We start from the raw sequence: 72089 nt of genomic DNA, 5'->3' as shown, positions 1-72089 counted from the left end.
TCAAAGCAGAGGTAAGTCAGAGGTAAGCATCTCTTGGCTGTAATGATGATCTTGTATGACTAAAAGGGCAGTGTCTAATCAAAGTGCAGGAGATTAATGTGAAAGGCACAGAGTGCACTAAGGTGCTGGTGACTTACCATCTTTTTACAGCTATTTGTTATGTATTGCCAAAATAGCTTGTTAGGAACAGACAGCTCTGCAGCGTTGGTTTTGTAATATCCTGGATACTTTAACCAGAACACCAGTGAGACAAAGTAAATCTGTGCATGCCATAAAGCTGAGATCATAGAATCATAGAATCGTAGGGGTTGGAAGGGTCCTCAGAAGATCATCGGGTCCAACCCCCCTGCCAAAGCAGCTCCCTAGGACATATCACTCAGACAGGCGTCCAGACAGGTCTGGAATATCTCCAGAGATGGAGACTCCACCACCTCCCTGGGCAGCCTGTCCCAGGGCTCTGGCACCCTCACTGTGAGAAAGTTCTTCCACATGTTGGTCCGGAACTTCCTGTGCTCCAACTTGCAGCCATTGCCCCTTGTCCTGTCTCCACAGACCACTGAAAAGGGGCTGACCAGTTCCCCCTGTGTCCCATACTTAAGATATTTATAAACATTAATAAGGTCCCCCCTTAGTCTTCTTTTCTCCAGGCGGAACAGTCCCAGCTCACTCAGCCTTTCCTCACAGGGGAGATGTTCCAGGCCCTTAATCATCATTAATAGAACCTTTGCTAAACAGTACAAGTAATCAATGGAATTTGATTATAGTTGCTATTTCTTCACTGAAAGCTAGCTGGACTGGTTATCAAAATGATGTCTGCTTCTGTTACATTTGCTGGAGGATGACTTGCTTCAATATTCAAAACCCACCAATAGAGAGGATATCAGAAAATAATTTTACTGATTGCATATGCTTGCTGGCATAATGAGCACAGGCTAGAAAGCATCTTAGCAAGTTTCCAGGTCTCTTAAAGGTTGCAATTGCTTTTAATCCAGGTCTTCAAATGGGTTACCCAAAGGTGAGCAGCGCCAGGGCCCTGGCTGCACTGGGAGGCTGTGAAACTCCTTCCCCTGTGGAAAGCTCCTGTGGGTTTGGCTGGCTGTGTTCAAAGCCTGGCCTGATACATTGTGGCTGAGTAACCTCGGATTTGACTCACAGAAGAAGAGCTGCAAGACTCTGGGGTTTCACTTCTTCACTTGGGACCTGTATCAATGAAATCACTCCTTGTGTGAGCTTTGTTACAGAGATGCCTATACCAAGTGTTGTACCACACTTCTGACCCCAGCTTGATGACTTGAATTCCTGGCTTGGCCATGGGCCTTGCCTTGCTACTTCTGACTTGTCTGGCAATCACTGGATGTTGGCTGAACCCTGCTTATGGACACGGGACCTGCACTGCTCTTCTTACTTGCGAACCATGGGACACTGCAACTCACCAGTGACACGACTGCCCTGATGCTCTGGCTGTCACCCTCAGCTCCTGACTGACCTTTGCTCATGGGGTAGCCCACTTTGCTGCTCTCTGACAAGCAGATGGTCCAATTTCAAAATATGCAGAGGATTTTTGATTAAGTACATAAAGCATTCAGGAATTAACAATTTTACTGTCCTTGCATTTTCTGTTCTAAAACTGAATAAGCATTACTGTGTGTGGTGCAGGTAGAATATTTGACTTCCAAAACTGTTTATCAGTTTGATGCAAAGATTTGCATCAAATCCAGTTTTATCTTAATTGGGTCTACTACACAGATGCCGTTTCCTCATGACTGCCCTATATATGAAAAAGGTGGGAAAATGTAGATTAGATTATATAGTATTGTGCAGTTGTGACCTTGACTAGTTTCCCAGCAGTTTTACCTGTTGGCTGCACACGAAGTCCTTTTTAAGCTAAGACCTCTCTGCTGGAATTGAAGCTTGTTATTCTGGGACCTGCCAATTTAAGACAGATCCAAACCATACTGTCCAAAAGGTTCCTGGCACCCAAATGACATCATGACACCCAAGGCTGCTAGTGTGTGGGAGGGATGGCAGGCATGAGCAGTTTTGACAAACAGGAGCTAATCACTGAAATCCAGCTGCTGAAGAGAACAATTCATCATCAGGGGGTCAAACTCATTCAGCGTTTTCAAAACTTACTGTTTGCAATGTTAGACATTTAAGAGTTTTTTGTAGTACTTTTCTGAATTGGAGCTGGTGTAAATGTCTGCTGACACTTCATGGATGTGTTTAATCCACATTTTGGAAGTCTGGGATAGAACAGGTCAGTAGACCTCTAAACAAGTTTTAAATGTTTATAGTAAGAGGGTAACTAATGCAAGCATCAGTTACAATTATTTTTTGTAATCGGAAGTAGGAAATAGCTATTGCCTCAAAATATATTACTTCTGAGTAATGTGATTTCAGCAGTACAGTTTAAATATTTAATGAGTAAAACTTAATAATAAACATGTATGTCAAAACACAGAATGCAGGTCTTCATATAAAAGACTGAAAAAACCTGAACTGCTAGAGCACAATGCATAGACGTTGCTTTGCCAGGCCAACAGCAAAAAAAAAACACACAATCAGAAAAAAATACTGTATTTGACTGACAGAATATGATAAACAACAAGGTCACAGACAATGCTTGCAGCATGGCTGTTAGAGGCTCACAGGGATCACAACAAAGCTTAACACCACTGAATGCTTTTAATCCAGAATCTCAAAGTATCAAATATCTACTGGAAAAAATATGCAGATGAGGAATGGCAAAGCCTGATGTAGGCAATGAAATCATGCAAGCCAATGAAAAGGATGAAGTATGAACAAAAATGGTGATTAGGAAAGCACTTGGGAAGGTGGGAGCTTTTCCATTGTTTGATGTGCTCAACTGCAGATTTCGTTTATTTTCAGATGAAGACACTGGTACCTTTTTGGGAAATATTCTGTAGCCAAACAAGTCCTGCTTTACTCAAATATATATTAGCTTGCTCAAGATGAAGGCAGGTGGATAAAATTAAAGGAAATACCCTGATATTTATAGGAGGTCAAATCTCTTCTGCTCTTTTTATCAAAAACTGCCAGAATGAGTTGAAAACTCTGAATTTTATATGCTGGGATATTTACTATTATTTTTTTTTTCTGCTACAAATCTCTTAAAACAGCAAACCTGACACCATGTAACCCAGATTTTTCAAGCTGCATTTGCCAACTTCAGCCCCTCATATATTAACAGCAAAATCTAGATAAAGGGGAGAATCACAGAATCACAGGGAAGGGACCTCAGGAGATCATCGGGTCCAACCCCCCTGCCAAAGCAGCTCCCTAGGACATATCACACAGGTCAGTGTATAGACGGGGCTTGAATATCTCCAGAGATGGAGACTCCACCACCTCCCTGGGCAGCCTGTCCCAGGGTTCTGTCACCCTCACTGTGAAAAAGACCTCAAGTCTGTTGGAAATTGTCTTGCACTTTGCTACATCAAAGGACTTTTGCTGATTAACTTGCAAGATCACAGTTTGAATTGTGCAGTTGTGGAAACCAATGGATCAGTTCTGGACTAAGTGAACAATACTGCCTTCATCAACCCTGCACAAACTACTTAAACGAAGACATTATTTATCCTTTTAAGACTACATTTTTGAGCTCTTTCCTCTGTCTTCTTTTCCCTTGAATTGCAAAGTACAGGGCTAGAGTAGCAATTCTCAAATACATGAAATGTATTTTCCATATCTTTGAAAGGTTGAAAATAACTTAGAATGGTTTAAACTCTTGGAGAGGTGAATTCTCCAGTTCATGTATTCATATTCATATGCTGATAATCAAAAGAGTATTGGGAAGATATATTGTGTACACTGTCATATAAACTTGTAAATTCTATGCTATTGTGGTCCGGATACTTTTGCAGAACTACTGCTGTAGGTGATGCTGCTTTAGCAGAAGGTTGGACTAGATGATCTCCAGAGCTCCCTTCCAACACTGACCTTTCTGTGATTCTGTGACATAGACACTTTCTCATTGGAGGAGGATTACAACTTTAACCCTATGTTCTCCAAGGATAATTGTTTCAGATTGCCATTTTGGATAATCTTCATAATCTCCTGATTTAATTTAAATACTCTAAACATTCTTCTACTTGGTTGCTTGATGAAATAAACACATTTTTACTGGGTTTTTGATACAAACCCAAGAAAGCCAGACACTCAAATCACATTTTAATTAGAAAATGGATGGTTATCTGTCAGACTGCTTTGAAAAAGCCCTTTCTAAATATGCCTTACTGGTGGTGTCATAGATTTTTTTCCTGTAAGAAAAACAGATTGCTTCCTTCTTTATGGGAAATTACTGTACTGATGTACTCAAAACATCACTTAGTGCTGGCATAAACTCATCAGCTGCACTGTGTTATCTAAATTTTCATTTCTGCATAAATTCATTGGGTGACTGGACTGCAGTAGTTTGAGAGTGTCTAGCCACCTTATGTCTACTTACTATATTATAGAGGCTGCCCCTTTATTTTTAGACGTGTTTCTTTGGAATTGCTAGTGTTCTGATTAATTTGTAATTAATATTCTGAGAGTTTGTACTAGCTGAGCAGAATGGCCTCGTATTGCTCCCACAGGCAGCTGACATTTTCAATGAAAAATACACTTCTGCACGTCCAAGCAGCTGTTTGCAGAGTACTCAGCACCGACAGTACAGGTGTGCAAAGGTGTTTTACTAAGGGAGGGTTCCTATTTCAAGCACTGCAGTTAAAGCAGAAGTGTGCAGAAGAAAATCTGAACCTCATCATGGTGGAATTGGGTTCTAGATGATAACAATGGTTCTTCCTCAAAATTAAGGACAAGTTTGTGAAAACCCTTGTTAAATATTACTTTTAAATTATCATACCTGATTTATGTACATGTACAACCCCAAGATGACACGTTGGAGGCCACCAAGCACTATATAAAAGAAAAAAATACTCTTCAATAGTGGTAAAACAAAGTGTCGTAGCCAAAATGTTTTTTCAAAATAAAAATGTTTTTTCAAAGCAAACCCAGAACTTCTTTTACAGTTGAATAATGTCAAAATCAACCAAACATTGCAGCCTCACTGAAGTGGCACTTTCCAGCAGAGAACTGTTTGACCAGAAAACCCTTGACAGCCCCTGGCCTTGAGGCAGAGCTGGACCAACCTGCACATTGATGCTGGCCCTGTGCTGGCAGGACAGCAGGATGCTCGTGGCTGGGGTACATCAGAGACTTAATCTACCTTTTCCCCTCACTGAGGCATGTTTGCAGTGGCTCTGCTGAGCTTAGTATCACCCATGGCTTTAATGAAACACTTTATTTTTGTTGTCTGCTTCTCCTAACTTGCTGCTCCCACAGTCCCTTAACATATAATTGTGTTCAGGGAACTGAGGCAACCAGCTCTTTCTGAGGCTATTTTCCATGATAAACAAAATAGCAACATGTAAAAACTGCTAATAAACAGCACTTCCCTCAGGAGGGAAAGTATTACCTCAGTATTATCCCATTTTCTGCTTATTCAAAGAGTGAGAATCTCAAGGTCAAACAAACTGAGGCTTCCCTCGAGACAAATGCTAATGCCAGACTGGCTGTGCATGCAAAGCTGCTGGCCCAAAGGTTATGCATTACAGGCTTCCACTGCCAGTATTCTTATTTTGCTGCTTTTCCTTTCTATTTACCATTCTCCTGTACTGCATCCCTTTTATGTCAGGCTTTTAAAAAGACCTTTCTGCTCCTCTTACCTGAAATTTACAAAGTAGTAGCTATTTTTTTTGTAGATTAAGAAGCAGGCTATGCATAAATAAGTATATATGCTATGCACAGAAAAGCTGGGCTGAAGAAACTATCTCAACAGGCTAAAGCACTTGATTTGAACACTCAAGACTTAGGAAGATCAGGACAATCTGTGCAGTTTTAACTTATCCTCCTGCCATCCTTATATAAAACCAAAGTGCTGTAGAGAGCGAAGTTATTGTATCTCATGAGACTTGTAATTTATTCTCCTTTTTCTGGTTTAAAACTCTGACTGAATTGCATTTCTGATAATCTACTACAGTGTTCCTTCAGCAAGAAAGGGTGTGATATGCTGCTACAGAAATAGGTAAGGAAGAAAAAAAAAGTTACTAAGCAATCAAAACAGCATGCTTTTTATAAGGAATTTGAAAAACAAAGCTTCAACTGAAACATGGTCTTAAGAGAAATCTGTCATCCAGGATGCTATACAATACTCTGACAAAAGCAATTTCAGGTTGGCAGTTCTATTCCAAACTCCATTTTTAAATTTTAATCTATTACTCTCAAAAGGACCTGTGAATGTATTTGGATTGGGAAAGGCATATTCAAAAAATTTAGAGCAATATTTGTTCACAGGAAGGGAGACAAGGCTTGGGACTTGAGGGGGCTGGGTTTTTTTTCCCCCGCAGTCCTTCATGTGAGAGCAGCACCAGGTTGCTAAGGGCACAGGAAGGAGGTGTGCCTGTATCTTCTGGCTGCCTGCTGGGCCCTAAAAGGGACATAACTAGGAGAGGAATAGAAGTAGAGGAGGATTAATCTAGGCACCTAGGATTGGCACCAGAATTCTGATGCTTTCGAAATAAGAGCGAGCAGAATTTTTGCAATATTTCCATTGGGCTCCCTGAAGATGGACCTTAGAGTGAACACCTCTTCTAGAGTAGAAAGATGAGAATTCAGACAAACACACATTAAATCCTACACACACACACACCCCTGCTGCATATCAGAATGCCTTCCATCCCTGCTGTTTCAGGCCTCAGCACCTGCAGATAGGCATCCCTTGTAACTTGGCTGGAGGAGTGAGACATTAAATTCAACAAGGAGAAATTCTGAGCCCTTTCCTCAGGAAGGAAAGACCCCTGCAACAACTCAGGCTGGTGATTGTCTACCAGGGAGCCACTGTGCTGCAAAGACCCTGGGGGTCCTGATGGGCAGCAAGCAGGACATGGACCAGCAGTAGCTGCAAAGATGTCTGACAGCAACCTGGGCTGTATGAACACAGGCTCAGTTGAATATGGTCAAAGATGTGAAAGAAAACAAGAAGGGCTTCTAAAGCTGCATCATTGGTAAAAGGAAGGTGAGAGAAAATGTGGGCCATCTGCTGGGACTATGGAAAAGGCTGAAGTACTCAATGAATTCTTCACCTCAGTCTTTACTGGTACCAAATGGCATCAGGAATCCCAGACACCTGAGAGGGAAGTGGAACAATGGCAACTTAAGTTCAGTGGAGGAGAATAGGGAACATTTAAACAAACAAGACACACACAAGTTCATGAGGCCTGATGGGATGCTCCTAGAACTTTTGAGGGAGCTGGTCAATGTCAAGGCCACTCCTGATTATCTTGGAGGGGCTATGCTGATTGGAAGAGGTTTCTGAGGACTGGAGGAAAGCAAATGTCACTCTAACCTTCAAGAAGGGCAAGGGGGAGGGTGTGGGGAACTACAAACTAGTCAACCTCACCTTAATCTCTGTGAAGTTGATGGAGCAAATTCTCCTGAAAATTACTTCCACACACATGGACAAGATGGTGATAGGGAACAGCCAACACGGATTTACAAAGGGGAAATCCTACCCAGCTGACCTGATAGCCTTCTGCAATGAACAGACTCAGTGGATGAGGGGAGGGCAGTTTACCTTAATTTCAGCAAGGCTTTCAACACTGTCTCACATAACACCTTCATAGACAAACAGATGAAGTTGTACTAGATAAATGGACCATGAAATGGACTGTCAAAACTGGCTGACAGGGTTGTGGACAGCAGCATAAAGTCCAGTGGTCTGCCACAAGGCTTAATATTGGGGCAAACATTACCTTCTTCATTAATGACCTGGATGATGGGACCCTTGTCAAGTTCATAAATGATACAAAACCAGAAAGAATGGCTGATCCACTAGATAGGTGTGCTGCCATTCAGAAGGACTTGAACAGGCTGGATAAATTGGCTAAGAAGAACCTCATGAAGTTCAATGTTTTTCACACTCATTCATGTCCAGACAGTAATGCCTGTGTAGTGGAACCTATTCCAAACTCTGACAAAAATATTGAACTGTTGTATCATTCTATAGATGATTACCTGATAGCAAAAAAAACCCCAAACCCACTGTTTTGTTTCCCTCATATATATATAGAATTTCTCTCCTTCATATCAAATATAATCTCATTATGTGCCATGTTATTACAACTTCTTCCTCTTACCGTTTCACTTCTGCAAGTCCTTTTGCAGGCAGTGACTGGGGCTCCTCTTGGCAGACAAGGGATGAGCTGCTTAGTACTGCACGTAGGTCCATCAACTCACAAAGAGTTCAGCTTTCTTTATTTTTCCCCGTGGAAACTTCACAGTGAGCCCATGGATTTCCTGTGCCCATGTTCCTATTAGTCACTGCTAATGCATCAGAAAAACACCAGCATTTCCATCCCTCTGTCCTTTTCCACTTTCTGTCTTTGGCTCGGTGCTTGGATTGTGTTTCTGTGGAGAGGTGGTCCTTTCCTTCTATATGTGTATGGCATTTAATGACTTGATATTAATGCCTGTAAGCAGCTTTTTCACGAAAAGTTGCAAAAAACTTTGTAATCTGGCTGCTGCACTTAGGGCACTTGTTCATTTTCAGACTGTCACTGAACTCAAGCAACAGCAGGACCATATCCTCTGGCTTGGTGTCTTTTAGGCACTGTCTCACTGCTTGACAACCCTGCTTCTCCAGATGGCAAAATTCACACCCAAGTGCACAGCTTTCCATACTGGGGGTTTAGTTTGGATATGTCGTTGCATTTCTTTTCTACAACTTCGAAATGGTACACAGAGCTAACCAGCACCCTTCCCAATTTCAGACCTGGCAGAAAGTGCTGCAGAATTTCAGTGCTCATTCACATGGCACAGCCATTCATTTGTCACACTGCAAGTCAGAGAAGTTGCTTCTAACTAACTCAGCAAATTCAGTTGGTTTCTGATTCACTATTTTCCATAAGATTTTCCACATAATTTTATTTGGGTTTTTTACTTCTTTTATTGCAATGCCTCATACTTTTTGAAGGGACCTTTGCTTGCTCAGGAGAGGGAGGGCAATTATTTCTGTGGACTGTCTTGAACCTTCTTTCTGGCCTCTATCGCTGGCCCTCTCAAATGCTAATTATTTTTTTAGCACTCCTAAGAAGTTCTTGATAATGTTCAATACATGGAAAATTCAGGCTGCATAGAGTAGCTGTCACATTTTTGATGGCACAGGTTGTAGCTAACAGTTTCCCAATAACCATCGAGAAACAATTTTTTCACAAGCTCTGTCTCAGCAGCCCCTATTCACCTCTGCAAATTTGTCTAAAACTGCTGAATTGGAGCTGTTTACTAAAAATTCCTCCAGTTTTATCAGAAAGAAATAATCACCCCTTATCTACTTTGTACAATCATAGAAGGTTTTTATTCCAATAAGCTTAGCTCTGTAAGGACCCAACGGTGAAAAGCAGGGAGCTTCCAATCTCTCTCTGTAGCTTGGGTCTGGGAAATTGAAGTAATTACATGTGATGGTTTAAAAGTGAATGGAAAGCAGCTAAGTAAGACTTTTATGAAACAGTATCTCCATAGCAACACTTGGCCATTTGGTTTAATGGTGACTTACAAGTTTTAGCTATTTAGACAAGCAGTTTTCCAGGCAATGTTAGTAATTATTAGTCTTCCTATTCCCTTTTCCCTGACAAGTGCTAGTCTCAGACAAATCAAGTTATTGTTCTGCTTTCCTCCTGTTTTTAGGAGGAAAGCAGAACTTCTGGAATGCTCTTAGGCTACAGAAACAAAGAAGAAAAATACTATAATTTCCCTGCAGAAGATGGAAGACTCCTCAGTTGCAGACACCTCACAACAACAGTGAAGAAGGTATTCCTGCCTCCTGTATGGTGTCCTTGGTGAGGATAGACTGAAAATAAACACTCTCTCTCTCTACCAGCACCCTCATTGCGTCCATGTTTAGCTGGATGCAAGTTTGCGTTCTCACTGAAGTCAGTGCAGTTTCCAAAGCAATTGGCATTGACATCAATGGAATTACTCACATTCTTGAAGTAATTCTCTGAGCTGTCAGCACTACAGCATTGTGCAAAGCAAAAGCGATATATCACCTCTTAGGATACCAATGAGAATATAGTAACCATTGCTCAAACTGTTTGAGGACTTTTTTTTATAATATATAATAAGACATGACAGATTTTAAGGCACTGCAAGACACTTAATCCCTTCAATTTAAAAATAATTTTGAAATAACCTTTTTCCCAATTTCTTCCCAGTGTTAACACATTTAACTGTTCAAAATGCTGTGCAAACTCTTAATCATTAATTGCTCAGGAAAGATGTTACCCTATTTTGGTAAGTCTCTAGTAAATATTTTTACCCAGGAGGATGGATGAAGACTGATGAAGCCGAAAATTTCAGGGATCACTTTTTATTCAGAGTAAAATCAAAACAGTAGGTAAGTGTCTCCAGGAAATGAGAGGAGCCTTTGTCTGCGTGCTAGCATACTCCTTGCCCCCTGTGGAAACAGGACTTGGAAAACTAATGCAGCGGTATGAAAGAAGTCCTTGTGCACTCTTTCAGCCCCAAACACCTATAACCCTGGCCAAATAATTAACCTTCCACTGTATTTGTGTCCAGTTCTGGGCTCCCTGGTATAAAAAGGACAGGGATCTCCTTGGGAGAGTCCAGAGAAGGGCTACAAAGATGATTAAGGGCCTGGAGCATCTCCCATATGAGGAGAGGCTGAATAAGCTGGGGCTGTTCAGTCTTGAGAAGAGAAGACTAAGGGGGGGTTCCAATTAATGTCTATAAGTATCTTAAGTATGGGATGCAGGGAGAATTAGCCAGCCCCTTTTCAGTGGTCTGTGGAGACAGGACAAGGGGCAATGGCTGCATGATGGAGCACAGGAAGTTCTGCACCAACATGGGGAAGAACTTTTACACAGTGAGGGTGACAGAGCCCTGGGACAGGCTGCCCAGGGAGGTGGTGGAGTCTCCTTCACTGGAGATATTCAAGACCCGTCTGGACGCCTGTCTGCGCAATATGAGCTGGGGAGCTGCTTTGGCAGGGGGGTTGGACCCGATGATCTCTTGAGGTCCTTCCCAACCCCTACAATTCTGTGATTCTGTGATTCTATGATTTATGGGGAAGACAGGCAGTAAGTTACAGTCTCTGTTATCACACTGGACACCAGAGATTACAGCATATAAAGTCCACCCAGCACTTACGGCCCCTGGTGCTGAGCACCAATAGACTCCGCTTCATACTGTGTCCTTCCGACAAGACGGGTGTGTATTTACTGCTGGTGAACCTCAGGGCACATCACTCACATCACAAACACATGTTCAAACCTTGTGATATGTCCTAGGGAATCTGCTTTGGCAGGGGGGTTGGACCCGATGATCTTCTGAGGTCCCTTCCAACCCCTACGATTCTGTGATTCTGTGATACCTCCACTCTGGGGGTTGTAGCCCAGGGCCAAGAGAAGCCAAACACACTGACAGAAAAGTACCTCATAGTTCTGGTGTACAACTAACAACAGAGAAAACGTGGAGTAAATCTTTTAGACTCAGTTGTACCTGTCCATTTCCCACAAGGTGCACTGCAAGCCAGAGGCACAGTGGTGGCCACCCCACTGCTGGGCTCAGCAGGGTGGACAGCCTTGCCTCCCACTGAGGTGCATCCCCCGCTCTGCAGCTTGGGACCAGCTTGTGCTGCTGTGGGGAGCAGGGCACCAACCCCTGCTCAAATCCACTGTGTGGCTTCAACACAAACCCTCATTTCTGTAGGTATCCCTTTCATAACATGCAAAGATGTAAGTGATGTGGTAAGAGGCAGTGATATCTCTGTGCTGTGCTGAAATAAACGCAGGAATAGACTTTTGCCAAATAGGAGCCAACACAAGATAAATGAAGAAGAGGTTAGAGGCTGTGATTGAGAGGGTTACAGAGTAATTGAAGGTCCTCCAGAGGAAGGGTGTCAGCTGCAGAGACTTGCATGATCCCAAGGAGCTGGGGAGATTACTGCTGAGCTGTAGGGAAGAGGGAGTCAGCTCTCAGATCTGATTCCTCTGAGGAGTGAGATCTTCTCAGCTTGCCCTTACCCAACACGCACCATCCTCTGCCACACAAGCCTCCCCTCCTCTGTTCCAGCACTGGTGCTGGGGCCATGGTGGTCCAGCCAGTTATGGGAACTCATCTAGATGAAGCTGAGTCCTCAAAAGTCCACAGACTTCTGGAGGATGCCTGCTCAGCATAAGCATTCAACTTCATCTTGGGTAGTTAAGCAATAGCTTTTAGGGGTAGCATCTCATTGTGAGATGAGCATCTCATTTTTCAGTTATTTCACCTATAACCTTTTGCTTGCTGAACTGCATTACTGAAAAAGGACAGTATGAATCATGAATACGCCAAAAGCCTTTCTTTCAAAGCAAAGAAAGAGAAGCAAACTGGACGAACAATTATTGACTCAGCTGTATTTATTATTTCACAATATATAAAAGTCCTGGGCCTTTTCTAAACACACAGTACAGACAACATTTACTGAAAGCTTCAGCGGCTTTTTTAAATAAATATTATTCATTTAAAAAACCTTATCTCTTTCTTGCACTGACTGAAGATTTATTTTAGAAAGTTGTAAGTGTTTTATCACCAAGTTTAGCAATGCTTTTTCCCTAACCAACTATCTGAAATAAAATGTCAAGCATTTATATAAACAGCAATGTTCTCATTTGCATTTAGATAAACATTATAATCACAGCTTAAGTAGCAGCAGTTCTCAGAATTCTTAAATGGCTTCTAGTAGTAAAAGCAATGCTCTGCTTAGCTTCAATAGTTATTTTCTATGCTCCATTAGTTTTGCAATAGACATCCTATACTTCTACACTCAAATCATATCCAGCTTTGAAAATGTCAGGCAGGGTGTGGATTTTGAATGGGATCATTATTTCAAGAATATTGGGAACAACTAGAATCTAGTTTTGGACAGCAAAGTTCTGTTCCGTTTTGCAGAATTAAACTGATTTGGTCCTGCTAACAGTCTGTCCCATAGCATTTATGTCTTTTGAAAAGAAAAATAAAGCTTAACAGGTTTACAACAAACTCCCAGATCATGGGAACAGCCCTGAAGTGCAGAGCAGAAGGTCTGACGGGGCCACAAACTGTGACTATTAAATAATAACTGACTGCAAAGAGACTTTGAAAAGTTTAAAGCGTTTAAACTAATGCTTTGGAGCTTTTAGCTGCTATTATTTAACCCAAAAAACAAAGATATATTTAAGGAGTGAAATGAGTAGCGTCAGAAATTAGTCAGCTTATAGCCATAGCACAGAAATCTATAACCACCAACTCATGGTTTAGCAAGCCCATGGTAACAGCTGAGCTCATCAGCACTCCTCTTTGGGCTGACCAAAATAGACCAGAAGATTTTGACACAATTATACTCGTAGGAAAGCTCTGGCTTGAACGTAAATTCAAATCAGAGTTAAACACAGCATGCAGGCCTATGGAGAGCTCCCAACAGTGAGTGGGTACGGCCCCTGCTCTCCTTAGGCACAGCTCCAGATCCTCCAGAAACCAGAAACCAGCTCCCAGTGCTCACGCTGGCAGCCGCTGAGCCTGATGGCCCTGAGAGAGGTCTGCCTATACAGCTGTCTTTGCTGATCCAGGGTAAATCACTCCTCATTTGCATCCATCAAAATTTGTAAGCTGTCTGGCAACAGCACCATAAATTTGTCCCCTTGCAAGAATTAAGTAAGATTTACAGCATATAAATAATTTAAGTGTAAATTTATAATGACATTTAGGAACATTTTAAAGGCTGTCCAGCCCAGGCTGAGCTGTATGAACAGTTCTTCCTATTCCTTTTTCATATTCCTGTGGGGAGTTTCAAATTCAAGAGTAAAACGTGATACTGAAGTACTGAAAGTTAGAGGAGGTAATTGGTCTGTTCAAACTTAAAGGATACAATTTTTATAAGGCTGAAAAATCGTGGATAAAAAGTAAATTAAAAAGTAATCAGAACCCTAGCATGTGGAATAAAGATGAGAAATTGGGAAAGGCTTTTCTCCAGAAAACATTCTCAAATGCTATTTGAACTTCTCTAACACTTCTACGATTATATCTAACATGAGGGAGAGGATAAGCCTGTCTGAGCCCAAAACAAAAATTAGGGCAGAAGCCTAGGTTCAGTTTTAAAATTGCTCCTTTTGGCAGCTGAGACAAGTCACAGGGAGGGTGAAACAGATTTACGAGCGAGCTCTGGATTCTGATTCTTTGTGAGAGCTTTCCCGTGCCTGGGATCAAACAGGAGAGCCTCCCCTGCTCCCATGTCACACTGCAGATCACACACTGGGGTTTGATGGCCTGTCAATCAGACGCTGCTGTGCAAAAGATGACAGGACACCTTTAGGCACCGCTCACAAAGACTCCTGCTTACTCCACATCACTCTGCCTGCTCTGATTCGCTCCTTCCCTTGCCACAGGCTAACCTGGATGCTGAGCCTTCAAATGTAGGACAGTAAGGCTTTTGCAGAAATGATCCAGCATCAGTTGCCAACAAAAGCTCTTGATCCCATGCACATATCATGTTTTCCAGATGCTCCTTCCTGCCTGGCTGTAGCACTGCTCAGTGACCACCCAAACCCCAGCTGCCTTTAGGTATGGGCAGTCAGGGCAGCCGTTACCGGCACAGACAAGCAGGGGCAAACACTGCTTTTACGGGACTCCATCTAAATGATCTCCCCAGTCTCAGGGTGGCCATGCTGCTGCATATCCAGCTCAGCCCTCACTAAGTCACTGCCCGTGTCCCACCCCCGAAATGGAGGCAGAAGGTCTGAAGGCAGAGAAGTGTCTTTATTTTACACCCTTTCCCACGATCATAACCCTCTTCATTGCTTGTAGTTGCCAAGCAGATCTTAAACATCCCATGGAAAAGAAGCAGCAAACTGGTTGTATGTCAGGAGACTGTGGCTTCTGAAGTTAGAAATAATCTTTTAAAGTCTCCTTTGATTACAGCTTTTTTCATCACCCAATGCCAGTCAGTTGGTCAGACACACAATCCCCTTTCACATATGACATAATGAGTGATTTGGACCTAATAATTCTGTAAGATAAAGATGGAAGAGAAGCAACAACTCAGGTTTTTTTGGGGGGGAGAAAAATATTTTCAGGGGAAAAAAATAGAAAACTTTTTCTTTTACTAGAGAAAATAATAAAATCATAAGCATTTTCTTTTTTTACGCAAAATTAAGCTAGTCACTGTTTTCATTCCTGTGGTGTATAACATAAATAATTGACAAGCAATTACAATATAAAACAATCTTTTGAAAGCATTAAGCTAACATAAAACTGTTCGTTTGTTGCATTAAATGAACATTTACCCAAGTACTCCAGCTTAGAAGTGTGGCCTCTAGCTATCTGTTATATTCTGATACGTCTGAGAAATGATTCTATCCTGAAAAACATTCACAGTACTTTAACCATTAAAATGACACTTTATGCACCCCTCACGTAAAGTGATCTCATCGAAAGCTCCAGTTGCAATCAGAGTGTACACACATACCTTGGACAACAGCTCTCTTTTGACTCAGCACACTGTTGGGGTACCTATTTTTTGAAGTCTTTTGGCGGGGTGCCTGATTTTTTCCAGTCTTTTGGTTTGGATCAGCCATCTCGATGTGGGGGTGTAACTGCCTTGGGTGTAATTCCACCGCTTCCATCAAACTGACGATGTGAACATTAATTTTTGTTTTAATTGATTCAATACAAGACCAACCTTGGTGATGGAATTTAAAGTTATACAAGTTTATCAAACCCAGGACCTGCATTATTTGCTAACTGGAAGAACTGGACATGGGGAAACCTGACTGTGATGGAACGTCAACAGACGGCAGAGCTGTAACGCACCACAGAGGGCTCACAGTGCCTGTGTAGTTGACTCTTGGGCTCTGCCTGGGCTTGCAGAGGTAAAGAAGTGGTAGCCTGACATCTAAATCCATTCAGGCTCAGGCTACAGCTAAAAGCTCCTCTGCTGGCAGTAAGTGCGGATGTGCTCAGGAACCTTCACGGAGGATTATGTTGACTTTTGCTTTAACAATAAAGCTAATACAGCTCCCAAACTCCATCTCTGTCTTTCCAAAGTCCGTTGACCCAACTGGAGTAACAATTTTTCAGTATTTTCTGTATCTGTAAAAGCTTGAATCCAAGGATTTTGAAGCACTAAACAAGGCAAAACACCAGGCAATAGAAATATATCACCCCATTTAAGAAGTGAGATAGGGAACACATTGATGACTTGCTGAAGGTTCCAGGTAAAAGGAAAAAAAATATAAGTGAGACACCAGCAAACCAGACACTTTTGTCATTATGAAGTCAGGTCCTGCCTCACAAGGATATGGTAGAGATCTTCAATGAACCAAACCAGTGACATAATCCTACTGTGACTCTGCTGTTCAAAAAGAGAGGGCATCATCTCTGTAAGAACCTGGATTAATAGCCCATCTCTGGAGGCACTCAAGGTCAGGCTTGATGAAGCTCTGAGCAACCTGATCTAGTGAAGATGTCCCTGCTCACTACAGGGGGGTTGGACTACATGATATTTAAAGGTCCCTTCCAACCGAACACATTGTATGAATGTTCTCCTGCCTGAACACAGTGTCACAGGTTTAGCCTGAGTCAGACTAACTGGAAGTGCCTTTCCCATCAGTGTAGATGGCACACAGCAGTGTGAGATCTAAAAGCAAAGTAGTAGAAAAGGAGAGGAGGAGGGAGCAAGCAGGGAAGTAAAATGTGGATTTGTTGTATCAGGAAAAAATAGAAAGGGCATTAGATTGGAGAAGAGGAAAGTGCATCAGGAAAAAAAAAATAACTGAAAAGGAGAAAAAGGAAATTATAAAAGTGGAAAAAAATTATCCAGAGAGTCACAATGCATTTATTCATTTTCACTTGTGCGAAATGGGAGTCCATTACACTGAGTGGCTTTGGACACATGGGAAGGAAAAACTCCACTGCAAGTGGGGCTTTGACTCAGCCCCCCCCCCAGAGGGAAATTAAACTGGAAGAGGTAAAAGAATGCAAACAGAAGAGTGCTGGAAGGGTGTGCGGTGGCCTGGGATGTAACCAGCATCACAGACAAGACCTTGGCCTGCAGAAGATAAAAATACTCTGCCCAAGAAGTTGTAGGTTAATCAGTAAAGTATGGTAAGCAGAGGCCATACACCCGAAGCACAACTGAATTATCTTGTAGTTCATACATACACTCACATTTAATTAAGTTACACTATTGTCAAGCTTTTGGCATGCTGCCTGCTGTATAAACATTACTGGCATAGATATTACATCATTCTATTAGGGACTAACTAATTCAAATGGAGGAGCAGGCAGACAGGACCCCAGCCAGAAATTCCAACTGAAAACCACCTAGAGGTTGGACAGAGAAATGCAACATGGTAGAAGAGCCTGACAGCGACAGGAGCCACCCAAGGTCTATGCTCATCTCTTTATGTATTAGCAGTCAAACAGCCAAGCCTGTCTTCTATCAGCACAACTCGTGTGTCTCCCCCGTGTACAGGAACAACATTGTCTGAGTTGAAGGAGCTGCTGGTGGATTATTAGGTTTGTCACTGGTGGGATTCAATTATTTCTGCATTATTTGTGTAAGAGTAATATAAAGAGGCTCCAGCTGGGACCAGGCCTCCATTTTATGAAGTACTAGGGAAGTCTCTTTCTCCAAAGGAGCTTCCAGTTTCAGCTGACAATATGCAGACAGAGGGGAAACAGAGGCATCAAGAAGTGATTTTATTATGGTTGAACAGAAATACAGCCAACAGGCAGAGACGAAATCTAAATGACACTTTTATATTAGCAAGTATCCAGCTAAAACATAACCATATGCTCTTTCATGATTAAAATAGAAGCAAGGCCATTTTAGACCTAATGCATAAACAGAAGTGTCATATATAAAATTACAAGGAAATGTATGTAAGAAAACCATAAATGTTACAGTTTGGAAAACTGGAGGAAGGAAAGAACATATTCTACCACCAGAATGAGAAAACTCTAATTCTTATCTCTCAGGTACACCATTGTCCTGTCCCATTTCCAACAGAAAGGGCAAGTTGTGATTTCCATTAAAGAAAAAACGACAGGCTGGAGTCTGGTTTCTTGGGGTTTTGTAGTTAACTTCCTTCACACAAAGTGTCAATCATTGAATGACAGAAAAAATGGGCATTTTACTATATTCACTGATTTTTCACATTTTTTAGTTAATGTATTTTAACAAAAGCTTCCAACAGATAAAAAAGTATGCTTTAATCTCTTCCTTCTCCTAGTTGTTTAAGGTACTGTTTTAAATTTCCCCCACTGCCGAGCTTTTAATCGCCTCTTGCATCAGCCAAATATATTTGTACAATTTTTATTACTTGCTCTTGAAGCTCTTCTCTTGTGCTTCTTCATTATGAAGTTAATAAAGACAGGGTTAGTTTCCAGTTCTTTTAAAGCTGATGATGTATTTTAATCATATATATATGTGTGTGTGTGTGTACCACAGAATCCTATAATGGTTTGGGCTGGAAAGCACCTCAAAGACCATCTAGCTCCCACCCCTGCCCCCATGGGCAGGGACACCCTCCACTAGCCCAGGTTGCCCAAAGCCCCATCCAACCTGGCCTTGAACACTGCCAGGGAGGGGACAGCCACAGCTTCTCTGGGCAGCCTGTGCCTCACTGTCCTCACAATTTCTTCCTAATGTCCACTCTAAACCTACCCTCTTCTAGTTTAAACCCATTACCTTTTGTCCTGTCACTACCATGCCTGATAAAGAGCCCCTCTCCAGCTTTCTGTAGGTCAGGTACTGGAAGGCTCCCCAGAACCTTCTTTTCTCCAGGCTGGACAAGCCCAATTCTTTCAGCCTGTCTTTGTAGAAGAAGGGCTTTAGCCCTCTGATCCTCTTTATGATCATCTCTTCTTTAGACTCGTGCCAACAGCTCCAGGTCTGTCTTGTACTGGGGACCCCAGGGCTGGACGCAGTACTGCAGGTGGGGTCTCACCTTAGTGGAGTTAGAAGGGCAGAATCTCCTCCCTTGGCCTGCTGGACACGACTGGCCTTCTGAGCCACATGTGTATGTGTGCGTGTGTGCGCTACGTGTCTGTGACGACACCCCGATGTGTCTGTCAGCGATGAACTGCCTGTAGTCTGACAACAAATGAGCTAAGACACGTTGTGTGGCTGAAACATTTGATTGAACACATTTCAATTTTAAAGCAACCGTGTTCTTATTTGCCTTTTAAAAGCTGTTTATACAAACGCAAAGCCTCAATCAGTGCTGCACTCCAACCGCTCTCATGCCACAGAAACAAACAAAAAACCATAAGCATTCTACCACATTGCTTCAGAAGTCTCCAAATTGACTTTTATAAATAAATCAGGTATATTTTGAAATTCCTGGCACATACAAGGTTTCTTCACTGTTTCAGCAGCCCTTTACTCTGGGGCAAATTATTGCCTTCACTGACACCAGTTTCTTCTCTCTTTTATTCAAAGAATCATCTCAGAAAATAAACTTATCTTCTCGTTACTGAAAGGCTTGTACATGACCGAGGTTACCTAGCTCTGTGGCCAGCACATCTGATTTTACCCAAGCCAACTGAACCCAAAGTGCTTCCACCGCAGAGAGCAGTTTCTGTTGTCTCTTTTTATCCTGAAAGGTGGCTGAAAGATAAAAATGATTTCTGCAACCAGGAGCTGCCCCACAGCCCCTGTGTAAATACAAATAAATATCCTACTGCACTTCAGGGAAAACATTCTACATTAACCAGGCCAATCATGTAAGGATCCTAACAAGCAATTAAGCAGAAGCAATGATATCAGAAGGATCAGTGTCTTTGTAAGCTGCTGTTTTCACTCACATGAGAATTTTAATTATGGTATAACCAAATACTCAACTGAAGTACCTACCACAATTTTACTATACAAAATTAATCCAATACATTTTCCTAACGCTGTACAGGGAGCTAATTAATTGTAGATCACGTAGCTGTCACAAGACTAAGAAAATGCCTTTATGCAGGTAGTAAACACTTCTCACTGAGAATATTACTCTGTTCAGTGGACAGCGTTTGAACTTAATACATGCAGGAAAATTTCATTTCTCTTACGAAGAGCCCAGTGACCTCACCAAACAGGTAGCTCACTGCACCTTTCACAAAAGCTCTCAGTGAGGATGAGGAGCACATCATACAATCAGCTGATGTGCGGGCTGAGAACCCACTCACCTGATGGCAGCAGGGATAAATTACAGAAAAACCATGTGGCTGAAGCAGAGAAAATACAGGAAACTCAATTTAGAGAAAATATTTTCAAGACAGTATTTTCAGACTTTTGCCAGTGTGCTGTTTCAAATGCAAACTCAAAGTGATTTTAATAGGCTGCCATTTAAATACACCAAACACCACTCTACAATGAAAAAGTACGAATGCAACTTTAAGCTACACATAGGTAGTTATGCCTGTATGAAAAAAAAAAGGTCTGTCCTTAACTGAAAGGTAAGATGTTCTATAGTGTGTGTGTCTATACACACGTATGTAAGTCTACCTGGATAAATATATATGCAATAAATGCATGAAATGTTTACAGAACACAGATAACATAGGATACTGTACATACATCACATGTGCTGCATACAGTGTGGATCACGCAATGGTATATAAAACCTGTAATCACATTTAGAAAGATGGCTTGTGATTTCTGTTGGTCTTTCTGCACTTCCCAAATGCTGCAGTCCCTTCTGCACTGGTGTCAGGACTGCCCCCTGCGGTGACTTAACAAGAAGACCAGCAGCATGCTGAAACTGGCAAACATAGCAAACACCAGTGAGAGCAGCCATTGGCGAAATCACAGCACAGAAGCATTAGCTTCAACAGAGGGAAAAAAGAAACCCCAAACTAATTATCAGTCATGCAACTGTGAGTTTACTACTCACTGACATCAAGTAGTGATGTCACACAAGTGAGTTAATTCAAGAAATAATGAGGCAGCTTAGGAGCCATTATAACAGGGGCACGTCATCTCTGCCTGTGACCACAGCAGGGCCTCTCCAAAGAACCAAACAACTGCTGACTGACTGAGCAGCAGCAGTTGGACAAAGCGTTGCACTCCACCAAAGCTCTTCCTTCTGCTGATGTATTTCCATGGGAGCATCTGGGGACTTTCCCCCTACAGCCTTGGCCATCCTGAGCACTGCTGAATCAGTGGAAAAGCTACAAACGTGCCCTGTCTGGGCAGCCAGCAGTTTCTGCTGGTACGGAGGATGCTGGAGGGCACAGGGCATGATCGAGCAGGAGAACAGGTGAGTGGCTGCTTGTGAATTCAGTCCAAGCTCCAGCTTTCTGCCTCTGGATTCCCATGGATGAAATGGATGTGACTGGCTACTTGAGTGAAATTCAGCCTATTTCAACAATAACTGCAAGCAACTTTTTAGGACACTGAACCAAGGCTGGAAATGTTAAACCAGTGTGAGAAGAGGAACTCACTAGGGGAGTCTGAAAATCTTACAAGGTTCTGTGAAAGTGTGCAAAGTGGGTGCTGCAATTGAACATTGAGGGAAGAAAAAGAAACATAGGTAAAATCAGGGAAATACTTTCAGCCACCTTGAGACCCCAAAGCAAAGCAAAACCAGGAACTTTGCTTTATGAGTTAAAAGCTGGCATTAATACACTTTTGACCTTCCTACAAGCGTTAGAGCTCACACTACTGCTGTAGACCAAATGATGAGCTGCTCACTCTAATGTAGAATATACCTATATTATGTTACAGTTATGTCAAGAAACACTAAATCAAAATTGCAGGAAGAAACCAGGGAGTAGATATCTTTGTCCTGGCAGAAAGACTTGAACTGCAAGAGTCCACCAGAGGGGACAGCTGGTCCAGACCTTTTTTTCATCCAAAGGATGCCATTAGGAACATACCAATCTGCATTCCCATAAATTGTTTCAGAAGTAGCAAAGAAGTGTTAGGCAAGTGTTTCAGTAATCCCATGTCTGGATCTAAATAGCATCATGATAACAAAAATAACTGAGAGAAGTAGAAACATAAAGAGACAACACAAAACCAGAACACAAACACAAAATAACCTGCTTTTTATTTTGATAAAGAAATTAAACTCAGTCTTAGCAGAAAGAGAAGTCAGGCACAGTATCTGCACATAAAAAGCTGTAGGTATAGCACAAGAAAATAACATTACAAAAAGTGACTTTTAGAAAAAAAATAATTTAAATGTTGGTTCTCTTGAGAAGAATTCAGAATTTATTTTCATGCCTACACCTTCTATACAGTGTAAAACAATCCAAAATGTCCATACTCTGGAGAAATGTGAAGCACAAACTAGCACATCCAGCCGCCTGCACAATTAGGCAGCCATTAAGGACAAAGTATGAATCACTATTTCAGACTCGGTTGTATCAATTTTGCTCATTCTTTGTAGAACACAGCACTATAACCCTGCAAAGCTCTAAAGAAAAGACAGTCTACACTCAAAGTGAATAGCTATCTTTTCCTTCCTATCTTGATTTCCTTTGCCGATCATGGCTCTATTGCAGCATCATTAGATAAGGGTGGTTGTTAAGTGGTGAGCTGTTGCCTGGGTGTTTCCCAGAACATATATATTGTGCCCCTGCTCATGGCAGGGGGGGTTGGAACTCCAGAATCTTTAAGGTCCCTTCCAACCAAAGCAAGCCTGTGATTCTGTGCCAGTACAATCATATCTAAACTACTTCTGCTGCTACATCTACAACTTCTCGACGAAGATCAGTACATCTGATTGACATCTGTGCATCTGATCAACATCAGTGCATCTGATCACATAATAGAGCAACAATACACATTTTGCATAGGGTTACAGACAGAATGAATTTGCACGATCCCATTTTCAAAGTTACAGATTTTCACACCAAATGGCACCAGGCTCTTGTCATACTGCTGCAAACTGCCTTGAAAAGTTTCACCCCTAAAGTTCCTAATCGACTCTTAACAGTTTTAATGTAAGATACAAAAAGGTTTAAACACAGTATGTCCAAACTCAAGCACATTTATTAACTTCTGACAATCTTTTCACCCAAGACCCAAATTTTAGCTATTTTAAAGATTATTTTTAGGTAGAGACTGCTAAGAGCTACTCCTCAGAAACACTGGGGTGATTAGCTGTCTAGTGCAGTGCATTTGATCTAAGATCTAAATTTGTACTTTCTCAAAAGAGGGAGGTTGGCCAATCCTGTTCCATATGGGAAACAACTACTAGCCATTGCTTGGAAAGGCTCATATGGAACAGAGCTGGTGTGTTTGCAGCTTCTTACCCCTGACAGTGCAGGTAGGTGGTGTGGTCATATCGAGGACATATGCAGAAAATAAAGCAGGCAAAGGAATGGAGCTTCAGAGAAGGAACCTGAAAGGCCAGAGGGCATCTAGACGTAACTGGGAAATAGACAGAAGAGTGATGGCAGACCAGCTAAGGTCAGCTCATCTGCACTGGGAAGCTGGAACTGTGCTGGGCCAGGATTTCTAAAAATGGCAGAGGCATTAAGACTGTGTTCTGAGGGAATGCAAGGAAGCCAATGATACGGGCCTGTGTGGACACAGGGCTCATCTTTTCATATATAAGGCAAAGTGTGATGGTGATATAACAAAAATAAAATCTTAGAGATGAGAGACTGAATTAAGTTAATTTACCTGGACCTGCTAGCAACCCTTGTTTCAATATGTGCCTTTACAGTACACAAATACCCAGAAAAGCACTGATGACTTGAAGATGGATCATTTACGTTCATAAGGAGTCAGAGCATCTTGCTGGCCTTTAAGCAGCACGTTCTCAGCTGGTAATTCCATAACTATGCAGCCGTTCCTTCCCACAGAGGTAAAAACAAGTGTAAAAATCAGGCTGTCTGCACTGACACTAAACAACCTGACTCAAGTGGCTCTTCACAAAGCACTACCATCACCTAACCTTACTGCTACCTAAGGTTAAAAAAGAAAAAAAAAGAGATTAATCTTGGTTTTCAACCAGCCTAGTGTAAATCAGAGACATGGAAAAAATCATAATGTAGGAAATGTAATTTTCTAGATGATTCCTTCTGAATCATCAGAAACTATGCTTTTATTTCAAAGAAAGCTAATCAAAACAAAACTCCTTTTTCTAACCTTTCTCATTAAATATAGTCCTGAAAATTATCATATTCCTGGCAAGCGAGCCAAGTGTAATTTTATAATTTAACAAAATTGGTTTGTTCTCTACTTACATGCAAGTACAATATTATAAAGATTACATTAATACTTTCTAAACTCTTTCCAATGAGAGAAAAACTCTGTTTGGAGACACTGTCACCAGGTAAAATTAACTCATCTCCCTTATGAAGTTAATTCCTTTATTCCCAGAAATCTAGATCTGAAAATTCTCTGTGTATCTCACCCCATATTTGCAGTTCATTTAATTGGCCTGGCAATAAAAAAGATGGCAATGTAAACTGGCTGGTAAAGCTGTCATTGGTGTCCTCAGTGACTGGTAAGAACTGGCATGCAGTGGACAAGTTAACAGCCAGCCAGCCAGCCATGGAGCTCAAAACTCTCCAGCACCTTGTACTCTGAACAGGCCTCTCTATTCTGCAGACTTCCAAAACCTGTGGCAGAACTTTTCTTTCAGCTTGGCAACACTTGTAGTTGTCTCAGCTCTTCAGCACTTTCATGTGCTTGCCCAGCCAGGATTATACACTTCAGGTTGAGCAGAATAAGATGGAGTCAACTGAATCAGAGTAAAAATATCCTGTCCTAGTAAACGACTTCTTGTATTTGTTCCCTCAGCAATGGATATGAGCCAAACAGCAGTTAAACCGTCCTAGAGCCCTTTCTGGCCTCCATGGAGCATCACTTATTTATCACAACTTGTACTTCATTTAAAACAACCCAAAAAACAGCAGTCTGGAACACTTAAAATTTGTATATAAATTATTCTACATTTCTGTTAACTTCAGATTTTAAGTTACTGAACATCTAATTTAACCCCTGTGGAGTCTGGAGAGAAGAGTCGCTGCTTCACTGATTTGCAGTTGTGGAGGAAAAAAGCAAAGCACCAAAAAATTGATTAGCATGCAAGATGAGAGAGTCATTGAAATGGAAACAAAAGTATTAATCAGAACTTGTATAGCTCCAAGACTACCAAGATTCAGACCTTTTCAGCCTGCTATTACACAACTAAAAAGTGTTGTACAAACAATTGCTCCACAGATTAACAACAAAGGGATTTGTATCAATTCTTCTGGCATTATTCATCCATCTAAGAAGGACTCAGGGGTGCTGATCAATGACAAGCTCAGCATGAGCCGGCAGTGTGTGTTAGCAGCTCAAAAAGCCAACCATGTCCTGGGCTGCATCAAGAACAGTGTGGCCAGGAGATCAAGAGAGGTGATTCTGCTCCTCTGTTCTCATGAGACCCCCACCTGGAGTACTGCATCCAGCTCTGGGGTCCCCAGTACAAGAAAGACATAAGGCTGATGGAGGGAGTCCAGAGGAGGCCACGAAGATGAACAGGGGGCTGGAGCACTTCTCCTATGAAGACAGGCTGAGAGAGCTGGGCTTGTTGAGCCTGGAGAAGAGAAGGCTCCAGAAAGACCTATTTGCAGTGTACCAATACTTAAAGGGGTGCTACATGAAAGTGGGAGCGGGACTGTTCATCAGGGAGTGCAGTGATAGGACAAGGGGCAACGGTTTCAAGCTGAAAGAGGGCAGGTTTAGATTAGATGTTAAGAAAAAATTCTTTACTATGAGGGTGGTGGGGCCCTGGCACTGATAAAGAATACAAATTTTTAAAAAAAGTAAACCCCAGACTGTTTAAATAAAGAAAAACATCTTTCATTTACTCATATGCACTTATTCCCAGGCTTTGAATTATGTAAAGTAACAGCGTAAGAACTCTGACAGTCTTCTTTTTCTTATAAGCATTCTTGTCTTGAATGTGAATTCTGTTTCACTGGACTCTCCTGCTTAGAACAAAAATTATCCCAACACGCAGTATCCTCAGGTGTGACTGGAATACCAGATGCAACTAAGTCTTCAAAAGTCAATAATGTAAACTGTGGTTGGTTAGGCTCCATGGAACATACCTAAGGAAAACACATATTAGTATTACATGATATTCCCTGTCTGTTTTAAAGGATACATTGCTTACTGAAGAAAGAAAATATTCCAGTTGAGACCAATGTCAATGTCTCTAATTTAGCCTTGATACAGCATATAGCAAATTGCAGCAGTGATACTATACAATAGCAGAGTTATTTAACAATTAACATCATACAATGTCTCATTTATTGGCTATATTGGATATTCTCACCCCAAATTAGATCCCCTTGGGGTACACAATTTTTCCTCATCAGCCACCAAGTGCAACTAGGTCCCTGAGCAAAACTAGTACCACAAATGGGTTTACCTTTGCCTGAAGCAGGGATAATGCAGATTCTTTTCCTCAACATGTTCTTCAAATGCACTATGGGATTCTATCTCCACCTAGAGTATGTGGAAGCTTCTATTGGGCAGGGCAAACTTGACTCTTAGACCCTCCAGAGTTAACTGGAGTTGAATTGGACAGATTAAAGAGCTGGGCAATCACCAACAGCATGAAGTTTAACAAGGGCAAGTGCCGGATTCTGCACCTGGGAAGGGGCAACCCTGGCTGCACATCCAGACTGGGGGATGAGACACTGGAGGCCAGCTGTGCTGAGAGGGATTTGGGGGTTGTGGTTGACAGCAAGTTAAACATGAGCCACCAGGGTGCCCAGGCACGGCCAGCCAGTCCAGGGAGGGGATTGTCCCACTCTACACTGCGCTGGTGCAGCCTTACCTTGAGTACTGGGTGCAGTTTTGGGCACGACAGTACAAAAGGGACACAGAAGTACTGGAGAGTGTCCAGAGGAGGGAAACGAGGATGGGGAAGGGTCTGGAGGGGAAGTCTTATGAGGAGAGGCTGAAGTCCCTTGGTTTATATAGCCTGGAGAAGAGGATGCTGTGGGGAGACCTCATCGTGGTCTATGGCTTCCTGATCAGGGGGAGCGAAGGGGCAGGTGCCGATCTCCTCTCTCTGCTGAACAGTGATAGAACCTGGGGGAATGGTATGTTCCAGTCCCTTCATTGTATTTTCGGCTCTTTGCAGGACTCTCTCCAGTATGTCCATGTATCTATGATTCTATGACTCCACCACTTTTCTGGGAAGACTGTTCCAATGATTTACAAGCTTTTCAGTGAATAATTTTTCCTAATATCTAATGTAAACCTCCCCTGATGCAACTTGAGGACATTTTGTTTTCTACTATCATTTTTCACTTTGAGAGGAGAGACTGACACCCACCTCACTACAACCTCCTTTCAGGCAGTTGTAGAGAGCAATAATATCTCCTCCAGGCTAAACACCCCAGTTCCCTCAGCTGCTCCTCCTAAGACTTGTGCTCTAGATCCTTCACCAACTCTGTTGTCCATCTTCGGACACACTGCAGCAAGTTACCCCACAGGACTCGTCCAAGTAGGTGCCAAAGTCTGTTCTCCTCAAATCCAGGGTTGTAAACCCTCCTTCATGCCCCCAAGATCCTGAATTCTACCATCTTATGCTCACTGCAGACACGGTTGCCTTTGACCTTCACATCCCAAGCAAGCCTCTCCTTGTTGGAGAGTAGGAGATCCAGCAGAGGACCATTCCTCATTCGGTCCTCTATCATTTGGAACAGGTAGCTGTCATCAATGGACTCCAGGAACCTCCTGGATTGCTTGTATCCTGCTGTGTTGTCCCTCCAGCAGATGCTCGGGTGGTGAAAGTTCCCGATGGTGACCAGGGCTTGTGAACATGAGGCTGCTCATATGCATCTATTAAGGGCCTGATCCATTTGTTCTTTCTCACCAGGTGGCATATAGCAGACACCCCCTATAAAGTCACCTTAACCTGTCTGCTCTTCAATTCTAACGCATAAACTCTCAGCTGGCTCCTCATTCATCCCCAGGCAAAGCTCCATGCACTTCAGCTGCTGTTACACATAAATGGCCACTCCCTCTCTGCATCTTCCCAGTATATCTTTCCTGAAGAGCCTGTACCCCATGATCATAACACTCCAGCCATGGGAGCCATCCCACCATGTCTCCATGATCTAAACCAGACTGCAGCCCTGCAGCTACACACAGATGTTTAACTCATCATGTTTATTCCCTATACTCTGTGCATTAACGTACAGGCACTTTAGAAGCACCCCAGCACACTGAGTTCCTGGAAAGGGTTTAGAGATTTGTCCCTTTAGGCACCTGCTGACATGCAACTGCTGGAGGTGACCCTACCTAGGGTCCATTTTGTTATTTCTTCCTGTCACATCAAGGAATGTAGGTCAATAAATTGGTAAAAGAGCAGAAATGTCTATTCTCTGCTTCAGCATTTGAGCTGTGTTACTGTAAGGAATAAATGGAGAGACAACAGAACGGTTCATGTTTGTTACAACAGCACAGCAAAAGTCAAAGTTGCCCCAAGCAGACTGAAAGCAAAAGTTAATTGAGTGGCCTGTCACTTTATATCCTCACAGAAGTGACAGGGTGTTGAGACATTCCTGTTCATCTGGCATTTTGGAGATGAGGTAAAGATGCAGGAGCTGTGCCTACAGCCATACAAGTGACATCAGAGATGCAAACCAAATACAAACTCAGCCTCAGAGCAGAGTAGATTGTTAACAGACCCAGTCTGAACTTCAGCACATGCTTGTCTGAAGACAAGTGTGGTCTGACTGAATTAATCACAAGTCCTGTGAAACTTAGCAAGTGATAGACAAAAAGATATTTTATAGCTCACACAGGAATTACTAAGAACGATAAGCTCAGCCGTCTTTCAGCGGGACCTGCCTCAGATCACTGTCTAGATCTGGGTAAGAGTGAAGATAAATACCCTTTCTCTTCAAGCATGCAGCAATCACTAGCAGACGTTTTGTTAAGATTCCTGACACTAAAGAATTTAAATTATAGTACTTTAAAGTAATGATTGGTCTTTCCTGGGAACTGTAGGTACTTGCTATCAGGTTGGGAAGGAAGCTCACTGAAAGTACACTTTCTGCAAACAGGACACCATGAATTACTCCTGTGAGAGCAGATTGGGAACAGAAACATCACTGACATCCTGAAGCAACTGCATAATGTCTACACACTCACACTTATGTTTGAAGGAGTCCTGAAAAGGCACAATGCAACAGCACAGAAGTTTCCACTTCCATATTAGGGAGTCTCAGAATGCTCACTTGTGCTATCTAAAATTACCCTTTCTTCAATGAAATGTGCTAATGAAGTTTAGGTCATCACAAATTTAGTCAGTGGACAAGTACGCCTTTGAGACTTCTCTTGGTTCAAAGACTTTTCATCATAACTCTTGATACCATGCCTATTTTTTCTATGATAATTTTAAGGTGTGTGGCAGGGATGATGAAGGTCAATACTTATAAATCCTGGATTTTTGTTGAATACTTAGGTAATTGTCTTTAAAAATAATGCACAACTCTTCACCTCAGACTGACATTTATCAGTATTCCTTTAGGAAGGATGATAGGCAATCCCACTGGGAACTTAAGCATGTCCTGTTAAACAGAATGCATAGATTTTCTTACAGAGCATTTGAACGCTGATTTGCCATACTATATCCTCACAGGTAGTTTATATATCTGTTTTTAATCTAACCAATACAAGTTAAGAGGTTTCCCCATGTTATCCATGAACACAAACTCATACTATATGATAGTGGTGTGCATTACCAATTTTCATCTTTTTATCCATTCATATACTACTTTTTTTCCTAGAGCCTGGCAGAATCTTTGTATCTAAATAACAGAAAATAACTCATTTTCTTGTGAGCCACTAAAACACCAGACAAACCTGGCAATTTGTCACATTTTGCTGATCGTCTGGCTATTTCAGCTCCAACTTGCCAGTCTGCTTCAAATTTGACTTTTATTGCTATTTTCATGATCCTGGTCTTTCTTAAACTACAAAGATAATCCTGAAAAGCTTTTAAGTAGCTTTGTTGCTTCTCTCAACAGAGAGACCACATGGAACGAAGACTAACACTTCTGTTCTTCCCATCTGTTGGTTGTTGTTGCTGCTTGTCTCAAGGGTTATCTGTCATGATGGTGTTTGAGAGATGGATCTGCTCTGGGATACATGCACTGACAGTCCCCCACTAAAATCAACTTGGTGAGGTGCCGTACTAGTTTAGCAGTCCAGATTGGTTCACTGTCTCAATTTCCTTCTGTGAAAACCATGCTTCCCACATAAGTACTAGCAGGCTGTGACAGAAATCTCTTAATTCTCTCTTGAATGAACACACTGAACACTGTAATACATGCATTCCAGATCCAAGATTTTCCGTTGCTGTCCTCTGAAACCATTTCTCCTTCTTAAACCTTTCCTGAAACAAGTTCTGTAGAACTAGAGGTAACAATCTGATTAATACTGTGCTAAGATAAACATTCTCCTTGGCCCTACATATGAAATAACACACTTCTAGCTACAGCATCAGGCTAAACTTATGTTCAATAGTTACCAAGACCTGACAACATTCCATAATTTCTTACAGAAGAAGGTTTCTGTCCAAATCCCTCCTGTTTCCCAAGAGCCACTGCAACATGATGATGGTCATCTAACCGGGTTTCCTAGGAAAGATGAAAAAAGGCAATGTAAAAGCTATTTATTTTTATTCTGTTTCCAGAAAAGACTAGATAAATGTATAGAACATGGTTCAGAATAACAGCAGAACATAAAGTATTTTAAAATAATGATATTCAAAAAGCAATAGCCCTTTTTGGCAGGTTTGTTGCAGAGCTCAAGGATGAAGACACAGAGCTGGTTACAACAGGTTACCATCATCTCACTCGTTTGTAGATATTTACGTTCAGGTTTGTGACCACAGCATTCCTTTACCAGCCCCTTCTAAGTCACAAGCCATCTGCTTTCCAATGAGATGAACCATGGGGAAGTATTTTGAAAAACAACCTAAGTGTAAACTTAAACAAATGGTGCACTGCCTCTTAGCTTCAGACAACATGTAAGATTACAACTTCAAATTTCTTACATGGCAGTGTAAGCAGTGCTCTGCGTGCATCAGTTTACATCAAAAAATGTTTTCTGCAATATAGTTTATTGATTTAGCAGATTTGTTTAAGTGTTTCCCTCTAGAAGGGCTAACATTTAATCCTAAACAATTCACTTCAGAAAAAACCCCCAACAAAACCCTTTTATATAGTTTCTGAATAATGTCTACTCTAGTCAAGTCATAATCCTGTTGAGGGGTGTGTGTGTGTGTTTATATCCCAAAAATATAGGGATGTGGGGGAGGGGTAGTGTTTATAAAGTAGGGAAAATAATGTTTTGTTTCTTTCTCCAAAATTTTCACATAATTTCTGCACAAGCTTCCCACAATGGAAATCAAGGCTAACAAGCTTTTTGTCTAGAAAAATGAGCAGTTTAGATGTCACCACTAATCTGAAAACCAGCAATAGTAGTCTGGATATTCTCCTGGGAGGTATGACTGAACTTACAATTTCCACTTCCTTGGGAAAGAAATACTTTAACTGCACTATAACATAATATAAAGAAAGCATCATGATGTCCTAATTCCCCTGACATGATGTTGGTTGCCTTTTTTCCCCCCTTTTAAACTAAACAAAATGATTTTTTAAAAAATGCTGTGTCCTGGTTTTTGGTTGGGATACAGTTACTTTTCACAAGTTGCTGGGAGGGTCAGGACAGCTGACCCAAACTGGCCAAAAGGGTATTTCATACCATATGATGTCATGCTCAATATATAGGGGGGCTCCCTGGGGAGAAGGGGTTGCTGCTTAGGACAGGTTGGGCATTGCGCTCCAGGCAGTGAGCAGATTGTATTCTGTGTCACCCACTTTGCATATTCTTTTAAATGTATTGTTACTATTTCTCTCTTCCTTTGCTGTCCCAATCCCAATGCACCAGTTTTACCTTTCTTTTCTGACTGTCTTCCCCATCCCATCTTGGGGGAAGAGTGAGCAAGCTGCTACGTCATTGTCAGGTGCTGGTTTGGGCTGAACCATGACAGCTGTCAGTCTGCATTAGGCTTCTCTACAGTTCACCTACTATATAGGATTTAAAAGATTTCAGTTGCAAGGATACCATTTCTGTGATTCCCAAAGAGCCCTGTATGTAAAAAAAGTGCCAAGATACTCAACCCAACTCAGCCAAGACAGCAGATGCACTAGTCATGTGTAGCAGCAGTACAACTGTAAGGTTGGGGGACTTCACTGGCAAAGATGTGGGTATCTTGGCAGATTGGTGATGTTGTGGGAGTACAGCTCTGTTTTTACTTTGATCTCTTCAGAACCAAAATTGTGCATACTTGACAGATTTAGAAGTGAACTTTGTTCCTCTCACCTACTTGAAACCAAGCTCATGTTGTTTTACCTTTCTGTTAAGCACTAGTAAGAAAATGACTATTTCAATTCTGTCTAGATTAGGAGAAATATTTAATGCACATGAAAATCACTTAAAAAGCAGCAGTGTAAGTGGTATTTCCCACAACTGCCAGAGCTGTAGGTGTACTTACTATGAAGTATTTTACTAGGTTTTCCATTCCTTACTAGGGTAGAAGACAAAATAAGTCAAGCACAAAGAATACTATATCGATTTTGATGAAATCTAACCATTTGTACACATCATGCACATTTCTACTATTTCCTACAAACAAAAAGACTATGAGCATTAGATGTTTGGTCCCGTCCTGCTAAACAATTTCTGTAATTCTGGGGTGGCAGTGTTTTGTGTTTCTCTAGGTGGAAACATGACTGCATTTGATTTTACTTCATTTTCCCCCTTCGTTCATTTTTTGCATGTCCAAGAGGTTAAAGACTGATGAGAACAGTCTTTAACCTGAGAAATGCCTGCTTTTAACAGGCAGTGGCTCTTTAGACAACAAGGACCATTCACCTGCAGAGACCCTGCCTAATGCATAACCAAGTTCAAAAGGTTCCAACTCACTTACTTCACATGTCTTCTGTGATCACAAAAAAATTCTCAGCATCTTACAATAAAACATAACAAACTATATCCTTTGTTTTCAGAGAAATGTAAATCCAAACCAACTACAGACGTGGAGAAGTTTTTTCCTATCCCCTGCCAGTAGCCAGCAAAAACCTACAGGTGTAGAGTTAGTGAAACAAACTGAAACCATAAAAAAACAATGAAATCAGCTTGCTTCCCTATTCATCTGGAGATGTTTCTATACCAGCTTATAAAATTAATTCAACTTCTTGAATGGAAATATATGATTAAATAAAAAGAGAGATAACTAGACTGAAATTCCTCTGAAGTGAAGCAGCAGTACTGTATCCAGCTCTGGGGCCACCAAGAAAAGAAGGACATGGAGCTGTTGGAGTAAGTCCAGAGGAGGGCTATGATCAGAGGGCTAAAGCCCCTTCATATGAAGACAGACTATTGTGTTTGTTGGGTCTAGAGAATAGAAGGCTCCAGGGAGATCTTTTTGCAGCCTTCCAGTCCCTGAAGGGGCCTACAGGAAAGCTGAAGAGTGGTTGTTTATCAGGGAGTGTAGTGATAGGACAAGGGGTTAAGGGTTTTAAACTGGAACAGCAGAGATTTAGATTAGATATTAGTTAGAAATTCTTCCCTGTGAGGGTGGTGAGGCCCTGGCACAGGCTGCCCAGAGAAGCTGTGGCTGCCCCCTCCCTGGCAGTGTGTCCCTGCTCTTGGCAGGGGGTTGGAATTAGATGAGCTTTGAGGTGCCTTCCCATCCAAACCAGTCTATGAGTTCCTTTACCTTTGTTTTGTCAAGATTCTTATCGATAAACCAGAAAACATAAAATGCATCAAAATCTGTTTTTCTCTGCCCAGAACCAAAGTGTTACTAGAGCTGTTTAAGCTACAGGCACACTGACACTTATAATGACCTCATTTCAAAGGCTCGGCAGAAGGATGTGTCTGGGATTCAAATCATTCTGGGTTCACTCAACAACAGACAGCTTATGAGGAAACTGTACCTTCCCAGCCAGCAGAACTGATTGCTTTGTGAATCCAGTTGGATTAGCTAGTCTTAGAAGTAAAAGTTTTCACTCCTATTTATTCCTGCCAATACAAGAGGATTAACTTCTCTTTATGAGGGTGAATGACTCCATTACAGTTGCACACCAACACTAATTACTAAATATGTTTCAAATTGACCAAGTAATCTCAGTTTGAAATTCGTATTCTGGAAGTGTTTACATATAGGGAAAACAAGCCAATGTGTGTTGTGAATAAAAGAAATAACTATTTGCATAGCAGCAGTGATGTCAGGTGATTCTTAATCCGCAAGTGAGGTTTAAGATAAATTGGGTGCTTCCTTTATAAACTAGTTGCACCCAATATTGAGGCAGGGACCAAAACTGAAGCGTCTTATGTTTCATTTAAGATTCTTCCTTAACACAAATTCCAGTAAGTGCTATTCAGCCACTCTTCCTAATTAAATGTACAAAATTGGGACAATGAAAGAGTCATGAATACATGTAACATTTTTCAAATCAGTAATTAGAATTTTTTTCCACATATCAGATCTGCTACAGATATATATTGTGAATTTATGCTGATATCTTTAAATTAGAAAACTTGTCATAATTGTTACAGTTCAACTTCTTTCACTTTTATTAAAATTAACTAGTACTTCATTCTGTAAGTGTATTTTCTTCCAAGGAAGTAAATGTAGCATATATAATGTCTTCATAATAATGCTCATTATCATAATGATGACACTATCCTAAATTAACACTGACTCAAATGTTGTATTACCCTTCAGTGGGATAGTAAAATTTTCATTGCTACTAAACAAATTCACCTCTTCTACATGAATAAAGTAGGTGTTACTCACATAGCCAGTGCACATCTGTCACACATAGAAGATGCATCTTAAAACTAATTTTATGTTCTTAAATGAAGTTTTACTCTATTTTTTATCTTACCCCTTCCAAAACAGTTGGAGGGAATCTGAGTAGCAATCTCTATAGAGTACTGTATGAAAACAAGTGCCTAAAGCTAAACCAATCTGTCAAGATCAAACAAGAGGCTGTGAGCTACTGCCTTCTATGCAGGCTCAAAAATATATGACAAGCAGAGGAAGGGAATGACACTTCAGCCAAAAGTAAGCCCTTGGTAAAGAGACAGCAATTGGTCAACTACACAACAAGGTAGTTCATTTGGTATTTACATCAAAATAACAGAAAAAGAATTTTTTTTTAATGTTCACAGAAAATTTTACCTCCCATATGAACAGGGTTTGCTCTTTACGTGAATAGTTACAGGGTGTCTGAAAAACGTCAGCTTTGATTTGCTCTGATTCACTAGTATTTTTCTTGACCTTTTTGTCATAACAAGTACAAGGTGGTAAATCTTTTTCTAGTCTTTATGCTTTTTAGTTGTTTTTTTCATATTACACAGTACTTTCTGAAGGAGATTTCAGAATATTTTCTGTGATTTAAATGAGTAAAATCTCCTTTATTTTTCTCTTTGTTTTTTGGTAAATTAGATTCTCTTTAAAACTGAAATAAAATAATCCAGAGTATGTGATAATTGGAATTTAAATAGCCTGTCTCTCTCTTTGATCATCTCCTACCATAAAATTATAGGGAGATCTGAAAAACAACTGAGATCAGCATTTTTTTTTGTATTTGAAAGAAAAAGTTCACTCAAGGAAACACAGTACAACAGGGAACACCAGGAAAATCATAGAATGAATAGGGTTGGAAGGGGCTTTTAAAGGTCATCTAGTCCAACCCCCATGCAGTAAGCAAGGGAACCTTCAGTAGATCAGGTCACACAGAGCCCAGTCAAGCCTGACCTTGAATATCTCCAGAAATGGGGCCTCCACCACCTCCCTTGGCAACCTGTTCCAGTGATCCACCACCCTCATATTGAAGAACTTTTTCCAAATATCCAACCTAAATGTACAGTTTCCTAGTTGAAAACTGTTACCCCTTGTCCTATGGCTACATGTTACAAACACATTGCTACATGTCTACAAATACTATACCAATAATACGCAGTCTTACAGATGATTCTTAATGACTTCCCTTGGGTGATTCTTCCAGATTTCTCAAAATTACTGTTTTCAGTTAAGAAATTGTTTCAAGAATTTGGCTCAAGGGCAAATAATGTAACCAAAAAAAGTCTTTTGTAAAATTCTAAAATCTTGGGAGAAGGCTAAAAGTAAAGTGATGCTTATTATTTGGCTGGGGATCAGTAACTGAAAGACTAATCAATTTTTTTCAATTTAATTTTAATAAATATTGAAAATTAAATGAAATTATATCCCAACTGAGCTTTTATTTAAATTAAACTTGATCATAAATCCTTTCTTTGAAATACTACATCTGCCTCATTACAAGGCTGTGCTCTTGGGAAGCAGGGGGCCAAGCATGGAAGAGAAGACAATCCTCAGACAAAAATTAAATTAAGCTTCTAACAGGAATTACTAAGTAATAAAGAAAAAAATTAAATAATTGTAAAGCATTTAAGTAATACAGTGAGCTACCTACATCACTACCTTTGGGCTACTTTAGTCAAGCAATCACAGGCATGTCAAAGATTATAGAATCACAGAATACCCTGAGTTGGAAGGTATAGGAAGGTTGGAAGGATCATTGAGTCCAACTCCTGGCTCCACACAGGGCCAACCAAGTCAGAGCATGAGACTGAGGGCATCTTCCAGATGCTTCCTGAACTCAGTCAAGCTCAGTGCTGTGACCACTGCCCTGGGGAGCCTGTGCCAGTGCCCAACTGGAAAAATTAAAAAACAAACAAACAAACAAAAAAATCCACCAAAAAACCCCCAAAAAACCCAACACAAAACACAACGATCACAACTAAAACTAGAAGTTTCAGAAATCAGTTGAACAAGGTAGATGCTTCCTTGGCAATGTTACACTGTTATCATTAATAGAGAAGGTGTTGTATTACAAGATGTGTCACAGTATTTCATAAGACTTTCTTTTGCCATAATTTTGCCATAATTCCAAGAGAGCACTGCTATAGCAGTATGAGGGCTGATAAAAAATAATTTTTGAGATCATTGTATAGAATCATAAAATCATTTAGGTTGGAAAAGACTCTTAAGATCTTCTAGTCCAACCATTCACACTACCAAGTCTAAAACCAAGCCATGTCCTTATCAGTTCTTTCTCTCTGCAAGCTTTAAACAACATTATGTGATAGTGATCATGTTCAAGAAGGAAAACAAACAAAAACCCAAACCACAACACTCAGACAAGCATGAGCCCAAGCTAAGGTTTAATTGAAAGTTTTTTTGCATCTCTCCATTCCCAGGGACAGCAGCCAATCTGCACACTGTAGCTCCAAACCCTCCAAAAAATTTTCTACCAGTATGGACAAGAAACCAAAGGAGCTGAAGACACCTCCGTTTCCAACATTTAACTTTAACTAATGGGGTTAGTTAATCTTTAGTTCCAATCTAGACCAGCTAATGAAGAACTTAGATGCTGTTCAAAAGTTGGGGCTGAATATGCTTCAGTGAACTTCCTGCACAGCCTAGGATGAACTTCATAGGGTGCAAGAAATATACCACAGGAACAGAAAAAATAAAAAGGCATTATAATGAAGGTATTGCAGGGGTGGTTTTGCAATCATCGAAACAATTTTACAATGCTGCAGTTTTCTGTCCAAAGTTTGGTTCATATTATGTGCAATGTGATTATACAGAATAAAGGTGTGAAAATGAAAATAAAAAAAAATCAAATTTGAAATGAAACCATTGGGCATTGGGACTGTTTGTCCCAATCGCATTGAAAAAAAAATAATTTGAATATTTCTTACCTCAAATGTCCAGTCTTCTTTTTCTCCATCCAGAAGCATTTCTGTCTCCTTATACACCTTCCCTATTTCCAGTTGCAATGGGGACACATTAAATTCAATTCTTTGCAGGTTAAAGCCAATTCCAACTCCTACAGCTTTTAAGAAGCTTTCCTTTAAGGCCTAAAAGACAGAATAAATGTATTTTATTCTGAGTTTTCAAACTGTTTCATAGAAACACTGCTTCTGAGCAGACACTGTAGACAAATTGGTCGACATACAATAAATCGAAGATTTATACTACTGCAAATGTGAGGGCAGACTGATGCAATTATCAAGAGAAAAAGTTATTATCATTGTTAATACCTAGCCTAACTTGCTGTGTCATAATGAACACGCAAGTGGAATTACCTAGTGGCACATACAGACATGAACCCTTTACCGTTTTCTGGGTATGTGTTTAAAGCTAGTCATAAATCTTTCTAGAAATGTCAGCTGTATTATGGTTCTCAAAGCTATTCTGACATTAGACAATCACTGAAATATAAACCCATTTAAAATGTTATCTCCACATGAACACGTAACTATAAAAAGTACAGAATTTTACCATAATGAAAATAATAACAAAACATATCAGAAAAGAACATGCAGTTATAGCACTCTAGACTTTAAATAGGAAAAAAAACCCCAAGTATTACCCAGTGTCGATGAAACATATCTAGCTGCATCCACTCACTACTCATAGACTTGATTACACCCCACTCCGTTTCAGTAAACTGTCTCTTCATGATGCGAAAGAAATTTGGAATTGAGCTACTACCTGTAAATTAGAGAGATGTTTACAGAAAATTTAATAGAGTAGTAACAATAGGCAAATTAATGACCTCATATTATTGCTTTAGGAAAAAAAAAACCCTCTGATCTACAATCTGAATTTAGATAACCTCAGCAGTGATGCTGGTGACTATTTAGGACATAGCATAAAAATAAGTCATTCCTATAGCAGAATTACTGCATTAAAAATGTGACACGGAAGTCATGAACATGTTATGTATTTTCAGCATGCTCTGAAATGGTATTTAACCAGCGCTGATTTTATATAAAAAAACTATATTCTGCTAAAACTGATGCAGATAGAGTCTTTGACATCTGACAGCTTGATCCAGTAACATTTTATGAAACAGCATGCTGTTTGTCAGCATTCATCAAGATATTCTGCCTCCCTCCCTTGCATGCTGGGATAAGAAACACTTTTTTCAAGCACATGTAGAAATACAATCTCCCAAATTTATCACACGCATATTAAGTCTTTCGGATTTATTCTGCAAGAAAAAAAGGGGGTAGGGAGATGCCTGCAATCACAGTAAGAAAGATACAGAAGAAAAAATATAACCTTCAAATCCATAGATTAAATTTAAGCCTTCTCTAAAAATAAGCACATCTGTGGTAGCACTGCAGCAGTTCTTCAGGGCCACACCACTTCTCCCCACTAGTCTAAATTAACTTTGCAGAAGGCGCTACAGACTGTGTGCTTGTACTGATTGATCAATGGCATTTCTGTAACACACTGGAAGCTATGGACCTCATTACACACTTGGCTAATCACCCATGGCCTATATCATTAATCACCCATACCATGCAATCTGTCCAATAGGGCTTACATCTGGCTAAACCCACAGTGGCAGAAAACAATCTATTTTCTTTAGTAGGGATAATAAAAATCTGGATAGAGACAATTCCACATATTGAGACAATTTTTTTCATCATTTATGCAATGTTCTTATTAAAAAGAAAATATTAGTTGTATTTAATCCAAAGCATCATCTGTCCTCCCAGTACTACACTACTTTTAAGAACCCATCATTAAATAATTGCTTAACAAAGATGCAGATTCCAACCCTAGCTCTGCCACTGATTCTGTGAGCGACTACGGGCAAGGAACTTCCCTACTCGACACCAGTGTTCCCCATCCTAAACCAGGGCTAAGTATTAAACCTTCTCTATAAAGTGGTTGTCTTCTGCAGATACCCAAGAACTATATAAAAACAGGTATTGGCAGCAGTAATAATTGTTCTGAACGAACTAATGTCACACTAAAGCACACATTCAGGCTTGTGACAATTTGTGACAATTGCACTTTACAATATGATTTGGAAATCTGACATACTGTACACATCACACAAGACATGGCAGTGACATTTCAGAGATGCCCTCAATTTCATTTATACACTAAAGTGAAGAAAACATCTTAAGACAGAAATTTTGTTGACAGTTGAAGTAGTCAACTAAAGGAAGGATCCAGAAAAATCTAAGGATGAGTTTGTATGGAAAGGTTTTGGTAGTAGAAGGGCTACAGGAGTGAACATGGTACAGTAGCCCCTGTACTAAGTAGCCCCTTAAGATTCCCCCACGTTCAACAGAGCCAATGCCAACTGGCTTTGGGATGTACCACAAGTGGCCACTTTTTGCCACCTGAGAAGAAAGTGAGAAGACACACTCCAGGAGCCAGAGGAGAGGTATAGCCCCACAGCCCATGGAAGATGATGGGGAGCAGAGATCCCACATGCAGCCTGTGGAGAGATCCCATGCTGGAGCGGGTGGACACATATGGAAGACACCGTGACCCATGTTGGAGCAAGCCTCTGCCAGCACTTGCAGCTCATGGACGGGGAGAGAGACAGATAGAGAGGTGCACGCCAGAGTAGGTTTGCTGGGGGTCTTGTGACTTCGTGGAGGACCAGGCTGGAGCAGTCTGGGCCTGAGAGACTGAGAGACATTCTATGATATATGACTGCACCCCATAGCAATGACCCATGCCGGGGCAGCTGATGAAGAGCTGGAGCTCCGTGGGAAAAGACTCGCATTGGAGAATTTCATGGAGGACTGTCTCCCATAAGCAGGACCCCACACTGGAGCAGGGGAAGAGTGTGAGGAATGCCTCCCCCCTCCAGGGTAAGAAGGAAACCAACTCATGAGGAACTGACTGAAACCTCCATTTCCGCATCCCTGTGACATCTCGGGGGGGGAAGATGGGAGAGAAACCACGAGTAAAGTTGAGTTTGCACAGAAGGGAGAGGTGGGGGGAGGTGGTTTAAGATCTGGCTTTACTCCTCATTATCCTTACTCTGGTTTCTGTGCGTGCATGTGTGTGTGTAATAAATTAGATGGCTTTTTTATTCCATTTTGAGTCTGGTTTGCCCATGCTGTTCATTGGGGAATGATCTCTCCCTGTCCTTGACTCCTAAGCCTCTCAATATATATTTTCTCCCTTGTCCAGCTGAAAAGGGGAGTGACAGAGCGACTTGGGTGGGCATCTGGCCTTCAGCCAGGGTCAAACCACCACAGTTACTTACCCCCTTTTTGCCTTAGCTTTCTTCAACTCTTCAGTTCCATTCCCCACCATTCCAGCTGTTCCTCATGTCCTCTGAAAAGCTCAGTTTCTCCTGACTGCCTTCCCCTCCCATTTCTTTCTTCAGACAGTGCAGTTGCTTCACTTTGAAGAATGGATCAAATTACAGGAGTCAGGACTATTATTCTCTGCAAATTACTAGCAGTACCACAGCCTGCCTATTCCATTTCTCTGTATTAGCTGGAGTAACAGAGATAGGGTAGTTCACAGAACCATGGAAAAATTTAGGCTGGAAAGGACCTCAGGAGACCATCTGGTCCAATCTTCTATTGAAAACAGAGTCTTATATTAGGTTACTAATGGCCCTGTCAAGCAGAGTCTTTCACCCCTTCTCTGGGCAAGTTATTGCAGTGTTTCACTGTTCTCATGGTAAAGAATTGTTTTCTTTTATCAACAAAGAATTTCTATGGAAGCAACCTAAGCCTGTTGCTTTTTGTCTTGTCCCTGTGCACCTCGGAAAGACAGCTACCTACACCTTCTCTACAGCTGCCTTTCAGAGAGACTGTGATTAGTCTTCCCTCCTCAGGCTCAAAAAACCCAGCTCTACCTAGGTCAAGAAGTCCAACTCTCTGATCACCTTGGTGGCACCTCATTAAACCCTCCTCCGTGTTCTCATCTCTCATTACCTGAGGGATGAGACTAGAAGCAGTAGAAACTTTTCATTCAGATGCTACAGGTTTTTGGTTGGGTTTTTTTGCTTTTACTTTGAGCTAAAAAGCCTCAGACATACTCACCACAACTGACAAAAACTGCCTTTGAAAGAATGGGAACAAGTCCCAAATAGCAATTATTCAGTTGGTTTTAAGTTTGTTTTTAAATTACCTCACATTTGCAAGCTGCTCCAAGAAATAAGCTCACCTTTCAAACACTTGAACTTATCTCTGTGATCATTTTAATTGATTAATAAGTTCTAGTTTACAGAAGAATTGTATTTAATTAAAAACACACCAAAGAGTTTTCATGACAAGTTATTCCAATATGCTTATTTTAGAGATAACAGCTATTTTGGATACAATTTTGGATTGCTCAGGTATAATCTACAGATGATCATTTGAAGCACAGGGTAAGACAGGGTTCCAGTTAATCACCTTACTGTTGGGTCCTTCACTGAACAACTGAGCTCCCTATTCTGATAATAACTTTCTAAAACTTTCCTAAGTCTTTTCCCTCTTCTGTTTACCGCCTATATTTTTCTCTCAGTTTAGGAAAAGGAATAAAGGGTAGATGAGGTACTTAGGGATATGGTTTAGCATAGGATGGGAACGGCTGGACCTTGTGATTCAATGATCTGTATTTATTCAGGAGGAAAATTGGTACATAAATGCTCTATAATTTTTAATGAATGCAAAATTCTGTGGGTTTGTAAGAGCAAATTCTAAGCAAATACTCTTAAAAAAGATCTATGAACTGGAGAAGCATGATAAAAATTCACTGACAGTTAAAACATGGAAAACAGATTCTCTGAAGGAACAAATACTTTTATTTTAATGCATACACATAACAGAAATAGTTCCAAGAATATTTTATATGTTTTCAGTGAACAATTATAAGTCTGGACACTCCCTGAAACGTAAGTAATTGTACTACTGTTTCTTATTTAACTCACAGCAGTTAAAAAAAAAAGGATTCCTTTAAGATATGTCTATGTATGTTGCAGAAAACTATGTATCTGATTTCCCTGCACTTCTCAACATCCATACACTAACAAGCTCCAGAGCAGGCGCCACACAGATGGGTTCACATAGTGCTGAGCCCTTGCTAATATAATCCAGCGCTCCTTTCCCAGTGTTCAGGGTTATTAAAACAAAACAAAAAAAACCCCCCACACTTAAACACTGAGCCAAAACATTAGCTGGGCTTGCAACTATGTGGAAAAATTTCATTGAAATGCTCCAAATTGCATTTTGAATATTCCTTCCTGTAAGTCATATTTACAGCTTCTGAGGAATCAGAATTTAGATTCAGATTCCAATAAATTCAATATACTTAACTTAATCTTGTTCATCTCAGTGGCAAAGCACAATTCCTGTAACACACACCACCTGCACTTCAGGAAAAAAAAATTCTGTATGTAAATCACTTATTTGGTGAGCATCAGGAAATTGCATAATATTTATCTGGTTGGTCAAGCACCTAACTAGGAGGGGGTTCATCACTGAAATGGAATAAATTCAATTTTGTGATTTCAGAAATACATAAGAGATAAGACATCTTTTCATACAAGATTTGAAAAATCAGTGGAGTGTTGGAAGCTGAGCAAAAAGAGGAAGCTTGCTTCTCAGATACCTTAGGATTAATGGGAAAACATACTTATTCCCATCAACTATTAAAACTCTTTGAAAGAACAGCCACTCACCTTTGACTGGTTTCCTCTAAATGAAAAAAAATTGTGGCAGAAGCAAGTCTATGAAAATAATGAATAGGGTTGGGGTTGTAAGTGGGTACACTGGACAAAAGGTTTAAAATAGAGAGAGAAAAATGCTGATTTAGATTCTAAAGGGAATTGAGAAAGTTCATTTTGGAAACTGAAAATGACAGAAACCTGAGCCAATAGCATAAAAGACATTAACATGAAAAGGGGTAGGGATGAGATTTTTTTTTTTAATTAAACATGAAATCAAACTTGCCTGGGTCGAGAGGATTAATGAAAATATGGTCCACTGTGACTGAGAGCTTTCTTGATTCATAATGGAATATATCAACTACTACATCTGTCAAAAATTTAGTATCTTTTTCCACAATTACCTTCATACTTTAAAAATACTATCTTTAGTGTAGAAGTCTAATCATAAAAATGTTATTAATAAGAGGCTTTTTCTTTTCAGATATGCATGTATTTGTTCAGTTATCAATCAAATAACTTCAATAACTAATGGCCTCAAGTTGGAGCACAGGAAGTTCCGCACCAATATGCGAAAGAATTTTTTCACAGTGAGGGTGACAGAGCCCTGGGACAGGCTGCCCAGGGAGGTAGGTGGTGGAGTCTCCTTCTCTGGAGATATTCAAGACCCATCTGGACACCTACCTGTGTGATCTGTCCTAGGGAACCTGCTTTGGCAGGGGGGTTGAACTCGAACTCTGGAGGTCCCTTCCAAACCCTAGAATTCTGTGAGACTGTGAAACTATAAACCTTAAGAAATCCTAAATTAACAGTTACAGTTTTTGAATGTGGAAATTCCTGGCAATGTAAACTTCAAAACCAGTTTCAATGCTTTACGTAGATACTACTTAAGGTTCTTATGCCAAGGTTCTAATTTCCTAACTTACAGTTGATATACTGTTCAAAAATTACATAGATTATTTTCAAGAGAAACTGGGGAACAAACTTCAGTATTTCTTGGTACCGTCCACTTCTCTCTTACTTGAAAATACATTTTCATTTGTAGATGTTTTTACAGTTCACTCATTTTCTCACCTTTACACTAGCCACTGCTCATTCACTCTTTCTGCAGTTGCTCGTAATCGTTAAAATCTGTAAGTATTTCTCTAGCCTACTGTAAAGTCCACACTTGAAAAAAAATTGTTACAGAGCTGGGCAACCTTAAAATATGGGAAGCAGGTTTTGATTTTACATTGAATTATCTTCCTGAAAAGCAACAAATTCAACCTGAAAACTCTTAAGTTTAACCAAAACATACTCACTTCATAATGTCCAACTAACTGACAAATTGTCTGACTGCCTAACAAATACAAACCTGGATGCTCATTTGCATGAGAAAAAAACTGACTGGACGACTTGGTTATTCAATGTCCTTGCTTTACAAGTCTTTCTTCCCTAGAACATGTAAAGCTGCTCCTCCTTCCCATAACACTCACTGACTTGCTTCTCAGGGAATAGTAGCTAATAGAGGAAAGGTATCCAACAAATCTCTGGCCTGTTCCTCCAGTTGGTGTCTGAATTAATTTGATATCACAAGAGAAGCTGGAGGTTTTACTCTTGAGATCAAGATATATTTCCATTGATTTTTATTTAATCTACAGACACTTAAGCCTCACACCCCTATTACATCATAATCATACAATCACAGAATGGTTAGGGTTGGAAGGGACCTTAAAGATCATCAAGTTCCAACCCCCCTACCATGGGCAGGGACACCTCTCACTCAACCAGGCTGCTCAAGTCCCCATCCAACTGGGCCCTGAAAATCTCCAGGGAGGGGGCAGCCACCATCTCCTTGGGCAGCCTAAATAATGCAGGATTTGAAAACAGAGTTCTTTACAGGGGCTGGGGCTGATCACCCAGGGGCAGAGATGTGACCCATGGGTCCCCCTCTAGCCATTAAAAGCACCCAGGGAAGAGGAGGCTGACACTGTGACGTCACCATGCATGTACAGAGACACAGCTCTGCTCTGAGCATAAGTCCTGGGCTGTGTTTTGACTAGCAGTGTGCCTGCTGTCCAAGTCTGTAGGACATGTGAACAGGGTACCCAGACAGAAGATGAAATGGAAAATTAACACAGCTGTGAAGGCAATCAGTGTCTTACCTATGTACACCTATCATTCCCTGCTAATAACTTTAAAGCACATTGGATCCTTCAAAAAACAAACAAACCAACCCACCGCTCAAAATCTGTCTTCTGTCATTTAAAACCAAATAAAATCTAATGCAAAAGTTTCTTCACTAAGTTAAAAATACACAAATTTCAGGAAAAGTGGGAAGTGGCAGTAAGTGCTAGAGGACAGTAGTACATATGAAACTCAGAAAGTGAACACACTATATACAGATAAGCATGTGCACACATGTGTGTGCATTGTGGATTTTTTTGCACAAGCTATTCCATTGGAATATGTATTTCCATCTTCTCCACTGCAATGACAACTGGGTTTGGCTTTGGGTTTTTTTGAAAGCCTATGCCAAAAATCTGCTTTGCATTTTCCTTGTGCAACAGCAAAACCTCAGACCAGATAGAAAACATGGGGATTTAAAAGATGTATAAGATAATATACTATATTCCCTAGTCCTATCTGAAGAAATGCCTGAGAAATAACAGACAGATACAGGATAACTTGCCCACATTTTTCTACCTGATAAAAAAGCCAAGCAAGATGCATTTGTAGGAAAAGACAATCAGAATTAAGATCCATGTAAATTATGATGCTATTAATAGTGAAGATTACTATCCATAGGGCTAACAGAAATCTTCACACTGGTTATTTTGTTTACATTATTACAAACATCAGCTCAATCATAAATCAGCTTCAGTAATACAATGTAAAATTAAAGGTAGTAATAGTAACTGTCCTACTGTACCTGAAGTTATCGAACACATGACATCTCAAAAACAGTGGTAAGAGTAGATGACCAACCTACCTCTCTCTATTTTTTACCAGCTTTACAATCTTCAAATTTCTTTGGTGAGACACAAACTAACTCGCTTATATTGTGTTCTATATCCAAAATTATGGAAATCGAGAACTAAAAGCTACCACTGCCAGCTCACTGATCAACTAATCCCAAACCAACAAAAAAACCCAAACCCCAGAATGCTAACAGACTCCTAACTGCCTTGAACTGCATGAAAGGAACAGGTCGGTGATCAAGAACTAATATCTGATCAATACTCAGCAATCTCCTTTCAGATGGCAAATGGGCCTAGTGACAGTGTGAAACAAACTACCTAGAAAAATGAGCTATTTAAGTATGACCAGATCAATCTACTTAAGGTAAAACACAGGCTAGCTACAAATCCTGCAAGCTAACGAACTGTATAGGATGAGTAAGTTTTGAGTCCTGGACTCTTGGGATGACAATCCTTTTTGTGTAGCATGCAAGCCATATATGAGCACGTTTTACTATCTCTAACGGAAAACAAAGACAACTAATACATAGAAAAGATTTCTTCTGCAACAGAGGCCCGAATCCTAATTGTTTATTAATACCAAGTAACCCTTGTACAGATGTGTAGGAACTGACAACACAGGAGATATAATTAGCTAGATGAATGACTAACTTAGAAGAACCAGAGGGAAAAATAACAATGCATGTTTTTTAAATCTATTACCTCACACAGTTTTAGTGTGAATTGGAAATTGGATTTGCATTCCATGATCTCTCCACTTCCTGCCAGTAACCCTCAATTCTCCCAGTGATCTTAAACAACTACACTTGTCATGTAACTACTAATGATATGTTTTATCTTGGAGTACCTCACAGAAGCAGCATTGACTTTGAAATGTCAGAAAATTTGAGGTTGCCTCCTTTGAACACTAAGCATTTCTCAGATTGTAAAAATGGAGGAGTCATAAAAAGGCTGCCATAATTTGATAATGCTTGATATTTTCTCCACAGTTCGGATTGTTAAGTCACTGCAATATTAGAGGAACTGCTAACGTTTCAATTGCGTTACTATGATTTGGTATAACGGTGGTGATGAATATTTTAGTCAACATTACATAAAAGAAGGTACAGTATCATTATGGATTAGCTAGCTCTAGCTACAAAATAGCACTCAAGAAACAACAATTTTCATGCAGGTATGGCTCAAATTAAAAAAATCAATAAAAACATGCAACAGCTAACAGAAGTCACAACCATTTACAGGATATGACAGATCTGACCCATTTACAGGCAGGTAGTATATGGTCTGTGGCAGACACATGCTTTTTGTCATTTGTTCCTAAAATACAAAAAGTTCCAGATACTCCTGAATTTGGTTTGGACTTCAGCATACTTTTACATGTTCCTTCTATACAAAACATTCAACTGTAATATATACTTGGCATTGAAGAGCTTACTGACATAATCATACCTGAGTGCAAGGACACAAGTTTAGCTTGCTTCTGAGTAAAGAAAGTAAAGATTTAAAATAGATGGGCTCTCAGTCACTGAGATGATACAGAAAACCCCAATTCTTCTAATGAAATATGCTTCCTTATAACTAAACAGTAATAGTAAAAAAGATAATGAGCAGTTACAAGAAATTCTTTGTCTAGGTCAACAGTTACACCTTTTACTCACTTAACATCTTTCTAAGAGATTGCATGACCACAGCAAGCAGAGCTCTACATAGCCACATTATTTCAACAAAAAGGTAAATTACCCCATGAAAATGGCATTTTAATCAGTTTCCCATTATAGAATATAAGCAATCATTTCATTTTGTCAGAACAGCAGGAACTCTACTTCCTTTCAACACTCATGAGGTTAGGATGCATCACACTAAAAATAAACACAAACCCCCAAGATCTAAATAAACATTAAAGTACAGTTTCTTTTTATAAAGCCATTATGCTCACAAGTTGTGAGGAGACACCCACAGATGTAAAAAAAAAAAAAGGCACAAAAGTCAAACATGCTCAGATCTCTTTAAGAGACATTTGAGAACATAACATGTTTTAATGGAGTTAGATCTTCTTCTGTTACTCTTTACAAAGACAATAAAAACCTCAAGATGTTGCTGATGCAATAGCACCCACATATAAGATATTGTTGTGGTTTAACCCAGCCTGCAGCCAAAACAACCTCACAGCCATTTGCTGTCCCCCCTCAACCGGGATGTGACTAAGAATCAAAAATGGAAAAAAATCCCCCCAAAACCAAACAAAACACCTCAAAAAACCAAAACAAAAAACCCCAAACATTGAGGGTTGAGATAGACAGTTTAATAGGACAGAAAAGACAACAAGAAATGATGAATAGTACAATTTATCACCCCCTAAAGTCAATGCTCTGCAAGACCCTGAGCTGCCCTGCCTCCCAGCTCACTCCTTGGCTATATACAGAACATGATGTTGTATAGTATGGAATATCCTTTTGCCAGTTGGGGTCAGCTGTCCTGTCTGTGTCCCCTCCCAGATTCTTGGGTGCCCCCCACTTTCTTTTTAGCAGGGCAGTATGAGAAGCTGGAAATACCCTGACTGCTTGGCAACAACTAAAACAGCACTGTGTTCTCAACATTATTTTCATCTGAAATCCAAAACACAGCACTGTTGTCTTCTCCTAAGAGGAAAATTAGCTCTATCCCTGCTGAAACCAGGACAGATACGTGCCTGGCCATCACTAGCTGTACACTACAGTAGTACTACCAAGCCATCAGATCTCTCATTTTATGAAGTAATGTACTAGAGAGCCTTTCCACACACACAGAAAGATTATATTGACTGAAAGCTTTGACAATAAATCTTTTGCTAAAAAACGTATTTTGAAGAAATTCTATTATTTAATACCATCTACTTACTACTCCTAGACAAGTAAAAACACACCTCCATGAGGATGACAACCCGATGTCAAAACAGGATCACTTCAGGCCTCCAGTGAAATCAGATTCGCTCTCGCACTATACAACATGTGTGTGTATACATATATACATGTGTATACATATATAACCACACAGGCATTTATATAAATAACAAACCATATGTGTATCAATATGCACACAACATATAGATCGATATGAGGGTGCATATGTATATATGCATGCATATATGGTCCTGCTGTAAGATACAGAGACAAAAATTCAAGGGGGATGGCGGCCAGTTCGATCTTCACATTGAATCACATATACTGCAAAACAACTGTTGTGGTTTTGTGTGACAAGGTTCTGGTGGAGGTGGGGGTTCTGTAGGGGTGGCTTCTGCAAGAAGGAGCTAGAAGCTTTCTGTAGGCCCGACTCCAGCTGGGCTTAAGGCTGGACCCACTGCTGACCAAGGCCATGCCCATCAGCAAAGGCCATAGCACCTCTATGAATCATATTTAGGGGAAAAAACCCACCTGCAGCCTGCGTAGAAAGGGACCCACATCAGAGCAGGTTTGCTAGGGGGAAGGTTTGTGACTCTGGGTGGGACCAGGCTGGAGCAGTCTGGGCTTAAGAGACATTCTATGATTTATGGCTGCATCCCATAGCAGTGACCCAAGCTGGGGCAACTGGTGAAGAGCTGAAGCCCGAAGGGAAATTACTCATGTTGGAGAAGTTCGTGAAGGACTGTCTCTTCTGGGTGGGACCCCACACTGGAGCAAGGGAAGAGTGTGAGGAATGACACCCCCTCCCCAAGAAGGAACTGACTGAAACCCCCTGTTCCCCATCTACCTCTGTGACATCTGTGGGGAGGAAGGGAGAGAAACCATGAATAAAGTTGAGCGTGCAAAAAAGGGAGGGATGGCAGAAGGTGTTTTAAGATCTGGTCTTCTCATTATCCTCCTCTGGATTCAGAGTGAGTGAGTCTGTGCAGTGTAATAAATGAGATTTTTTTTTAATTCCATGTTGTGACCATTGTGCCTATAATGTTAATTGCTGAAATATCTCTCCCTGTCCTTATCTCGACTCCTAAAGCTTCTCAGCATATATTTTCTTCCCCATCCAGCTGAAAAAGGGAGTGATAGACCTATTTGGTTTGGCACCTAGCCTCCAGCCACAGTGAAACCACCACATCACCCACAAGGTATTAGTAACGGTTGCTACTGAACCATACAGTATTGAGATAACAGGACATGGTAGCTACTTTAGTGAGAATGTGATGATAGGGAGAGTATTCCACGTCTAAGTAACTAGTACCACTGCAGAACCTGAGAGTGCATTGAGTTCATCTTGGTACATAAATGTTTTATTGGACAAAAGAGGGAGAAAAAAGCCAATTCGAACTACCTATGTCATCTTCATCTTCCACATGAATTTTACTACATGATTCTCATTTCCTAATACCTCCCTTATTTGACTAACACAATTCCTCCCCCAGGAATCTTTGTGACCTTAGAAAGCACAAGCTGATTCAGACTGAGTTGGTTTCTCTGAAACAGTCCAATGAGAGAGATCTCTTTAAATTTGGTGTTTGGTGTGGAAGTAGTCCTCGATATTCACACACACACACTGTGGGACTGTGTCCTTCCATATCACAGTCTCCTACTGAGGTAATGAAGCCAATGAACAGAGTTTCTTGTGATGGCAGAAGTCAGGACACTGCGCAGAAACCCATCCCAGAACATCAATCTCAGAGCCTGGCATACTAAAAATGTCCCTTATTGTTTCCACACTTAAAACATCCCCATTTCTGTGTATGCAAATTCTTTCCCTCTTTTCCCCCTTCAGACTGAAGTCCAAAGAACCTTGCAAGAGAACAGAAGAAGCATGAGCGTTTTAAACTTGGGTCTCAATCTCTGTGAAAGTAACCATGGAAGAACATGCCCCCGCCCCCAAACAAAACGACCTTGTAAAGCCATTTGTTTGCCTTGCCAGCACATGAACTGTTTGGCCCACCTGACAGCTTAAAGTCCATCATGTTTTTGTCTGGTCTTCCCACAGAGAAAAGACTGCAGTATGCTGTCCCCCTTCACTAAGACACAAATCAACTCCTGCATAGCTCCAGACCAGCCGCTGCTGGAACCATCTTTTATCCAGCCATCAGGCTACACAAGAAAAGATGTAAGAGGAAGATAAATGTAGCAAATGCAGAGCACAGGTCACAACTGAAAAAGTGGTGAACTTCAACAATCCATTCACCTCTATTAGTTATTTCTGCTCTTGCAGATACCATCTCCAAGTGTTTGCTGTTTTTTCGTTAAATTAGTTTTGCTAGAAAAAGTTCTACATGTTTAATACGAAACCCAACAACTTGGATGAACAGACAGCAAAACTATACATGACAAATACAATTTTTTAATGCACTACAAGATCAGAATTTCCACCAAAACACAGCACAGCATGTAACACAGGCACAAATGCCTAGAACTTACACCACCAACCCAACACCAGGCAAGAAAACGGCTACATACAGAAGTAGCTAAAGTCTCCTGTCCCTAAACATTCCTGAAAAACTGATAGGACAACAGCGACCTGTCACCTTCAGTGTGGGAATATAAAAATACATTCCTAGTTAAAAATCAGAATTCCTCTCAGAAATGAAGTATGTCATGGAAATCCAGTGGAGGGTATTTTTTTGTAGTTACTGAGGGGAGGTGTTACATATTTAAGATCATTTTCTATCATTTCATAAGTATGTCTCTAAAACATTGTCTCCCAACCTTGAAAGTAGTAAGTGCTCCAAACTGCAATTCTTGCACAGAAAACATCCAAATGAGCTTTTGACAACACAGAATAAAGACAGATTCTTTTTCCCAGCTCTTGCAACATGTACCTGTAGAGCTGAAGCTACTGAAAATAGGCAGTGTTAGCAAGAAATGAGTCAAAAAGCAAATTCTTCATACCTACATAATAATTACTTAATATTGGCCCTCCAGTCACATCTTTCTGCTAGACTTCTTAATTTGGAAAGTCAAAGCTAACTGTCATTAGTGTGGGCTGAGAAGTAATTTCAGTTTTGTTAAAATAATAATTCAGTTCTCTTTAGCCCCTTATTTTGAATGTGTAACTTAATTTCCCAGAAGATCAATTAAGGAATAAATTGTGATTAATGTGAATTCAGTGTGCAGAAACACACTTGAGAACACAAAACAAAACCAGACAAGCATTCTTAGTTTCTTTGTTCCATCTCTTATTTTTACTAAAATCTGCTGGTTTCTTTTCTTTTTTTTTTTCCTTTCTTAGTTGTTTGTTTATCCCTCATTCAAAATGTATTTATTCTCCACAGGTTCATTTTCACTGTTCTACATTGATTTTCCCTTCACAGTTCACCAAGAATCGGTGCTTAATCAATTATCAGAATGTGCAAGTATTTTACAAGTGTGATTATTTCCGGGTAAAAACAGTGCTAGAATTGTGACTAAATAAAGCACAATAGTGAGACTGCTATACAATATGTATTCCTTAAGACTATGTTTAAGATGGCTGCTTCTTCCCATTTTCAAATCGAGCAAGAAACAAAGAAAATCCCCCGTTTACTCAGTATAATGACACATGAACACCAGGATTCATTAACTCAATATTAGTTGCTTTCACACTACATTTAAAAATCATCTGACTTCATATTTATAAATTCTGATTTCCTTAATCAGAAGTAATATTTAACCTAAATCCTTCATAATTTCTTCATCCCAGTGCACCTACATATCTACAGCCGTATCATTAACTAATAATTTGGCAATTATCTCTTGTAGTAAAAGATCAGATGCTGACTGCTGCTTTCAGTTTTAGCGAAATACAATAATAAACCAAAGAAGAATTAATATTTTGCTTAAGGTAAAGTTAAAGCACTGTAAGGAGGACAAGAGCATTGCAAAGAACAACCTGTTTTGGCATTCCTTTCTAGGTCAATAAATTCTTATAGCAAAAGCTGAAAAGCAGCAATGAGAAAACCACTACAAGTTTAGTAATTTGAGCATGGCTACCAGATAAGAGACATTCTGAGTATCTTAACTATGATGTAGCTGTGCCTAACTCTCCATCTAGTTTATGACTACCAAAAGAAACAGCACAAATTTTAAAAATGGCTAGGGAGAGAGATTTCCTGTACTAGGCAGACTAAATATGATATTTAGCTTCCTGTAGGACTTGGATCCTCCAATTCACATGTGGCATATCACCAATTTGAATATCTCTGTCATCTCTTCTATTATCTCACCTTGATGAAATCATGAGAATAAAAAAAAAGAGGAAATATTAGTTACGTTCTGTTTATATTTCTTTGCCTCAGTTTCAATCAGTTGTTTGCACATCATAGCCTACTTTAAAAAAAGTATTTCAGGAAGTAATATTAGAACAAATTAATTTTCCATAAAGTTCACACACAGAAAATTTAGCCTTTTATGTCTTTTAATAAGCAAACCTAGCATAAAACTGAAAGATTAATGAGAAAAGCTAATTTTACTACATGACAAATGTTTAGTTCTGCAATTATGTTAAGACTGGTTATGCCTGGATCAAAGTAACATAGGTAAGAAAAATGGCAGCTGATTACAAAAGAACAGGAATGAAAAGTTAGTTTATTTACCTTTGTAATTCCATCTAAGCTAAAAACTGCATTAATGAAAAGAAATTCACTCACACAGCAGGAAAACTCTTGAACCTAAAATCTAAACTTTTTTCAAACACTAAAGCAATCATTATTAAGCTGTAATTATTTCCTAAGTCTCTGAAAATGTTCTACTTTACAAGGTGTAGGTGACTGGTAAATCAACATCCCACACACCACTTAAACCAAGTTGACACTTGTTGCAAAATTTCTTGTCTATAAGTTAAAAAAAAACCCCAAACACATTATCACAAGCTGCATTTTTCCAAGGGAGTTAGTAGTACTGTGAGAATCCTTCTCAATTATTTTGTGATAGGGTTACAATAATTTCACATGCATTAGGTCTCTTGCCTAATTATGTCCACAGATACTTCCATTTACAAATTACAGTAGAGTGTGCATTTTCCCCAAATGATTTAAGAGTTCATCTTAAACTGATCTAAAGAGAAGAAAATAAAAAATCATTCCTCTCAGCAATTCTTACAAAACAAGTACACTGAAAGCCTAATTTAAGTCTACAGCAACCAGCAAGATAGCCAAAAGGCAACAACACACCATACTTAGAGAGGACATTTTCCTTTCTACCATCACTATGTCATTTGGCTCAGTATCTAAATAGGGGGGGAAAGGTGCATACCTGTGGAAATTTCGTAGCAAAGTTGAGCTAAAGGGCCTGCCTTCACCTTTGAAGAAGGCTGAGCCTTGCAGTAGTTTCCTTTTTCAGGTTTTAATAATGCAACAAAAGTAATATGGAAAGAGGCAGCTTCTTATTGCATGAGTAAAACAAACATAACAGACTGAGAGGCAACATAAAATGTAATAAGGAGACCTGGTGCACATATAAACAAGCCAGCACACAATTTAAGTGCATATTTCTCAACACTTTCAGCTGCATGATACTCTCTTGTATATTTGTACTGCATACTATGTTCACTGATAGAATAATAAAGGAATACAAAAACACTGGAGACCTCAACCAAGATTCTGCTGGATGACATCGTAAGATGAAGTACTATGTATTTAAACACACATTTGGGAAGAAAAAAAAAAAACCAAACAAAAACCCACCAAAAAAACTCCACATCACAAAACAAAACCCAGTACTGTGATGTATTTTGTACACAGGGAACTCTTTGTCCTTGTAGCTATTCCAAAGAAAGAGATTTATAGTGGGTTCACTCTCAGAATGGCAATGTACTTGTCAACTGCAGAGCAAGAGCACCGCTCAGTGGAACCAGCGGAGGAAGCAATGCTGCTGGAGTCCAAGTTACATACTCACAGCACCACGCTTCAACCAGTTCTAGGTAATTCCACAAAGACAAAATTTTTATGTGAAAAAAATTGCTAGCTTTAGTTCATATTACTCAGACTACAATTTAAAATTCTACCCTTAATATTGCTGATTTTCTGGCTCTCTTTCTTACACATCATTACAAAGTTTTCACAAATACCATGGTTTTTTTTAAAGAAAAAAGAAAAAAGAAGAAATTATAATTCCAAAAAGAAAGATTTATGGTCATAAACAAAACCCCCTTAAAATTTAGAACCTGGTATTTCTTATTTAACTTACAAATATTTATGTAAAGTTCCATAACATGGAAAACAATCTCATGATGAAGTGCTGACACAAAACAAGTGTTATTTCTCACTCAACATGACAAGAACTGAGTATTAAAGGACAGAAAATGCATACAAGCTGTTGACAGCTAAATTACTTCAGGACAGACTATGCTAGCTGCAGAAGTTCCGACACTGGAAAGGAAAACTGGAAAATCTGTGATGACGTATTTTGTACCCCACAGGCACTGTGAAACTTGCCACCATGAATTCAGACTGTGGATACTGTGACTTTCTCTGACAGCCCCCTTTTCTGTTAACATATACCTAAGATCTCTGACAGAAGAGGGAGAGGTGGATCAAGTAGCCATGGATAAAGACAGATAAAGAAGGTGGTAAGGGAGCCTGTGAGAGCTGGGTAGCATTCAAACAGCAATTCTTCCAAGCCCAGGACCAGTGCATCCCTTTGAGTAAGAAATCAGGAAAGAGAGGCAGAAGACCTGCGTGGATAAGCAGGGAGCTGAGTAAACTCAAAGGGAAGCAGAAGGTTTATGAATTGTGGAAAAAAGGGTCTGAGCACCTGGGAAGAATATAGGAATGTTGCCAGGGCCTGTAGGGATGTGACTAGGAAGGCTAAAGCACATCTGGAAATGAAACTGGCAAGGGACATAAAGGATTATTATGGGGGTTTAGATATGTGAATAATAAGAGGATGACCAGGGATAATGTGGGTCCCCTGCTGCACGAGACGGGTGTCCTGATGATGAGGGATGCTGAGAAGGTGGAGATACTAAATGCCTTCTTTGCCTCGGTCTTCACTTCAAAGACCCCTTGGGACCCCTGGATGCTGGACAAAAGTAATAGAGTTTGGAAAATGAAGAGCTTCCCTCTGGTTGAGGTGAGGGTACTCCAGGAGCATCTCAAAGGGATTAATGCACACAAATCCATGGGCCTGGATGGGATGCATCCACGTGTGCTGAGGGAGCTGGTGGAGGTGATTGCTGAGCCGCTCTCTATCATCTTCAACAGGTCTTGGAGGACAGGAGAAGTGCCTGAGGACTGGAGGATAGCCAATGTCACTCCAGTCTTTAAAAAGGGCAAGAAAGAGGATCCGAGCAACTATAGGCCAGTCAGCCTCACTTCTGTCCCTGGAAAGGTGATGGAACAGCTTGTTCTGGATGCCATCTCCAAGCAAATGGAAGAGAAGGTCATGAGGAGCAGTCAGCATGGATTCACCAAGGGAAGATCGTGCTCAACCAATCTCATAGCCTTCTATGATCTCATCACCAGCTGGGTAGATGGAGGGAGAGCAGTGGATGTCATCTACCTTGACTTCAGCAAGGCTTTCGATAGTCTCCCATGACATCCTGATAGCAAAGCTGAGAAAGCATGGGATAGATGAATGGACAGTGAGGTGGGTTGAGAACTGGCTGTCGGACTGAGCTCAGAGAGTGGTGATCAGTGGAGCAGAATCTGAAAGGAGACCTGTGACTAGAGGTGTTCCCTAGGGCTCGGTGTTGGGTCCAGTCCTGTTTAATATCTTCATTGACGACCTGGATGAGGGAATAGCATCCACCCTCAGCAAGTACCCAATGATACAAAGCTGGGAGGAGTGGCTGACATGCAAGAACACTGCACTGCCATTCAGCAAGAGCTCAACAGCCTGTTTGTATCACATCTCACAGTGTTATTTAGCCTCACCAGCTCATATTCACAAATCAAATCCACGCAGCCGCTGACTGCTGCTGCCCAGGGGGATGCAGCAACATTTGCTTTATCCTAAGAGGTCATAACTGCTTCCACCAACAATTCTAGGACACATTGGCAAGAACTTCTCTTGCTACTGAAGGAATTAAGGATACAATGTTGTTTATAAACCCTGTTTTCATTTAACTAAACGTTGAGTTCAGTTTCATTACTTTTCCTACATTTCTGCTGAGATTAAACTCTTTCCCCAATGCCAAATCCTACTTTAAACTTCAGCTTCATGTTGTTATTTGGAAACCGTAGGACAGGCAATCAAAAAGCTGTGACTGAAGCAGAATAGCAACCAAAACATCATTGAGAGGATGAACTTGAGATAATTTCTTCCTAAATTTAGCCTGCTGAAGCTGACATATCTAAGAGTAAGTGAGAATATATACTGACAGACTAACTTTGATTCCACTCCTCTCATGACAGCAGTGACCAGGGACAGTGAATGAACAGACTCATACAAGGTAAAAGAACCTTGATTTGTTCTGACACTGCTGGCAGAATGAGCAATAGATCAATGGACACTGAGTTACCCACTATTTCAGTGATTTAACTTGAGGCAAAAGAGAAAGTAACAGTGAATAAGTAACTAAAAAATACAAGAGAAAGGAAGTAGTAGAGATGATATTTTTAAAAATATAGCTAATATTGAAGTTAAAAGATACTTTTCTATTAACTGGAAAATAGCTTCCCTTCCAAAGACTGTATTCCCTTACAAAGTTGAATGAATTGTGTTCCAAAATGGACAAGACAAATGCAGGTTTCTAAATGTAAATATCAAGTTAAACCTCTAATCCTCACAATTATTTCCTACTTCTAGGAGCAGAGTTTGACACTTTCATAAGATTTGTCAACTGGGTATCAGCAATGTGTCTTCAAAATGCCAGCAGAAGATACAAGAACTCCCTACCTCCACATCTGGCACGTATAGATGACTTTCAATTTTTCATTCCCCAAGAAAAGCTTAAAATACAAAGAACAAGGTTTAAATGCTTTGATTTTCATTATTTACCTGTGGAAGCAGTAAACCTTTAAAAACAAAAAGAGTAATTAGGGAGTCATGTGGTAATGGCCGTGGTAAGTGCAGCAAAAGTGTTTCCAAAAGTACTGGCTCTGGGTGTTGGGTTTTGTCATTACAGACTGTATAGCAATGTGTTTAAATCTACAACTAAACCAGTGCTGATGCCACACCAATATTGCATTTACTGCTGCAGAGCTTGCACAGTATCAAGGCTGCCTCTGTGACTCTGCCTCCCCAGCAAACAGACCAGGGGTGTGCAAAACACTGGGAGGGGACAGAGCCAGGACATCACTTACTCTTGTTTTGCTCTCCCTCTTATCATGGGAGAGCAAGGATTAAAGCACTGGCCTCAACTTCAATCTGGTATTCGGGCCCTGCATAACTGCAGTTCCTTCAGGGGTGTACCTGTTCCAGCACAGCCACACAAATTACTTTGTAGTATAAAACACGGGGCAAATTGAAGACTGCAAAGAGGGATTTTCTAAGAACACCACTATTACAGTCATGTCAGGTTAAATATTTGAGGAGGATTCTCAAAAACTAAAATTCCAGTAAATCCTAAATCCCAGTATGTTCCTCCTTCAACCCAGTCATGCATTGATAAACATTCTGAATTAAATGATCTTCATAAGACTGTATTTAAAAATACACTCTGCTACAATTCCAACTTATAATTTGGTTCCTGAAGCCCACTATTGGAGTCAGTTTTCCGTACTGGATTTCATCGAAAAAAAAATAGGCCAACAACTAAGGTTTGTGAGATTTATTTTTTTTACCAGGATCACTTCAAATGTTCCCTCATGCTGCCTTCTCACTGAGTCTTTCAGCACATGGCACTGGGACTGGTGCTGATATATACAGTCCTGACATCACTGAATGTTAGGGGCTGGAAGAGACCTTGAAAGATCATCTAGCCCAACCCCCAACCAGAGCAAGAAAGCAATGCTAAAAAGTATCCTTGGAGAAGAGCTGAAAGGCTGATAAAGAGGAAACATCCAGCTCCAGCAGGTGCCAGAGCTGAGGCATTGCCAGAGATGCCCCAAGTCAAAACTGGGCGGAAACGGAAAGGTGGCAACTCCCTACCCAATTCAAGGACTATGCAAATGACCCCCCCACACCCCTTCAAGAGCATGCATGCTAATTTGAATATGCTGGACCAGCAGTAGATGATGTGGTAATTACTAACCAATTAGTGTAAATTTAGGCAGGTTTCTCTAATCCTGTAACAAAATAAATAGGTTGTAAATTCTGTGCGCAGGGGACTAGTCTTGTGAAAAACCACAAAACCCAGAGGTAGCACATATCTCTGCACAGATTTAGAAGAAATCAAATACCTCTGCTCTGTGTGTGTATTAGCATACTGCACACCAGGTAATGACCCCACTTGACAACAGTGTCACTGGACATCACTGAGAAGAACCTGTGTCTGTCCTACTAATACTCACCCATTACATGTATATAGACATTCATGAGGTCACCCCTCAGTCTCCTCTTCTCCACGCTAAAGAAACCCAGCTCCCTCAGCCTTTCCTCATAAGGAAGGTGTTCCACTCCCTTCATCATCTTGGTGGCCCTGTGTGGGACTCTTGAGTAGCTCTATGTCCTTCTTGACCTGAGGGGTCCAGAACTGAACACAATATTCCAGGTGCAGTCTCACCAGGACAGAGTAGAGAGAGAAAAGGACCTCTCTTGACCTCCTAACCACACCCCTTCTAATATACCCCAGGATGCCACTGGCCTTCATGGCCACAAGGGCACATTGCTGGCTCATGGTCATCCTGCTGTCCACCAGGACCCCCAGCTCCCTTTCCCCTATGCTGCTCTCCAACAGATCCATCCCCAGCCTATTCCGGTACACAGGGTTGTCTTCAACAGATGGAAGACTCTACGCTTACCCTTGTACTTCAGACTTATGGGAGAAGGGAGTAAAACTCACAGGCCATAAAGTTCTCATGGGGATGAATCTACTGGCCTTAGCTGGAAAGTTGTTCCTGCTTCTACCTGACAGACAGCAAACCAGTAACTAAAATATGTACAGCTTCTGGTCCAGCCAATACCATATCAGGATTCATAACCCTGTTTTCCCAGGGTTCTGCTTTTCTAACCTGGAAATATATTCATACCTAGCATAACAGAAAACCTTCAACAATGAGTGCATTTACAAGAAAAAGACATAACAAATTTACACACTTCCTTCGAATTATGCTACACTTCTAGGACACAGATTGGTTCTTTGGGAAACATTAAAATCTTCAGAACTTAAACACTAAGAAATCTGTTTTGATCACCACAATGCATTACCTGGTAAACTAGTCTTCATAATATCAATGCCAACTTGAAGCCCAGGTTCTGCTGCAAGAACTGCATAATCTCCTTGATGAGAGACATTGAAGTTGTAATTCGAATAGGTATCAAAGACGTTATTTGCCAGGAAGGGTTTTCCTTTTGACGTCCTTTGCAAGTCTATTTCATTCCAAGGTATGCACAACTTTTCTGCAATTAATTTCCGTATCAGCAGCCGACCAGCCTATGAAATAAAATGAAAGTGATTCATATAGAACAATTCCCCTATGCGCAAAATATAAGTGATTGCTAGAAAGCCATATGGCTTAAAAAAAAGTGGGCTTATTATCACCAATAGAAAGTAATAGTGTATTTTAATTAAGCAATTTATATGTCTCCCTCTTTTATAAAAGCCTGTGTTAAGTAAATTTAATCAAGAGTTGACCAGACCCAAGTACATAACAACAGTTATATCCTGGCAAAGATAATCCAAGACCAAAAGGAAAGCTGTCCCAGCCTAAAAGAATCACAGAAAATACCTCCTCCCTCACTTTATTTACTTACGTAGGACACTTTATTGCACAGATGAACACTTAACAGTAAACCCGTCTCAGCGGCTTTCCTTTCAGCACACGCCTTGAGTTAGCGAGGCGCTAAATGAAATACCCAACAGCTAGAAATGATGAGCAACTTTTTACAGGCTAATTAGGTGCAGTCAGTGTTACTACCACACTGTTATGTGAGATTTAAAACCTGAATTACGGAAAACAGCTTTGTCCTCTTACGCATCAGTAGTGCCTTCCCGTACAGCCTGATCCTGGCGTATGCTGACCCGGACTTCTAACCCGTGACGTAAAAGCTGCCAAGTCTCCCCGAGTAACTGCTCACAGCAGACTGCCTACCGCCCTTTCTCCCCAGGAGTGAAGGTGTGAGCAGGGCGAGCAATTACTGCCCTGCACGGGAAGCCGGAAATTGGGCCAACACCGCACCCGCTAGCAGGGCACGGCGTCCCCACGGGAACGGGTGGTGCCGGAGTGGGCTCCTCAGCGGAAGGGGCTCCTCCCGCGCCCCCACCCCGCGGACGGGCAGGGCCCCGCCGGCGCCACCCGCACTCGCCGCAGCAGCGGGGAGGGATGAGACGGAGGGCCCAGGGCAACGCGGCCCTTCCAGTCCCGCCCGTGGGGTAACGGCGCCAGCCCTGAGGGAGGGGAAGCCGCCCCCCGCCGTGCCCCCCCGCCGGCATGTACCAAGGCGGCTTTGGCATCGCGGGCAAAGACAAACTGGCCGACGCGGTCTTTCTCCTCGGGCTGCACCAGCCGTGCCGCCAGCAGCCACTCCTCGCGACGGGGGCGCCAGGCAGCGCAGGGGAAGGCCCAGCGCACACTGCCCATGGCAGCCGCGCCGGCCAGCGGCAGCAACGGGCTCACCCCTCCCCCTCCGCGACCGCCCGGCCCAACTCCTGCGTGCGTCTGTCGGCGGGCGGGAGGGGCTAAGTGACCAATCCAGTATCAGGGTGCCCTGTGAGTGACAGAGGAATGCGCCAGGTACGGACTTATCAGGGGAAAGGCGGTGCCTGCGGCTCAGCTACACCCGTGGTGTCGTCAGCGCGCCCAGAGAGGAACCCGCTTGAGAGGGTAGGCGGGCCTTCATCTAAATTGACGGTCGGGAAAGCCATTCCGAGCGCAGAAAGAGGGAGAATGACACCGGAAGAAGCCAATCTGCTGGCGCTGCAGCTACGGAGGGTGGGCGAGACTGGTCGGCGAGCTGCTGGTGTTGGCTGCAGGTGGGTGCGCGCTGTTCGGAGGGAGCGCTAAGGTGGGGGGGGGGGGGAAGGAGGACACAGCTTATCGCTGGTTGTGGGGAGGAAACAGCGCTGGAAACCGCCGCATCCCGTGGCCAGGCCCCGCAGTCGCGCTGTGAGAGGAGGGGAAACGCTTTGCACCATCCTTGCCCATCCTGTCAGAATTAGTCCTCCCTTAGAATGAACAGAGCTTCTGCAGGGCGCATGCGCGGAGGGCTTGGGCATGCTCAGTAGCGGCGCTGAGGCCACGGCCCTCCCTCTGGCAGGCGGGGCGAGGGGCGGAGGCGATGGCGGCGGGGAGAGTTGTGCTTATCGTCTCCGACGGGATGCGGCCTCGGGCTGGCAGCAGCAGCGGCGGCCGGGACGGTTGTGCGGTGGTGAGGTTAGGGCTGGCAGGTAACCCCGGCCATGGCTAAAAGAACGCAGTTTGACTGTAACTTCGGGCATGCCCCGGCTCTGTGCGAGAGTGACAGGGTCGCGTTCGCCCCGTTGGGGCTGCAGCCTTGAGGGCGCATGATGGACCCGGCGCTCTGGCCCCGGCGCTGCCATTCGTACACCCATGCTCTGGCCGAACCATCCCGCACCCCAGGAGCTGTAGCAGCAGGGGTGGCCCCGCTGCCTTCCCCGGGCTTACTGCCTGGAAGAGACACGCTTGTTCATGCATCAGATGCGAGCCCTGCATCACCCCGGTTTGATTCTGGCTTCCTAAGGATATGCCCAAACAAAAGCCCTGAATATCCCGTGTGCTTTGGTTTGCAAACACCTGTAATGGTTGTCAGGCCTGGATTCCCCTGTGCCCTCGATTACAGGTCATCTGTAAGTCATCAAAAGGTAATAATTCTGGTTTTGAAGCTGGGCCATGGCTAAAAACTTTAGGGCTGTTTGAAAAATTGTGACACTTGTTTGTGTTGCTTGCCTTTAGAAATACACTTTGTTCTGTATTGATCATACACACATTATGCAAAAACACTGAAAATTACATTATTGCAGGTATTTCTGACAACCTTCCATTGGTTGATGGGATTTTTTTTTGTTGTTTGTTGGTTTGGTCTTCACCATTCCCATCTCATAATGTGAAAAAGTCCTGTTTCTACACAGGCCAGAAGTGCTGTTTTTCCACCTGACACCTCAGTTGTAACTGAGTATAGGTTGGTCTTTGCAAAATCTTTTAAACATTGAAGTAACATTTTAGGGAAAAGAGTGTTTCAGCAAGGAATCACTAGTGTAACTCGTTTATTTTCCAATATGATGCCTATTTTTCTTTATGACTTAGTCAAGCAAGGGATGGCATACATACTTCCCTATGCCTTGCCCAAAGGTATAGACAGTTAAATGACAACAGAGGATTTAACAGTCAAAAAACCCCAACAAAACCAACAGGAAAATGCTATTCACAAAGATCAAATTGTAGCTGAGGCTTAGTTTTCAAGCATTGTATTCTGCACAGTTTGAAGAAGGAATTGTGGCCATATCTATACTTAGTTACTGATATATGATAGTACTAATGGAATGTGGATCTTACCTAGTTCTAAAAACCCCTCAGGTTTGATTAATAGGTTTGACTTTTCCACACTTTCGACTTAGAGATGTAAATATTTAGCAGTTTTAGCAGATTGATTGATTTTATTAAGAAATAAGCATAAAGTGTAAGTGCAAACGGAGTTTCAAGATGTACTATATAATATGTAGTATAATTAAGAATATATTAAATATAAACCCACATCAGCTTTTGCTTACTGAAGAATTGAACTTTAGGAGCTGTGAACACTGCTTTGGACATTACAAAGGAGTCAAGCTCAAGGTGATCCTGCTCTGGCAGGGGGGTTGGACTAGGTGATCTCTGGAGGTTTCTGCCAACCCCTATTATTCTGTGATTCTTTATGGGTGTGATTTTTATTATAAGTAAAACATGCTATGATAATAATGTATGCTAAAGTATGCTCAATATTGCATGTATGTTTTGAAAAAAACACATTTTCACAATACACAGAAATGACTAAGTGCAGAACCCAATAAAAGTGATTTTCAGGTTTTATTTTTTATTTTTTTTTGCCAGAATAAGAAATATAGCATGGCATTGTAATTCCACTGTGGTTTTGGTTAGGGTCTTTTTTTTTTATTTTTTTTTTTTTTAAAGAATCTTGAACTTGTCCTTGAACTTTTTTAGCTAAGAAAATAATTTCCAAATGACCTTGATGAATTTGAGAAATTTAGCTTCAGTCAGTTTGAGTTCTTCTAAGTGATTGTTTTCTTTATCCTAATAGATTTGTGTGTTTGTGAGAGGGTATGCAATTAAAGATCACTGCTTGCAGAGAGGGAATCTTCCACTTCTGGAATGTATCCAGGCATCAAGGCAATCTCACTGCTTCCTGCTGGTACCATGTTGGGGTTGTGGGTTTTTTTTAATCACTTCTAAAGAACCCAGAGCTTTAAAGTCTGTGTCACCTTTCCTTCTTAGAATACCATCTCAATATGTATTATTGATAAATGCCACTTTTGTGTATTAAATGTCTTGGAATGTCACATGCATCTTTTTTGATTGTCTAAAAATGATTGACTGAACATTAATTTTCTTTGAAGTTCAGTTATTTATGAAAAAGCTGTGAAACTGAGTTGCACTGAAATTTCCAGTTATAAGCTGGAATTAAGTTACAGTCTGTTTTCAGTCTTAGACAGTCACAGAATCATAGAATCATACATAGAATATCCTGAGTTGGAAGGGACCCATGAGGACCATCGGGTCCAACTCCCGGCTCCATACAGGGCCAGACAAGTCAGAGCATGGGACTGAGGGCATCGTCCAGACGGTTCTTGAACTCAGTCAGGCTCAGTGCTGTGACCACTGCCCTGGGGAGCTTGTTCCAGTGCACAACCGCCCTCTCAGTAAAGAACCTCTTCCTGATATCCAAACTAAACCTCCCCTGACACAACTTCATACTGGTCACCAAAGAGAGGAAATTGGTGCCCACTGCTTCCCTCCCCCTTGTCAGGAAGCCGTAGACCATAATGAGGTCTCTCCTCAGTCTCCTCCAGGCTGAGCAAACCAGGGGCAAACAAGCCTCTCCTCATAAGTCTTCCCCTCCAGACCCTTTCCCATCCTCATTGCCCTCCTCTGGACACTCTCCAATAGTTTTGTGTCCCTCTTGTACTATGGTGCCCAAAACTGCACCCAGTACTTGAGGTGAGGCTGCACCAGCGCAGTGTAGAGCGGGGCAATACCTTCCCTGAACTGGCTGGCCATACCGTGCTTGATGCACCCCAGGGTATGGTTGGCTGTCTGGGCACACTGGTGGCTCATGTTTAACTTGCTGTCAACCACAGCCTCCAAATTCCTCTCAGCACGGCTGGCCTCCAATGTCTGATCCCCCAGTCTGGATGGGCAGCCAGGGTTGGCCCTTCCCAGGTGCAGAATCCAGCACTTGCCCTTGTTAAACTTGATGATCTTGGTGATTGCCCAGCTCTCTGATTTGTCCATGTCTCTCTCTGTAAGGCTTCTCCACCCTCAACGTAGTCAACAGCTCCTTCCAATTTGGTGTCATCTGCAAATTTACTTAAGACACCCTCTAGTCCTGAGTCCAGGTCAATTATGAAAATGTTAAAAAGAACTGGACCTAAAATGGAACCCTGGGGAACCCCAGTAGTTACTGGCCACCAACCAGATGTAACCCCATTTACTATCACCCCCTGGACCTGACTCTTCAGCCATTTGCCCACCCAGTGCATTATGTCTTTGTCTGGTTGTATGCTGGACATTTCATCCAGCAAGATACTGTGAGATAAAAGCCCCACTGAAATCCAAAAATATAACATCAACTGGTTTTCCTTGGTCAGCCAGCTGGGTGACCTTGTCGTAAAAGGAAATCAGATTGGACAGACAAGACCTTCCTCTTCTGAACCCATGTTGGCTGTGACCAGTGACTGTGTTGTCCTGTAGGTGTTTTTCAGTGTCTTCCAGCATGATTTTCTCCATAATTTTACCAGGCACTGAGGTGAGACTGACAGGCCTGTGATTACCAGGGTCTTTTTTCTTACCCTTCTTGAAAATTTGGACAACTTTTTCCAGCTTCCAGTCAACTGGGACTTCTCTTGATTCCCTAGACCATTGAAAAATAATGGAGAGAGGTCTCGCAATGACAGCCAGCTCCCTGAGTACCCTGGGATGAATCCCATCAGGGCCAGTGGACCTATATGGATCTAGACAGAGCAGCAAATGACACACAAGTTCAGGGTTCACTAGGAGTTGTTACTACCACAGTTACGATCCTCCAGCTTGAGGCATCTGGAGTCCCAGAGCCCATCGACTGTTGAAGACAGAGGCAAGAAGGCGTTTAATGTCTCTGCTTTGGCTATGTCCCTGTTAGTAAGGTGACTTCTCATCAGGTAACGGACCAGTCTTCTCTCTGGTCCTCCTCTTGTTAATGTATTTGAAAACACTCTTTTTATTGTGTGGCACGGTATTGACAATCCTCAGCTCTAACTGAGCTTGGGCTGCACAAATTTTCTCCCTACAAAGGCAAACAGTGTCCCTGTAATCCTCCCACATTGCCTGACCTTGTTTCCATTGGCTTTCCATTCCACTTTCTTTTTCCACCTAAGCTCTAGAAGGAGGTCCCTGTTCAGTCAGGCTGGCCTCCTGCCCCACCTGCTTGATTTCTGACGCTTTGAATTTGCCTGTTCCTGTGCTATTAGAAGGTGGTACTTTAAAAGTGACCCTGATGCTTTCAAAAGCAGTTTCCCAGTGGACCGTACCAACTTGTTACCTGAGTAGCCCAAAATCTGCTCTCTCCATATCTAGTGTTGAAGTTTTGGAGGCACTTTTCCTCTTCTTATCAGACATTTTAAATTCCACTACTTCATGGTCACTATGGCCAAGACGGTCACCTGCCTTTGCTCCTCCCACAAGGCCTTCTCTGTTTACAACCTTTCCTTGTCAGCTCCCTTAATACCTGAACAAGGAAGTTAGCATCCAGTTTCTTTAGGAATGTCCTGGACCTGTTTGTATTAGCTGTATGGTGTACCTACTTAATGTCTGGCAAGTTGAAGTCCCCATTAAGGACAAGAGCAGATGATCTAGAGGTGTCTCTTAGTTTCTTCAAGAATAACTCGTCAGTGTCATCATTCTGGCCAGGCCGTCTATAGTAGACTACCTCTCTCTACAAAATCCCCCCTATTTGTTTGACCCTTAATCCTTACTCAGAGATGCTCAACAGTGTCATTGCCAACTGACAGCTCTGTGCAGTCCAGCTCCTCCATTACATACAGTGCCACCCCCTCACCTCTCCTGCTCTGCCTGTCTCTTCTGAAAAGCCTGTAACCATCCACCGCAGCACACCAGTCACAGGACTCTTCTCACCAGGTATTGCTTAATGATGTCATACCTCTAGGACTGAGTCAGGACTTCTAGCTCTTCTTGCTTGTTCATGCTACGTGCATTGGTGTAGAAGCACTTGAGATGCACTTCGACGTACCCCAGACCTCTTGAAGCAGACTTAAGGAACTCTGTGACACACAGCACCTCTAATTGTAGCATGCCATCCCGTATTTTATCATCAGCTGTATGGACACACTTCAGCTGGACTTTTGGTCCCACCCCTGACTCTGACATGCTGCCACCTAGCTCACTTCTAGCTAGCCTGGCTTTACCTCCCTCCCCCTTTAGATCTGGTTTAAAGCCCTCTTCACAGGCCCTGCCAACTGCTGGGCTAGGATCCATGTTCCCCTTTTGGACAGGTGGACCCCATCTACCACCAGCAATCCTAGTGCTGAATAAACCATCCCATGATCAATGACAGTCAAAATAATAATACAATACAGAAGTATGGAACTTTGTAATTAGCATTTATACTTTAATTACATTTAAATACACTTGTCTTTTTCATCAGCAATTGGAATTATCACCAAATCCTTTAGATCCCTGTTCCATTCATATTCATCTTGCTGAATATTAAATTAGGTTCTTTTAAATTAAATGTGTAGTGGGGAGTGCTGTCTTTAAAAATTGTTAACAAATTACTAATTTGTCCCCCTTTGAATAGATAAGGAGTGAAAATGGCAATTCATCTTGATGGGTATATAGAAGACTTAATAATATTTCTTTTTAACATTAGATTTTAAAATGCTGACCCTCACATTTTATAAAGTTACATTACAGTTAAATTTTGTATGAAAACAAAATTAAAGTTTATCCAGAGAAATTTATACAGGTTTTTTTCATATTTTTTGGTCTTAATTCTTTCCTCCTCAGTAAATAAAATATTCTGTAAAACACCAGCATTAAAGATTTATCTTTTTTTTTTTTTTAAAACCCTGCAAATAGTACATACTATCCAAGCTGGGAGAAGGCTAAGTGACAAAGGCATTGTTCTCTTGAAGAACAATTTATTTCTCATAAGATAACTGCTAAGAGATAGTAAGAATTTATATTTTTTTTTTGGTGAGTGCTGTACAAAAAATGCTGTAGCACAGATGCTTCGAGATAAAGCAGCTGGATTGTTTTTCAGTTGTTTGTACCAAATAAACATTGAGCTTAGACTGGTTTTGCCAGCTGCCTTGGTAGAGAACATCTACACACAGAGTGTTTTTTATACTGCCTGAATGCCACACATCAGATTAGTGTCCCTTGTGCTGGGAACAGTCTTGGGCTTCAGTCCCATGATAAAGGTTTGGTCATGTTTATTGTCAGGCAGGCAGGGCCCCAACGTGCCTTTTCTGCAAAGTGCTAACTTCTATACGTGCAATACTTCTGTATAATTAACACTTTCATAAAACATCCCCGTGGCTATGAAAAAGTCACATATATTTGTGTATATATATTTATCTTACTATTATAAAGTGAGCAAAAAAGTGGGGTTTAAGTCTTCTCCAGTGCCCATCTGAACCCTGTGTCCTCCTCTGGGTGTTCATGCTCCATTCTTTTAATATAGGCCCTTGCCCTCCCTTGTTTTATTAATTTTCCTCTGCTATTCACTTAGAGTTAATCGCACATCCTATATTGTTATTAACTTCATTAGCACATTCAAACTTCTGTAACCATTTTATCTGTCAGTCATAGCATCTCAGGTTATTTTGACTTTCCACAGATATGTGTTTCCTATGAGCATGTTCTGATCAGTGTTGTGGTGGGAACTACAGTAGAGCCTCACTCTGCTCAGAAGTTCACAATTCTGTTTTGTTGTTTCAAATCTGGTGAAAGGGATGTGAACACCATTCCTAGGAGTCATATTGCAGGGGTTATGATTTAGTCTATGCCTGTTGAGATACTCTGTAAATGGCTGTCCTGGGTGTTTTTGGATTCCTATTGAAGTTTAACAGTATGTTGTGTTTACAGTCTCTTAGAGTAATTTCTAGGATTCAACAAATATCCAGGTTATGCAATTGATACTCAGAAGGGCAGCTGGAAGGATAAGTATAAACAAATAAATTACACATTTCAACTTGTTCCCTGTACAGAATTATAAATGCCTCTCAGAAGGATTGCTGATGGTGCCAACTAAAAGACAGTCTTCATAACTGTGTTATAACTGTGTTTGGAAAGGGAGCTTCAGCATTGGTGAAATAAAAGAATTCCTCTAGAAATATGGTGAGACTCTGGCAGCTGTTTGCCTGGCATAGAAATATTAAGGTCACTTGGAACATTTTCTTGTAGCTCTTTGTACCAGTAGACTAGGCACAAATTCCTACTAATTGGAATGTGTGTATATCTTGTATTTTGACTATGGGTTTATCATCCACATCTGTGTGATTACTTGGCATCTGGGTCAATGAGCTTCTTATGTTCTAGACTGTTTAATCCCGTATTGTCTTGGGAAGAGGACAGTGTCAAAACAGAGGGATCTTGTGAACAGTAGAACTAATGCGATCTGGGTCTTTACTAGAGAACTTTGTGACAGACTGTAAGAATGCTCATACCCTCAGAGCTCCCAGGTGGTCCCTTAGGTCATCCACTCTAATCACCAAAATTACCCTACCACCCCCAGCCTCCTTTTGCTCACCTGCTAGCTGTTTTGTGGCCATACATGGGTTGGTCAGTTCCTGCTGCTCAGCTATCAGGTCTGCAGAATGCCTTGCCCTGCAGATGGAGATCTGTACAGACAGCTTTGAGGGGTACCTCTATGTTCCCAAGCCTGTATTATGTGGGATTGACCTTACTAACTTTGAAGTCTGTATCAAATTTCACTGTAATGGCCAACAGGCCACATATTTGATGCAACTTTTAAGCAGAAAACAGGGCAAATGTATTGCCTTCAAGGGAGTTTGGTTTTGAAGGTTGGTTTTTGTTTTGGTTTGGTTTTTTTAGGAAAACCACTAATAGGTAACCAGGCATTTGTCAGTCTAAGATGTGTATGCGAATAGAGAAGTTTTGTCAAGTGGTAGGCTAGCTTGAATTCAGTCACATCAGAGAACACATTTGATCTCACCATAGGCAATACCCAGTCACACAGGCCAGTTCTCAGGATCTGGTGCATCATGTTACAAGAGATGCTGCCGGAAGGCTGGTTGCCTGACAATTGCCCAGTGGGTCAGATGCTGAAAGAGGACTTCAGTATAGGGACTTTACCTGCCATGTTAAGAAGCTGTATGGCACACAGCTGTAGGTTAAGAAACATTAATAGGAGATCCCAACTCTAATGAAACTATCTTCTGGATTACTATATTGGTAATCCACATAAAGACAGACTTGGTAATTGGAATCCCGTGGGAGTAAGTGGAGTAAACTTAAGGAGGCTCATTGCCCAGCTTTCCTGAATCTACTCAACACATGCCTGCACCCCCTGCTTTCTACCCTTTCATCCATAACTTGATAAAATATTTATAACTATTTATTAATTCATATGGCTTTGTAGAAGAATGCATGAAATAATTATAAATGCTAGTCAGCCTTGTTTAACCTACCAACTTTTAGGTACTGTTAAGATTTTTTTGAGGGCTCTAAAATCAACAGATTTTATCATCTACCATCTAACCAAAATTACCAAATAAAGCTTTTAATAAAAAATAAGGAGATATTGGTATTACAGGATAGGATGAACTGGATGATAACCTGCAGATTGGAGTATTGAGACATTAATGAGATCTTAACCATAATGCTGAAAACCAAATTTTATATTGGTAAAAGTAATGAGATCACACGGTTGTGGATGAAGAGAAGAACGCAAGAAATAATAAGGAAAACAAAAAAATCAATCTTATAAATGAACTTGGGAAAGTTTGACAATTGTGAATGAATATACAAAGGGAAATTAAGTCATGATAGTTTTAATAGAAGAACAAATATATATAAGCATTAATAAATCAATTGTGTAATTAAAAGAAGGTTCGTGGTCTTGGCACCAGTGTACTGAAACAGTCTTTCTGTGGAAATAGTGGTGGAAAAGTAAAAGTTTCTGAAACAGATTGTTTTAATTAAAGTGATTATATGATGTCTTTGCCTAAAGTAGCAGAGACAGACTTGATGACACTTGATTTTTCTATGTTCATTGTACAAAGATGAATATTACTGATGCTGGTAATTCTACCTACAGAAACCAAGAAATAGGTTGGAGCTTGCTGTAGAAATTGTGTGTA

General features: G+C 41.1%; 1 protein-coding gene across 1 annotated transcript; it reads right to left on the bottom strand.

The window, feature by feature from the left end:
• Positions 1-25899: 25899 nt before the first annotated feature.
• On the bottom strand, positions 25900-62262 carry AASDHPPT (aminoadipate-semialdehyde dehydrogenase-phosphopantetheinyl transferase). Its single transcript, XM_084265243.1, has 6 exons — positions 61972-62262; positions 60743-60968; positions 38557-38678; positions 37883-38041; positions 30616-30693; positions 25900-26139 (listed from the first exon to the last, which is right to left on the bottom strand). The coding sequence occupies exons 1-6, from the start codon at positions 62113-62115 to the stop codon at positions 25969-25971; spliced, it is 900 nt and encodes a 299-aa protein (XP_084121369.1). The 5' UTR covers positions 62116-62262; the 3' UTR covers positions 25900-25968.
• Between the last annotated feature and the right edge of the window lie 9827 nt (positions 62263-72089).

Source organism: Gallinula chloropus (genome assembly GCF_964237585.1).
Source record: "Gallinula chloropus genome assembly, chromosome: 1".
Taxonomy (NCBI): domain Eukaryota; kingdom Metazoa; phylum Chordata; class Aves; order Gruiformes; family Rallidae; genus Gallinula; species Gallinula chloropus.
This window is presented reverse-complemented; position numbering and strand designations above follow the sequence as displayed.

Coding starts and splice junctions, on each gene's coding strand:
- AASDHPPT (XM_084265243.1), bottom strand. CDS start 62,115: ATGGGCAGTGTGCGCTGGGCCTTCCCCTGCGCTGCCTGGCGCCCCCGT. Junction 38,679..60,742: donor TATGAAGACTAGTTTACCAG/GTAATGCATTGT, acceptor TCTAATTTACAG/GTAGTAGCTCAATTCCAAAT. Junction 26,140..30,615: donor TTGGACAGAAACCTTCTTCT/GTAAGAAATTAT, acceptor TGTTTTCCTTAG/GTATGTTCCATGGAGCCTAA.